Genomic DNA, 68,984 nt, shown 5'->3' with positions numbered 1-68,984 from the left:
GGTTGGAGAAAACAAAATGGAGCCAGAGGCTGAGCAAAAATATCCCCCCGCCTGTTTTAGTGGAGACTGGGGAGTGGCTAGTGACGTGGGCTCTATCTTAAACGACGGCGTTTGTTTGCTTTGTTAAAAGTGACGGTCATAGCACTCTCACGTGTCAACCCATTGTGAGATCAGGGACTATTTGGTAATGGCCCTACAAGCATTTCTGATTTCAAAACTAAAATTACACTTTTTTGTTTTTTTAAAATCATTACTAAAAAATTTATAACACAAACTAAATACACACTTTTATTTTTTCAAAAATTAATAACAAAAAATTCAAAACACAACACTTTTCAAAACTTCAAATATTTTTTAGGAAAGATTTCACACTTCTTTATAAGAATATATTGACAAAAATGTGCTAAACCTTTTGCACGTGTAACAACTAACTTATTATTTAGAATTAAAAATAAAAAAATAAAAAAATTACGGTGATCATTCGGCCATCCTTATCGACCAAGAACGGAACCGAAATTTTTCATCAATGAGGAGTTAAAGCATGAATGAACGATTAAGCCTAATTTTAAGGGTCAAGCCTAAAAAAAATTTTAAAAAAAATACTAGGAAACTATTTGTTCTATCGTTGCGTGCAACAACTTTCATCCAAGTCAAAGGTGCCCACACAACCACCACATCATGTCAAGTGTGGCCACATAAGATGGCAACGGTACCATCCCAATCTTAATTGGAGGCAGTCATGCAACCACCATAATAGGCCACTAGTGGCAGCAAAGCCACCCATCTTTCATTGAGAATGGTCACACACCTACTACTTTCTTTTGGTTAAATTAAACTTACACCCTCAATTTACAATGTCTCTATTATACTCTCAAAAAGGCTAAACATCCATGATTTTTGTTTTTTAATTCAGCCTTTTTTTTTTTTTTTCTTTTTTTTTAAAAAAAACCCCATAACCCACAATTGGTTACTCAAAGCCCACGTTCTCTCTCTCTCTCTCTCTCTCTCTCTCTCTCTCTCTTTAATTATTTATTTTAGGAAAAAATTAAAACATTGCCACTCCTTTGGTAGATCGAATATTCGATATGGAGAATAATTTCTATAGGGTCTTGGCACAAACCAGCATTTGTGCCCTCCAATAAGAAGGCGACACATCAGCGTTGAACATTATAACAAAAATATGGTGTTCCACCTAATCTTTTTTTAGAACACTTAAAACAAAACACCTTCTAGAATAATATTTTCATATTTTTCTCCAAAACCACTCCAGCCACCAACCTGCCGCCGGAGATGCCGCTGGAGACAATGCCGGCCAGTTAAGAACCAAGCTCCTCCTCTCTCTCTCCGGCGCCCCACTCTCTCACTGGCGGCAGTAGAGAAAAAAATTTTCTCTGCAAATTTTTCTCTACTGTCGAGCAACAGAGAACAGAGAAAATTTTCTCTGTTGCCCGGCAGCAAAGAAAAAAAATTTTCTCCAATGCCACTAGTGAGAGAGAGAGGCGCCAAAGAGAGGGAGGAAGAGCTTGGTTCTTATGCGGCCGGTATCGTCTTCGGCGGCAGGTTGGTGGCTGGGGTGGTTTTAGAGAAAAATATGAAAATGTTATTTTAAAAGGTATTTTGTTTTAGGTATTTTAAAAAAAAAAGATTAGATAGAACACCATATTTTTGTTAGAGTGTTCCACGTTAATGTATCGCATTCTTATTGAAGGGCACAAAAGCCTTAATTTATGCCAAAACCCTATAGAAGTTATTCCCTTCGATATGATATACTAACCAAATTAGAAAATTGAGAAGTTCATTGCAAATTGGGCGATAAATTAAGGGGGCTAAGAATAATTCTTCGTTCTTTAAAATTTTTTTTATAAGAAGTTAACTTTATGCTTGTATTCTCAAAATAAACATATTTAACGTTTGTATTTTTAAGAAAAACATGACCAAACTATTCTCTTAAGTGAATTCAACTTAACATTAAACAGCACCAAAAATCACTTTTCACTTTTATATTACATCAAAACACATTTCCTACCAGAAACCAAAAACACTTTTCAAAACCTTTATCGAACATAACCCAAATTTATCCATCTTCTATTTTTTTGGTAATACCATAATGAGGGCCGGAATTTAATCTTAGTTTTTAAGTCAAATTTTAAAATTTTAATTACATCAATCTAAACTATATAGTTTTGTAATCATTATAATATAGGCTTTCAGTGAATCTCTTTTCGCATGTACTGTTTTCGTAGATTATTATTATTAATTTTGCTCTTTGCAAATGGGCATCCATTTGAGAAAAATACACAATATCACTTTACAATTTCAATTTAATACTACTGAAGAAAATGGGGCACGAATTTTCAATTGGAATGTTTTCCAAAAGCCTATGTTGGGCTAACTATATGCAACTACTAACCCTTACAAGGAAGGGCAGGGATACACATAAACCTACTCTTTCAGTACTAAAAGCAGTAACTCACTATCCTTTTCCTCTCAAAATGTTTTTTTGTTCAAAGAATTACACCCAAATATCTTCCACACCAACTGCAGAATGTTCCTAACCTATTTTCTTTTTATGTAGCAATCTCATCAACTTCAGAATTAAACACAAAACTTGGAAATGTAGTCGTTATATCCCTGCATGTAATTCAAAGTTAGTAAATAATAGAATTGAACATCTAGACACAATTAATGACTGCAATATAGCTTCCATACAAATGAGATAATGTGGCAATGAAAATCGGTCCTTAGTTTTAGTTTTTTGTTGTTTACAAGTGCTGATCCAAAACTGAGTTTCACTGCCATATCATCAAATTGCATATCAGTCATATAGCAATCTAATAAATAGCATTATTCTTAGTTACCTAAGATAGGGGAGGGTCATAATTTTCAATAATGACGGATTTTTGTTAACGAAGTTCTGCCACTCAGCCTTGCCTATCTTCCCATCTTGGTCCACATCAGCTTCCAAGAAAGTCTGCCCACAAACATCAAGAGGTCAATTTTACACCATCAAGGTGCCCGATATCCTAAAGTAGAACTTTTCACAATTCCCTATTTACAGACAAGGAGCAGATAAGGAGAATTGTGTGTGTGTGTGTGTGTGGGGGGGGGGGGGGTAGAACTATCTCATGCCCCAATATGCAATGGATCGGCCATCTTTACCCCAAAGTTTCTCCAGAATCCAGCTAAATTGTCAAACCACGAGCTTTTAGAGTGGTGCAGGAGTCCAAGATGAAAAACAACCCAAATCTAGGCTCTAATTGTGGATGTCACCTATCTTAAGTAGTAAATCTCTTGCCTTTGTACTAAAGACCTAAAGCAAATCCCTCCTACATCGGGGCACGAGGGATTTAAGGGGCAGGAGAGGGCTATCTCCCATTTCCTAGCCCCATAAGACCAATAGGCCTCCAGTGGGCTGAGAGGGGAAAAAAATCGAGAATGGTCTCGTCAGCCAACTTCATAATCGGCTTATATTCTTTTCTCATGTAACTGTTTCTACTTCATAACCTGGAATGTCAGTAACAGCACCTCACCTTATCCAGTATTATTTCAATGGTCTCGTCAGCCAACTTCATTTCAGATTCACAAAGAAGTGCAATTAACATTTGCTTGACCTGCCAACATCACAGATATAAAATCCTGATTTGCACTGTAAATTATCATAGCAAAAAAGCAAAAAGGGTCCTGAATTTGCATTCACAAATAAAAACAACCAATATGATCATAAACCACCAACATACCTCTTGGCGCTCAATATAGCCTGTACTATCCAAATCATAGAGCTTAAATGAAACTGCAATACAAGAACAAAAATTAGTTTTCAGCAAAGTTAACAAAAATTAGTTTTCAGCAAAGTTATACAAAGAAGCCAAATCTATTATACACTACGAGTAGCACTGTAAAACACAAGATATCCTTACAACTTACAATCAATCTTGTCTTCTTGAGGAGCATTGGGATGGAAGACATTAAGTGCTCTAACAAAGTCGCCGAAATCAATGACTCCCCTTCGCTTAACATCAAACAGATCAAAGATCTGCATGTAGAATTACTCCAGTCTCAAAACAGACATAATTGATCGAAAGGAGCCGTTTATAGAATAACAAATTTAAAGGAAAGAAAAAAGCCATGCAATAAGATTGAAATAGACAATAAATATTCTTTTCCACTTGCATTATATTCTATACCCTTTTTCTTCTTTTCCTATCTTTGTGGGAGAGAGAGGCCATAATCTCCAACTCATCCAACTAAACATATAAAATGTCTGCCTAAACCAAAGCCTCCTTTTTTTGGAAGGGGGGGGGGGGGGGGGGGGGAGGAGGATTAATGTAGGCACAAGATGATAATTAACATAAGATTAATATTTCATATAATTAACATTCCAGCAAAAGGTCCCTCACAATTTTGTAATCACCATAAAAAAGAAAATCATTGGTATGAAAATGAAGAATATATCCAATCATATGTTATTTTGATTTTGAGAATTACTCAATTTAAATTCCAATATAACTATCATTGGTTCAGCGCTTAAATATTGTAAGCTCCATAATCTCCAACTTGATGGTTATCTACAAATGCAAAACAGAAAGATATAGTACCCGATTCGCAAAGAGATTCTCTTTCTTTCTGTTCTTAAAAAGTGCCAACTGAAATTCTTCCTGCATATACAACAACAACAAAATGCAATGTAACATTTTGAAATGAAATCTTTTTGATAAATACATTTTGAAATGAAATCTGCACAACACATTCCCAAATATTACTAAATTATACAGATGTGTACTAAAGATTGCAACGAACAAGTATAACATTTGTCATCCCTAAAAATAGCATGCATATTTGTAACTCAGAAACTAAATATGTTAAATATGTGGGCCACAAACCAAAAATGTGGGGGAGAAAGGAAGGGGGGGAGGAGTAAAAGTACTGTCACTATATATATATTTCAAGCAATATGATGAAGGCTAACACCTTCATCATCATCAACATCAACATTATGGAATATGACATCTATGCATGAAAACATGTTAAAAAGGTCCATGGCTTAACTTTGAATGAAGGAAACATCAATCCCAGAAACTGAGTTACACACTTAAGTACATTGCTGTCCAAACAACTTGGGTGCAGAAGAACACTACCGACCTTAGTTTATTTACAAAGCGCAGAAAAGAAAAAAAAAATGAAGAAGAAAGAAATGAAGGACTTTAACAATTTTTTATTTCTATGAATAAAAATGTTCTTTTTGATAAGTATTTTTATGAATAATAAGGGGTAATGTCAAAGCAGGACTTTACGATATTACTCACAACAAGATGCAAAAAGAAACAAAGGAAAATCAGGTAAAAGTATAACACGAAAGATAAATTGTGGAAGAAAAGAGGCATTGATTACAAGCACAAAAATACCTTGTTTATCAACCCATCATCAATCACAGAACCGCTGATGCTCTTGTAAAGCTCAAAAAGTGCTTCAACTTCACTAACACTAACTGGGTAATCATAAAAGGCGCACAGGATGAAAACATTAAAACTAGCAAGAGAGAGAGTATCGAGCAAATAATCCACACACACATACACATACACACACAAATATATGTGTTTGCTTGGAAAACATGGGTGAAAAAATTCTTACTCTTTGAGAATAATGTCACAAGTATGGCTCTTAAGTCAATTTCTGCTTTGGACATTCTAACAGGATAAGTTTTAATTACACAGCATGCTTTCATATAAGATCGTGTAAAGAGAGATGAAAAATTACCATACAATGTTGACTAATTTTAAATTTTATAAATATAAATTCAAAAGAAAAAACTGCACATGAATCGGACAATTGTGTCTTTGTATTATACTTGTATATTTATTTGCATTTTATGAGATAATTTTTGCTTCCTTCAAACACCCAACCTCTTGAATATTTGAATTGTAAGAGATTTACAATATTTGCAAATCATGGTCCACAATTGCAAAGAAAATACAAGGAGGCCTGTGGTTGCTCTCAATGAAACAGTAAAGAACAACTTACAAGCTGTTTGGGAAGCAAGAGCAACTGGGTCCTCATGTCCTGGAACCTGTCTTCTTCTTGTAGACTGAAGGCAGCCCATTTACTGAAGAGAATGGTGGCGGAAGCAGCGCCGGTACTAGACGAGCGCCTAGGGTATGGCCTCACTACAATATATCAGCAAAACCATCTTAACCTTGCAATTACAAATCCAAATTCAAACACCACCAAGCAAAAAAAAAAAAATCATTAGTAAATAACATAATCCCAATATCACATAGATTTTTGATAATTAAAACCCTCGATTTGTAAATCATGAAAATTTCAATATAACCATTCAAATCAGATTTCCTTGAAATGATGAAGTTTCTGAAAAAGACCAACTTGATACACAAAAACATTTGATCAATTTCGCAAAAACTCGATGAAAATTAAAAGGGAATGAATTTCAGTTTTGTTTCTTAGGAAAAATAAAAAATAAAAATAAAAACTTAGCTAAGCCAAAGAATCGTACAAGTCTCATTTAGGTACATGTTCTCTTCTAGGATCTCAAAGAATGCAACAAAGATAGATCCAAGATTTAAGCATCGAAGTTTAATTTTCCATTACATTCCTTTCCTTTCCCGGCAACCTAACGGAGAATCGATTTTTAAAAAAAAATAAAAAATACCGAAACCTCGATATCTAAATGCAAAACACATCACATTCCTCACTCAGCAACCAAACATAGAATTGAAAAACACCAAAACCCCAATACCTAAACTTCAAAACTCCCACAGACCCACGAATCATAAAAAAATTAAAAAATAAAATAAAAATTTTGATGTATCCCACAAAATTCATCATAATATTTATAATAAAAAAGAAAAAGAAAAAGAAAAAGAAGAACAGCAACGAAGGAAGAGATACTTACCGACCAAAAATTTGGCCGGAATTCAAATTCTCCACACAATTCTACAGAGAGAGAGAGGCTCTTTAGAGACAGAGAATTGGGGCGAGAGCCAAGGGGGACAGAGAGAGAGAGAGAGAATGCTTGTGGGGGTGCGATCGAACGGCTGCGATGGAGTTTTAAGCTGCGAGGATCCCGAAAAGTTGCGGTTGATTTGATTGAAAGACTGTCCAGGAGAGTCTCTGTAGCGAACTTAGAAACGCCACTGTGGCCGCCTCGCAAAAAATATAGGAATTAGGAAGTGTTGGAGTTGTTAGCCACGCGCTCTTTGAGCAACTGAAGGAAACGGGGAGTATGGCCTTTTGCCTTTTGGCATTGCGGAATATTCTCTTTTTATTTCTATATAAATATATTAATATAATCTTAATCGTTGAATTTTTTATTTATTTTTAATTGTAATTGGAGTCGAACGCAGCCCACCAACCTGAGAAAATTTGATTCCATGGTCACACTTGGATTTGTAAACGACCTTTTTGCATAAGAATTCAATTAGCAACTACAATATTGACTCCTACAATGATCATGCAATTATTAATAATTAATATTAAAAATTATATTTTTATTTCATAATCTTAACGCCACAATCCCAATTATTATTTCTTTTTATTCTCTATTTGTTCACACCCTTTTTTAATTAATCACCAATTACCATTGCAAATACAAAAGTGATTACTTTGATTTTGAACTATTTTGAGAAAAATGACTAACTTACGCCTTTTAAGTACATGTAACAACCACTAGAGGTGATCGTTTGATGGTCTCAGGAATATTTTCACTGAGTTTGGATAATGCAAGGGCATAAGTTCAACTCTCGAATATGAAAATCATCATGCCTATTTGTATTATCTTCCTTAAATTTCATCGATGTACTGGTGGAGTAGGTAGTTAAGTTATGGTTTGGCTGGTCTTGAAGATGGGCATGCGGTTTTCCTTATTTAGGTCTCTCCTGAGCCGTCCCCTTCTGAGTTGGTGCTACTATAGTCACGCTTAAATAAAATAACCACAATTAATCTTCTCCTACAACCTCTTTTATTAGAAAAATAAATAAATTACATGTAACATGAGCTAATGATTTTTTATTTGGTCCTCATCTTTAATCTCGTTTAACTTTATTCTTCACTTGTAAAATACAATGTGCGGATCCTAGGGCTAGGGCCCTAGCCCTAGAGATTTACTTTAGTCATTATTATATCAAGAGCACCAACTTTCAAGTCATCATTTTTTTTTAGACCATGGGAATAGACGGTAGTTAACAAAAGCAGAGGCTTTTTTAAATTTATGGTCCACGATTTAACCTTGGAATATAAATTAAATTGTTTAATAATGTAAGGATTAACTTTATAATTTATTCTTAACTTTAGTTAAATATTTTACTTGTGTTTTACTTGTTTAAGAAAATATTGAACCTATATGTGAATGGGAGTATTAGAATATAAATTAAATAATCAAATCTATAATTTTCTATCAATTTAAAATTTTGAAATAAATCATTAAATCATTATGGTTCTTAAGAGTTAGCTCAATCGGCTAGTAACCACGTTTCATGAAGCAGATGTCATTAGTTCAAATCATCATTCCTTTTTTCATTTCCTTATGCGAACATTATATATATATATATATATATATATATATATATATATATATTCTAGGCTTTTTCATGCCCAAAAATAGAGAGTAAAAAAGTAATCTCATACAATACGTTGAAGAGTCCGCTCATAATGAATTGTCCTTGCACACATGCCTTACAAATCCAAATTCTTACTAAAAAAAAAAAACTAAAAAAGAAAAATACTATACCACTAATATATATTTTTTATTTTGTTATACTAGCGTGATCGGGTGTAGTAGCTTTTGAATCAATCCTTGTTAATATTTGCTTAGATCCGGTCACATACCACAATAAAAAGACCAAACATAAGCCTTTACAAGTTTTGTACTTTTGTTAGCTTTGGTGCAAACTGCAAAGAATGACTAATGGACATTGCTTGCCCAAGGATGATACTCGTCAACTCCAAGGACTAAGACAAGGCATAAAATCTCTTTTCCAAAAACTGTGATGTTAGTTGTAAGATCCCATTAAAATTTCTCTAATGTGATTTATCGGGTGATAATAATGTGGTTTTAAGGTTGAACATGATACAAGGAAAATGAGATGAACATGTCACTTAAGGTTGAACATGACATTTGGTAAAATCATATCTCTTATTTCTTGGGTGATTACATCTCTTTGATCTCATCCTCATTCTCTTGGGAGGATAAGAAAATTCATAGAAGTGCTAACTTTTGCGCTCATCATTTGATATATTGGGCCACAACCAGAGTTCTCTCATGCATTCTTATATTTTTCTCTTCCCCCTACACCCCTCGGATACTATTTTCTTCAAAATTGAATCGCACCAATTTTTTTTTTAATTAAATCTATTAAGTTTATATTTCCTTAAATCATGTATGAGATAATCACATATTCTAAAGACATTCTTCAGTTTAATAGAATAAATTTATTTCCTACAATCTAAATTAAATTAAATTATAAAGGACGTTAAAAATGAGGTTATATTCTATGATAGGAAAGTAAAATTTACATAAACGATAAAGTAAAATGTTGCAAGATCCAAAAGGTTAACGACAAGATCCAACAAAAAATGTCTCATTATCATGTTTTCTCTCGAACTCTCATTATCATGTTTTCTCTTGAACTCTTTTTTTTTTTTTTTTTTAATGGTACGAACTTCTATGTGTTTGATACATTTGGTTTTACTTACCAAAAAAAAAAAAAATTGGTTTTATAAGGAAGTTCACAGTCCATCACATGCCCTTGTTTGGTTTTTTTGAGTTGCGCCATGTTACCTCTATACATATGTAGGCTACAAGGAAAAAATTTAAGAGCTCATAGACACTAAGACATGTAGACTCGGGTGGCCTTAGCTTTTGCTTATATAAAGAATCTTAGGTTTATAAATAAATTTTATAAAAAATAAAACAAAAAATTATAACATCATGTGGCACAATATAATTGGAAATTAAATAAATTAAACATTTGAGAAACCCAATCATATTGTGCCACATCATGTTATAAAAGTTATTTTCTAAAATTTATTTGTAAACCTAGCATTTTCTTTTTCTTTTCTAAGTTTAAAGAAAAAATACTGTCACACCAAATTATATCAAATTTTAGGGGGGGTGGGGGGAAAATTAAAAAACCAATTAACTTTTTAAAAAAATAAAAATTGAAGGGGTGGCTGGCGTGCCACCCCAGATGGGCGGAGGTGGCCGCGCAGTCACCCCCAGCCCATCTTGGGTGGCTGGTGAGCCACCCCCATGGGCTGAGGTGGCCCACACAGCTACCCCTAGGCCATGCGGCCACCCCAAATGGGCTGGTCAGCCCTCATGCACATTCTTCAAAAAAAAAATTGAAGAAACTTATATAATCTGGCCGGTGTTTTCGTTCTTATTTGAGTTGGTACAATAATCCTAGGTAGCCAGTTTTGATTGGCATGCACAAAGGAGCTGGTTTACACCAGCTCCGTATAGAAGTTATTCTCTTTATACACCATATCAAATACTGATTTATTTTCCTGTATAGGTTGATATTGTTATGTATTTAGTATTAATTTTTAGATTTCATTTTTATTGTGTTTTCCATTTTGACACATCTCATTCTAGAATAAATAGATTTTTTTTTTTTTTTTTTTTTTTTTACAGTACTAAATACACTTGACTTGTGTATAGTTTTATTATCACAATTCACTTTTATATAATTTTCTTTGGTTATTTCTACAATAGTAGTTGCTAAAAATGACAAATAAACAAAAAAAATACCCTTTTTTCTTTTTTCTTTTTTCTTTTTTTTTTTTATAAGGATAAGGTATGATTTCCACAAATTATTTTTCTTGAGGATAGGAGGAAAACATTGACTTTTTTTCTTAGTGACTAGAGTGGCCTTTGACCATTAATTATTTAAACTTTTAAAGTAGCAAAATATAAGTTATCCTAAGCAATTCAAATATTTTTTTTCTTATTGACTTCTTCAAAATACGTTATCTCTTATACTTTCAAAATGGATAATAGATATTATAGGTAGCGAATCTGGCCCCTCATCAATTCTCATCACTATTAGATTGTTTGATTTTTGTGGTGTTGAGTGTTCGTTGCAAGTTGCAACATTATTTATTCTTTGGCCATCTTTGTCCATGCAATGACCTTGTTAATCATACCATATTCTTGTGCTAATTGAGTTCATGAATCCTTAATATTATTAATTATCATTCTTTATTTTTCTTCGGAGAGGGTTAGACATTGAACCGACCAACATAATATTTAAATATCTAAATCATGCACTTTCACTGTTAATTAACGATGATTATGTTCCCCGCTTTTAGTTTTCATCACTTTAGATTACATCATCATTATCAGTTGTCTGACAAAAACCGCATAATAAACACATAAATTCACGTCATAACTAATCATCAATTGATATGTAACATACCATTGCAAAACCCGTGATAATTTGATGAGGTAAATAAAGTTTTCTCTTAATTAAATGATTACATCCATAATCTACTGCTAATTCAGTTTATGAATTATTACTATTATTATTATTATTATTATTCGGAGATGGTTAGACTTTGGACCGACCAACAAAATATTTAAATATCTTAAATTATGCACTTTCACTGCTAATCAGCCATGATTATGTCCCCCACTTCTAGTTTTCGTCGCTTAATTTGGACCTTTTTGTATTATTTAATGCTTTGAGAGCGTGATGTTCTATTGTTATGGATTAAACGTGTCGGCATAAGAGTGAATCAGCTATGATTATGTCCCCCACTTCTAGTTTTCGTCGCTTAATTTGGACCTTTTTGTATTATTTAATGCTTTGAGAGCGTGATGTTCTATTGTTATGGATTAAACGTGTCGGCATAAGAGTGATACACATACCAAATTGGTAAAATTACTTATTTAGTGTCTAGGATTTGCAGTTGATCCCATATTGATCCCTGAAAGTATGAAAAGTATCCCATATTGTCAGCTATTTGACAAAAACTATTGGATTTACGCATTAATTCATATAACCATCAATCACCGATTGACATGTGATATAGTTGATGAATATTTGGTCGGTTATAAAATTATAATCTTACTTGTAAAGTAAAAAGAAAAATGGGCCTCGGCCAAAGCTTTTGCCAACATCAATCAGTAGCTCCATCTCTTTTCCAATTGGACTGGCTTGAGTCATCTTGATGCGCAGATTTCTATGTGTATCATATCGTCAAATGGGTCGCTTCGAACCAAATGTTTGGAAGCATTCCTAATTATTATCTCATTTTATGTTTTTTGGGTTTTAGGAGCGAAAAAAAACTCTTTTGTAACCCCTCTTCCTTATGTAGCTTGAAAAAAAAAAAAACACAAAACGTAAAAGAAAAATGGGGTCCACCGTGAGGGGCATCCTCCTTTCACATGGGAAAAGTGGCCAATCACCCCTTATTAGTGGGTAACGGTCGGATAATATATTTACCATTATGAAGTGTTTAGAATTAGATTATACCAATAGAGTTAAACTCTTTTATGGAATTACCAAACTAGTTACCTTTGTTTGATGAGACGTGGTTCTTAACTGATTAAGTTATTTCTTGGAAGAACATGATCCTCTCAAATTTAAATAAATTAGAAAATATCTAATTAATTATATTAAAGGGATATTTTTGTCTTTTCATTTTTTGAGTAGACAAAAATACATTTCCAATATAATTAACTGGATATTCTCCAGTTTAAATGTACTGGAGATGATCCTAATTCCCTCTTGAAGACCAAAAAAAAAGGTATTAATGACGCTTTTATAACAACTTTTTTATATTTTTATTACTTAAATATTTAGGAATTTAATTTTGAAGGGGACGTAGGTCAAATGTTACAGCTGAAATACTTGGAATAATTCTACCACTTTTGCTAGGAGTAGCCTTTTTAGTGCTAGCTGAACGTATGAAGAGTACTGATTGGCAGCACGCGTCGTGCGTGGCACGCCCACACACGACAGTGCAAAAATTTTTTTTTTTTTTTTTTTTTGTTAAAAAATTTTTTTTTGCACGCGGCGTGCCTTGCTATATTACATTACCCACGTATGAAAATGAAGAGTATTTATTTAGTGCATTTAGAAAGATAATATTGTCTTTTTTTTTTTTAGGGACAAATTTATCCTTTTAAATGTACTAAATAAAAATGAAATTGGGAGAACCCGCTTTGGGTCAAATGTTATAACAATTACATTCTTCATAAATGGAAGGAAAATGATATCTCACGTTTCTAAAGGTTTCTGTTTTTATTTGTGTTAACATGTAAAGCATGGATCAAAGATAATATCTCAATAAAGAAGAAGTACAAATAGTCAAAATGAGAGGATGTAAAAGGGCAATCATGGATACCTTGCGTCTCCAAATTTTTTATCTTTTCTTTTTAATTTTCTTCTGACAAGCAAAGTATGACTCAAGAATTTAATTATTAAAAAAAAAAAAAGGAAAAAGAAAAAAACTACAAATGTAAAATTTACAATTAAAAAGTCTATAATAGCATTAAATATACCAAATCGAGTAAGGAAATCATTCTACTTAACACCTCAATAGCTTCGTTTGGCAAGGGAAGGTCCAGCACTGTAGCTGGAACGGTACTGTTCCAGCTACAGTGCTGGCTGACACAGAACTGACTTTTTTAGATTAAATTTTTTTTTTTTTTTTTTTTAAGCAAAATAAAAAAAAAAAGAAAAAAAAAAAGAAAAAAAAGAGGAAAACGCTGGGGTGGCTCCAGCCACCCCTTGGCCAAAATGGGGTGGCCGGACCACCCCATTTTTGGCCAAGGGGGTGGCTGGAGCCACCCCCTGGCCGATCTGGGGGTGGTCGAACCCCATTTTGGCCAAGGGGTGGCTGGAACCACCCCATCTCTTCCCCTCTGTTTTCTTTTTTTTTTTTTTTTTTTTTTTTTTAATATTTTGCTTAAAAAAAAAAAAAAAGAAAAAAAAAAAAAAAGGAAAAAGCTGCCAAATGTCAGCCCCGCACTGTAGCTGGAACAGTACCGTTCCAGCTACAGGGCGGGGCTTTCCTTTGCCAAACGAAGCTAATAGGACCATAACAATAATGAACAGTAAGAAAAACAACTGGTTTCCCTATCTTAAACCATTGAAATTACTAAAATAACCCGTTGGAATGCCGTTCAGACGTTCACCAACACAAAAAAAATAAAAAATAAAAAATCTTCAAAGAAATACACATTAATGCTCTACTCAAATACACTATTTATCCCAGAACTACATCTGGTCAGCATATACAACAACAATTCTCAATTTACATATAATCATATGCCTTTTCAGTATCTAGTGTGCAAAGAACACATGGTTTACTTGTCTATCAAGGCACTCATTAACAATGAGAACATAATCTAGAATTTACTTACCTCTGATGAAAGCCTTTTGCTTTATGAAGCAGATAATAGACCAGTGATTATTCGCTATAGCTTAGGAGAAGCAAATGTTTGGCTTCAAGATAGCTTAATCCCATCTGCTGTCGATCGGAAATTGATTTGCTTTCACCTAACACATGAGACAAAAAGAAAGAAAGAAAGAAAGAAAGTTGTTGTCAGACTAAGTTTAATTCTTAAACTTCAGTGTCCTCCATTGAATTCTAGAACATTTACAAGTGCCAAGCTGCAATTCAAGCATCAAATAATGCAAACTTGCTAACACTTTTTCAAAAGTGTACAGAAAATATATGTGAAAACTCAAAAAGACCACCCGCACAAACATATAATGCAATCTTACTTTTTAAATCTATTATTGTAACCAGAGTTGGTAGTCCCCTCCAATCAAACATGTCGAGTTAGGTTAGATCAAATGGATGAAACACGTTGGTGTCGCACTTAAATCTAAATGGGTTAATTGGGTTGAGTGGGTCGTATCGGGTCACTTGCACGCGTGTTTGGTTTTAATGGTCTGACTCATTTAACTAAATGGGTCAAGTTCGAATTTACTCTTGTCGAGTTGACGGGTCAAACGGGTTGACATGAAACCTAGGGCCGGCTCAAGCCCTAGGCGAGTTAGGCCCTCGCCTAGGGCCACCAATTTAATAATGCCCAAAAAAAAAAAAAATTGGGCAAAAAAAAATTTTATTTTGGACCAAAAAAAACTTTATGGCCCAAATTTTGTTAATAAGGCCCAACAAAAAAAAATTTCATCGAAATTTAAGGCCTCAATTTAATAAGGCCCCAATTAATAAGCCTACTATAAATTCTAAAAATAATTCAAGAAAAAAAAAAAAAAAAGCTTTACATGCCTAAGAACATTCCCAATGGAATAACCAAATGTTACTTTTATCTAAAATGGTTCTTCAAATGTTTAAAAAACCTCATACATTGGATTAACAAAAAAAAAAAAAAAAAGTAAAATAGATATTTGATTGGAAAAGCTAAAAAAAAAAAAAAAAACTAAATGTAGCAGCACTTTTCAAATGAGCTATTTTATTTTTTGTTGTTCCTCACTTGTTTTCTCTTTTTCCCAAATCTTTTCCTATTTTTTCTCTCGCATGTTTTCTTTTTCCCAAAACTTTTCCCTTTTTTCCTCTTACATGTTATATTTTTTCCCAAAACTTTTCTTACTTTTAATAATATTTAAATAATATAGATAAAAATATAGCTAATCGGATGTAGGAAACTTTTAAAAATTCATTAGCTAAATTAGATAAAGTACGTTTTGATAAGCCATTTTGCGTAAAAATTTGGCTCCTCCATTGAGAATGCTCTAAAGTCTTTAACGCCATCAACACGCCTACACGTGATCAACATGCTCTTTCTGGCATTTCTTTGTTTTTGGTGAGAAATTCTCATCATTACAAATAAAATATTATTGATTTATTTCCTATTTTATTATCTAGGGATAGGCAACGGCCAAAATCATAGACTCCATAGAGTATAATGCTGGCTACCATGGGCATTTTAAATACCACATTGTCTCTCTATCTACCACTCTACCTCTCCTCTTTGCTCGCCTTTTTATGAGTTTCTCTTCTCTGCCTATCTCATCTGCTAAGTGCTAATTTTCTCTTCCTCTTCGAGTCTCTTGTCCTGTTTCCAAGAACTGCTTCATAATTCCTTTGCCAAATCAGGTTTTATTGTTCTATTTTTGTGATTTTTTTTATTATAGTCATAATTTTTTTTTGATAAATTGTGTTTGTTTAATTTGTTAGTATTTTTAATTAAACATGTCTACTAGAAAATATGCATCTGGATATGAAAAACTTAAAGAGAGAGAGAAAGAGAGAGAGAGAAGTAGACAAATTGACTGAATCTCAAAGATGAGCTCTAAATAAATTTGTTATTAGCAATAAACAAAATATTGAGGATAATTTAGGTGAAAAACTCATAAATGAACAAGAAACTCATCTTAGGTAGGATTTTATCAATTTTAATTTTGAAAAACTTCTTTCTGCAGAAGCAACTGTAACATGTATTGTCCATAAAATTCTATAAGCGATGCATGCATTTGAAAAAAGAATCAAATCTTTTTATATAATTTAATATGTCAATTGGAGCACTTTCTTCTATTTGTAAAATTTATTTTAAAACTTTTAGTTATGAAAATAAATCTAAACCATCAAGATCATGTTTTAGGAAACCTTTTAGATTAAGACATTTATTTTGCAAACCATCATCATCTAGTAATTTTAATTTCTTAAAATTAAATAAAAAACCAAACATATTTTCGTATATTTGAAATTGTTCAAACCTACTTTGAATTGAAGAAATAGCTTGATCTACTATATATAAGAAGTAATCAATTCTAAAAGATTCTTCAAGAGATTGTGTTGTCTTGTCATTAGCATTCTCATCAAACTGTTTCTTTCTATGAATTACACGTTTTTGACCAAAAACATGTTCCATTTTTATTATGGTTGCAATCTCTTTGGATGAAATCATAGCCGATGCAAATTGTAGCAGAGCCTCTCTTATTTGCGGAGTTTGAAATTTTATTGCTTTTATACTTTCAATTTGACTTTCACAACATGTTTGTGATAATGGCTTAAAAGTTAAACTTGACACATTATCTAATAATATTTTCCATCGTTTTGTAGATAATGAAAACAAAGTATATATACGTTGTACAATTCCAAAAAAAGATATAGCTTTAGGACATGAATTAGCAATATCACATAGTACAAGATTGAGACTATGACAACCACAATGTGTGTAAAATACTTTAGGATTTATATCTAGTAGTCTTTTTTGCACCCCTCGTTCGTTTCCCTTCATATTAGATCCATTATCTTAACCTTGTCCTCGTATATCACTAATGTGAAGTTCAAGTTTTTTGATTAACCCAATCATTTCAATAAAAAGACATTCTCTAATAGTATCATCTACTGTTATAAATTCTACAAAATGTTCTTATACTTTTATTGGATTTTCTGAAATATTAACACATCTTAGAATGAGAGACATTTGTTCTTGATGACTTGCATCTGCTGTACAATCAAGTATAATTGAAAAATATTTTGCTTCTCTAACTTTTTCAATAATACTCAATTTTACTTCTGTTGCTAACAAATGTATCAATTCATTTTGTATATTATGTCCAAGATAATGATTATGAATTTCCTCATCTTTAATATGACGAATGTGCTCTTGCATTACTGGGTCAAATTCTTCAATCATTTCAATTAGGCTTCAAAAATTTCCATTATTTTTTTGGTAAATCATTTTATTTTGTCCTCTAAATGCCAAATTATTCTTACCTAGATTCTTTCCTACAACAATAATTCTCAACAATACTCTTTTCCAATGATATTTCTCTTTGTTAATTTATTCTTGGACATTTTTATCAATTGTTTTATTTTTTAACAATCTCATTTCTAAATCAATCCAATCATTCATGTTAGTAATATGTTCATTGGTTGTCTCATGACTTTTTAGTTTAGCACTAAGATTTTTCCAGTCATTAGTTCCTTCATTAGCTAGTTGCATTCTATTAGGTTTTGAATTAAATTACTTATAACAAAAATAAAATACTCTATCTACATCATTTGAATAGACTAACCATTTTCTATTATATTGCTCCCTATTTGATAATCTTCGTATATAATATGTACTAGAAAAATGCCTAGAGTTCTCATCTTTAAGAAAATCTAAAGAATTATATATCTTATTGGATCATTTTCTACTAACAAATCCCTTAATTTTGCATCAATATTTTTCCATAATTGGCCTGGGTTATAAATATTTATAACAATAGAGTTAGATACATCAATAAAATTTTCATTATCTTCTAATTCTTTTTGATGAATTTCTTGTTCATTTATGAGTTTTTCACCTAAATTAACCTCAATATTTTGTTTATTGCTAATAACAAATTTATTTAGAGCTCCTTTTTGAGATTCAATCAATTTGTCTACTGTTTTTTTAAAAAAAGTTTTTCATATCCAGATGCATATTTTCTAGTAGACATGTTTAATTAAAAATACTAACAAATTAAACAAACACGATTTATCAAAAAAAAAAAAAAATTATGACTATAATAAAATAAAGGGAAATCATATAGAAAATCCTTAGGTCGACGCACTTTTTTTAAAAACTCCCTGGGTATTTTTTTTTGAAAATTTAGTCCCTTGGTAACTCGAAACTACTAAAAACTTCCTACCGTCAATTTTTGTTAACTACCGTTACTTGAGTTAAACGAACCATTTCACTTAAGTCCACCTCAGTAGAATTTTTGTATCCTACGTGTTCACATTGGACACGTAGGATATAAAACTCACCGTTTTGGACCATCCAAAACGGTGAGTTTAGCTTAAACTTGAGGGCTTCTGTGTTGATACCCTCAAGTTAGATTTGAGGAAAAAAAAAAAAAGGCACACACCCGATACACCTCAAGCCGGCAAGCGCCAACCACCGACGCAGACGCCACTGACGCAAAACCCGCCGGCGACAGAACCACCGGCGACAGAGGCCACCGGCGACACTACCCACCGGTTATTTCAGTCATTCCGGCGTCTTTTCCGACTAGGTTTCCGTCAAATCCCAATATTTTGAATCGGAAAAATCTGGTTTCGACGAAGGTATTTTCCGGAATTTCTTTGTGGGTTTTGTTGATTGACTGAAATGGAAGCCTTTTATAGTAGTTTTTTGAATTGTTTTGTTGTGTTGGAAGCTTTTGGTTGAAACCCCATCCTCACGCTTTTTTGTCGAACATATGTCGAATTACTATATACACCTTTCAGAGGTTGTATTGGAATATTGTGTATAATTTATTGCACTTTTGAGCCAAGATTATTGCTGATTGGCAGGGGGAGTCCACCTTGGTTGTGGTCCTGGAATGAGATAGTGGGTTTTTCATGTGCACTGGCACGTTGGTCAAGGGCGATTTTTTCATCTGTATAACTATTGATTTTATTTTTTTGCTTCTCTACTCAAATGGTGGATTGCCAAGGACATGAAAGTAGGAATTGCATGTTTGATTACACTGCATATTTGCATGTTTGTAGGGAGCCGCCTATGCTCATATACCATATCTAGCTGCTACACTAACAACTTAGTATTGTTTAGATTACAAATTGAGCATTACTATATCTGCAGGGGAATCACATTTTAAACAATGTGATTATCTTTTGTTTAGGGTTTTAGGGTACATTTTTTTTTCCCAGTATTGTTTAGATTACAAATTGAAGTGAGCATAATTTTTTGGCAAGCTTGCTTTTATTTTTCTTTTATGAGCTTGATTATTCTATCACATGTTAGTTATATATTGTTAGGTTCATATTATAAGATGAACAGGAGGAAGAAAGATTTCGGGGAAGAAGACAATAAAAGCGAATTCTACGATGGGAAGATGAAAAAGGTTTGTGAATTTTATTTAGAGAACCCCATCAGGGAACTGTGATTACTTATAATAATTGTGGGTTTCACTATAGAATGAACAGTCGACAGAATCGACATCTATAATATCATCGGGCAAAGAGGATATGGAACCTGTGCAGTGTAGGTGCGGACGTACAAGCCCAATTATAACATCCACAACTATAAAAAATCCTGGGAGGCGATTCTATGGGTGTGCTATGTATGACCGTAAAAAGGTATTTGAATTTGGATAATCAAATTATCAAATTATCTAATTATCAAATTACTTCGTGCTTGTTCGTAATTATCAATTTTTTTTTTGTGTAATTACAGAAAGTTGGCCAATGTCGTTTTTTCCAATGGTATGACGAAGAAACCTGTGCTCGCGAAAGGGAGGTCCTACTTGGGCTGTATAAACAAGTTCATTCCCTGAAAGGTGAAGTGTCATTACTTAGGGGCAAACTAAAGATCCAAACATATATGTTGGTTTTTCTGTTGGTGATTTGTGTATTGTTGATTTGTCTAAGGTTGATGGGACATTGAGGCATGGGAAGGAGGCAATTAGATTATTATGAGTGGAATAGACTATCTATTTTGTGGTTGTCACGGATATTGTTTACTAAGCTATGTTGTCCACAACAATATATGGTTATGGCTTCTATGTAACAACTATTTTCATGCATTGGAGGTTGGCTGATTACTTCTATGGAATGACTATTTCCATACATTAGTTTCATTCGTATGCGGCAATTTATGAGTATTGAACCCTACAGTAGAATTTGCAGGCAGAATTAATTTTGGGAAATCCACTAATACGATCTGGAATTGGTAATTGCCATGACCAAATTGGAAAATGTAATTCAATAACTAACAGTGCATGTTTAATGCTCATAAACAACATTCAAGTTAGGAAGCACATAAAGTCTCAAAACAAAAGATCCCCCAATTGTAGCAACGATAATACAAACAAAAGTCTCAAAATTAATCCCCCAATTGTTTTTGTAATCCCCCAATTAGTCCCAAGAGATATGGTAAGTGAGAAATGTGATCATTGCGTGGCACCACTTCCTCGGCTTCTTAGTACACGTGTGGCTATACGTGTACTACCATGATGTGATGATCCCGCTCCTGCTTCCGCTTGTGGTTCATGTTGGGATCCAAAGAATGCGTTAACAAAAATAATAATTAAATGTGTTAAAAAAAAAAAAAAAACTTGGAAATCATTGTGAATATTACTTTCTTAAGCACAAGTATATGAGTTTTTCTAAGCACAAAAAAAAAAAAAAAAGGATGTTACCTGTGACTGAGTAGCCTTCCGTGTACGTACACTTGGCTGTGATGACCCGTGGGCTTCTGCTTCTGCATGTGGTTCATGTTGGGATCCAAAAAATGCGTTAAAAAAATTAAAAATAAATAAAAAACCAAAAAGGAAATCAGTGTGAAATATGAGTTTTCTTAAGCAGTAAAATAAATTGGATGTTATCTGTGACTGAGTAGCCCTCCGTGTACATACTGCTCTGCTTTACAGACTGCACTGACCCTACTCAAGTCATTGTGCTTGTAGTTGTAATCAAACCCATTCTGCACAGCATGTGTCTTCAGTGCCCTCTTGAAGGTATTGGAATCTGCAAATTGATCCCCAAGTTCAAACATCACTGGAATCGTCAAGTCATGTTTCAAATTGAACTGTTTATACCGCTTCCTTTTTTTTTTCCAACCTCGCCAGCATCACTGTCTTGCAAACTTGCAAGACCATCACTTTCATCACCAGATTCTTCATCCCCAAAATCGGGTCCTTTATCACCTGTGTTAATGTCAACTTTTTCCCACCATTTGGATGTCCCATCCTTCTCTTTCTTCACCTCATCAGCATCATAGAAAAGGTCCTCATCCTCGCCATCAGTTGCTTCGAAGTCAGTCAGTAGCTCCTTGATGACTTCATCAATATCCTCTTCCACTTTCTTCTTCCATGGCCTACCACCACGTCCTTTTTTTGTTGTACCAGTTTTAGGCACGGTGTCCGCACCAACATTAAGATTGTCTTCCTCGTCATGCAAAACAGGTTGAGCAATCTGTGTGCTTCTTCTTCTGCGTACTGAAACAAATATATAAAAAAAAAAAATTAAAATAAAAAACCAATAACAAAAGGATCAACAACCACAACACAATATAATAAATGTGACAACATAAATCCTCTTGCTGGTGAATATTATTTTCGAACAAAAAAAAAAAAAAAACTAATAACAGTCCAACTCAATTTCAATTTGTATGTACTTCCTCGGCTGGTGGTGGGTTGCTTGCTTGCTTTCTTGGATGGCGTAACAGAACGGGCAGCCTTAGTTTTAACTCGTGGCCTTTTGAAATGTCTTGATTGAGAATTTTCACATTTTCCATCTTGTCGTTGTACATCTCCATCTTCACGTGCAACATTAGGTATGTCATCCATCCCTAAAAGAAACAATCAAATTTGTTGATAGTCATTCCGGGAGGGAAGGCTAGGTGCTCTCATGGTATATTATTTAAAAAAAATAAACAAATGAGAAATAAGTATACTACCTTCAGCCATAGGTATTCCATTCACCCCGCCACCACCTTCTTCATCTCCATCATAACGGGCAGCCCTAGGTATTTCACCTACCCCGCCACCACCTTCTCCATCTCCATCATGACGGGCAGCCGTAGGTATCTCACCCACCCCGCCACCACCTTCTCCATCTCCATCATGACAGGTAGCCGTAGGTATCTCACCCACCCCGCCCCCACCTTCTCCATGTTGTCCTTCAACTGCTTCAAGAAATAAATGCTCCTCTACCATTATAGCATTGTCCACCATATGTTCAACATATAAATGAACATCTTCTGATTTGTAATCAGACACAATGTTTACAAAATCTACAACTTCTGCATCACTATTTAAAGATATCACTGTATTATGTGGAATGTCACCGACGTTATACCAACATCTAACGTCGCTCATGTATCTTAAGTCACGAACCAACTCTTTGACTCCCCACATACTTAAATAGTCAACATCATAGCCTTTCACTTCATGGACATCGCCACCAACGTATTTAAATGGGGTATGTGTCATTGTCCCACCGTGGTGCATGATTATACTGATAGCCATATCTGTAAATATATAAAAGAGTGTAAGAAAAAAAAATTTGTCCATACAAAAAAACACGAAAAACATATAATATCTATCTATTGCATGAAATGAAATGATCCAATATATATATATATATATATATATATAGAGTATGTTTAATTATACGTGCATGTTTTGGACTTAAGATGTCCAAGTTAAGCTGATTTTGGATGTTAGGTTGACATAGTTCACAACCATTCATTTGGGAAAAAAGGACAAAACATAATAGTAATAATAAACATATACTTTTACATATTATTACATATTAGTAATAATAAACATACTATTACATATTACATATTACATATTATGCAGTTTATTATACACCGGTATTATACAGGGAAAGCCCCACTCAAATTAAAATAACAGATAAATTAAACACCAAATTTGACTTCTCAAAATTCAGAGCATCCATACCCTTCTAGAATGAGCACAGTGAGTTGTGTATTGAGCATGGTGAGTTGTACATTAAATGGAAATTAAGCCCCACAGGAAAAATTGATAGAATGTCTTCTGCCTAACACGACAAAACAATAATTGACCAACTTGGCAGTGCACATGAAAAACCCACTGTCCCATTCCAGGACCACAACCAAGGTGGACCACACTCACTGCCAATCAACAATAATGTTGGCTCAAAAGTGCAATAAGTTATACACAATATTCCAATACCACCTCTGAAAGGTGTACAAAGTAATCCGACAGATATTCGACAAAAAAGCGTGGGGATGGAGTTTCGACCAAAAGCTTCCAACACAACAAAACAATTCAAAAAACTACTATAAAAGGCTTCCATTTCAGTCAATCAACAAAACCCACAAAGAAATTCCGGAAAATACCTTGGTCGAAACCATATTTTTCCGAATCAAAATATTGGGATTTGACGGAAACCTAGCCGGAAAAGACGCCGGAATGACTGAAATAACCAGTGGGTAGTGTCGCCGATGGCCTCTATCGCCGGTGGGTTTTGTCGCCAGTGGTTCTGTCGCCGGCAAGTTCTGCGTCGGTGGCGTCTGCGTCAGTGGTTGACGCTTGCCGGCTTGAGGTGTATCGGGTGTGTGTCTTTTTTTTTGACCAATTGAAACTTGAGGGTTTCAAAATAGAAGCTCTCAAGTTTAAGCTAAACTCACCGTTTTGGATGGTCCAAAACGGTGAGTTTTATATCTTACGTGTCCAATGTGAACATGTAGGATACAAAAATTCTACTGAGGTGGACTTAAGTGAAACGGTTCGTTTAACTCACATAACGGCAGTTAACAAAAATTGACGGTAGGGAGTTTTCTAGTAGTTTTGAGTTACCTAGGGACTAAGTTTTCAAAAAAAAAAAAACCCTGGGAATTTTTAAAAAAAGCGCGTCGACCTAAGGATTTTTTATATGATTTCCCTAAAATAAATCACAAAAATAGAACAATAAAACCTGATTTGACAAGCAATTCTTGGAGACAGGACAGAAGACTCAGAGAGAAAGAGAAAATTAGCACTAGTAGATGAGATGTGTAGAGAAGAGAAACTCAAAAAAGGGCGAGCAAAGAGGAGAGGTAGAGTTGCAAATAGAGAGACAATGTGGTATTTAAAATGCTCATGGTAGCTAGCATTATACTCTAAGGAGCCTATTTTGGCCGTTGCCTATTTCTAGATAATAAAATAGGAAATAAATCAATAATATTTTATTTGTAATGATGATAATTTCTCACCAAAAACAAAGAAATGCTAGAAAGCATGTTGATGGCGTGTAGGTGTGTAAGGCTTTAGACATTTCCAATGGAAGAGTCAAATTTTTATGCAAAATGGCTTTTCAAAACGTACTTTATCTAGTTTGCCTAATGAATTTTTAAAGGTCTCCTACATCTGATTAACTATATTTTTATCTATATCATTTAAATATTATTAAAACTGAGAAAGTTTCTGGAAAAAAATAACATGTGAGAGGAAAAATTGGAAAAATTTTGGGATAAAGAAAACATGTGAGAGAAAAAGTAAGAAAAGATTTGGGAAAAAGAGAAAACATGTGAGAGAAACAATAAAAAATAAAATGATCCCTTGAAAAGTTCTGCTACATTTAGCTTTTTTTTTTTTAGCTATTCCAATCAAGTATCTATTTTACATTTTTTTTTGCTAATCCAATAATGTAGGAGGTTTTTTAAAATATTTGAAGAGCCATTTTAAATAAAAGTAATATTTGACTCTTCCATTAGGAATGCTCTTAGGCGTGTAAGGCTTTAAGGCTTTGTCGGTTTTTTTTTTTTCTTGAATTATTTTTAGAATTTATAATGGGCTTATTAAATGGGGCCCTTATTAAATTGAGGCCTTAAATTTTGATGAATTTTTTTTTGGGGCCTTATTAAAAAAAAATTTGGGCATAAATTTTTTTTTTTGGTCCAAAATAATTTTTTTTGGGCCTTAATAAATTGGGGGCCCTAGGCAAGGGACTAACTCGCCTAGAGTTTGAGCCAGCCCTAGGTTTCATGTCAACCCGTTTGACCCGTCAACCCGACAAGAGTAAATTCGAACTTGACCCATTTAGTTAAATGAGCCAGACCATTAAAACCGAACACACATGTGAGTGACTAGATATGGCCCACTCGACCCGATTAACCCATTTTGATTTAAGTGCGACACCAACGTGTTTAATCGGTTTGATCTAACCTGACACAACATGTTTGATTGGAGAGGACTACCAACTCTGGTTACAATAATAGATTTAAAAAGTAAGATTGCATTATATGTTTGTGTGGGTGGTCTTTTTGAGTTTTCACATATATTTTCTGTACACTTTTGAAAAAGTGTTAGTAAGTTTGCATTATTTGATGCTTGAATTGGAGCTTGGCACTTGTAAATGTTCTAGAATTTAATGGAGGACACTGAAGTTTATGAATTAAACTAAGTCTGACGTTGAAACCGACCCGACAACCTGTTTTGTCTCAATCAATAAGTCAAACACCCACAAAAGAATATCCAATTTTTAAACACGCAACACAAAGAGGGAGCTTTATATTTAAGCAAATTAACAGAAAAAGAAAGGAAACAAATTTTACAGGAACATGGCAAATAGGTTGAAGCAGTGAGCTATGAAGAAGAAGAAAAAGAATCCGCAGTGCAAATCCAAATGAAATTAGACTCTTAACCCTTGTTCAAAAGGGCCTAAAACAAGAAAAGGAGGTGGCCCAATCAACCTGCCCGCTGGACTCAACTCATCGGCTAGCCTTAACATAAAAAATGACCATTTTATTTATTTATTAAAGGCAAATATGGTAAACAGTTTACAAGGAAACAAAATTCATGATGGTTGGGCTCTTTAATATCATGTCCAAATAAAAATTATAAAATAAGTTTTTAAAAAATGACTCGGTCCTTTGTATCTTGAACAAAAAGTAATAATAAAAAAAAAGGGGCATGATATGGTTTTTGCAGCGGGCCAAGAAAGTGACCTACTTGATGTCTTTAAAAATAACAACCCTAGGCCGCCATTGAAGGAGGAGTAGCAGCTTTGGAGGAGAACGAGACGAAGCGGAGGCGCTACGCGGGCCGCGCGGGAGGACAGATTTGACATGATCTAGGCTACTTTTTTTTTAAAAAAAAAAAAAAAATTTAATATTCACTTCTCATTTATTTATTATTTTCATCAAATTATTTAATCAGTTACTTTGCTTCGTTTTCCCCCTAAAATCATTAATAAAATTAATCAGATGCCACATGAGGTTTGATTAGTGAAAGATATAGTGAGTGTTTGTCGGATTACATATGTTATTTTAATTAATGATGCTATCAGGTGGGTTGAAGCAATTAATTAAAATAAGGAGTAATAGTGTAGAGGGCGTAATTGCATAAATAAATTTTTAGATGGATTATGTTACAAGGTCATTCTAAACCCACAAATAATTTATTTGTTACTAGGTCAAACCACAAGGATTAATTTAACAATTATAGCTCTAAAGTATATTATAACAAACCCAATCTTTTAGTGGTACGGCTAAAATTTGTCATAAAATAATAATAATAATAATAATTCCAAAAACAGGGTGGTTAGGTTCGAGTCTTGTCGATAGCGTGGTCCGACGCAATCTAATAGGTATATATTGAGGGGTGAGAAGGCCAAAAAAGAAAAAAAGTCTCTATCTTCTAGCTCCTTCCATACAATTGGCTCTGATTTGCCGATGACAAAAAATTAAAACTTTATACTACTCCTCTCAAAATCAACTCTTAAAATTCTTACTTTTTACATCACATCAATAACTTTTTATTATTATTTAAATAAAAAAAATCACTACAAAACATTTTTTTTTTTTCACTTTTTTATAAAAAATTATTCTGACTTTTTTTTTTTTTTTAACATCAATCAAATCTGCTATAGTTTTATTTAGATCACTTTATTTTTTAAGGCCAATGGCAAATGGAGCCAATAAGACTAGATTAAATGGCTTACAATAATGCTAAGAAAGAAGAAGATTGAGATCATTCTTTTTTAGATAAAGGGCTTGATTTCTAAGAAGCTAGTGTTGAGGGGGAGTACACCACCTAGTTGGCTATGAAATACAAAGAGTAGGCTAAAAGGGCATTTTATAATTGAGAAGGTTCTCTTTCAAACCCTAATTCTATATTAAGCCTATCTATACGAACATTTAAAATAATGGGCCAATAATTAATAAAAAAAAATTGCTTCTGACTTTGCCATTTTCTCTTTCTGTGATATTTGGAAAACAAAAGAGAACTAATCAAAGGGTTTTGTTTTATCCAATCACTTGTGACACTGCTTAATTAATTAGAATTTAATTAGGGTTGAGATTGTAATTAGGGCATTGCAATTGGTCAAACCGACCCTTCCATTTGGCGGTCCATAAATGTATGCTCTAAAATAATCAACGTTATTAGATATTATATATAACGTTTATCCAAAGTTAAAATAAATGGAAATCTTTTGTGACTGTTGGATGAAAACGCTTTCAAAACCATCGAACGGTGAAGCCATTTAAGGTGTAGTTACACGTGAGTGAAAGGCAAGTAAGACCCTTCGCCTGTCACGACAGCTGAGTGCCTACCAACCTATTCCTGGGGCCCAATTAAACTTCAAGGCGGCCCAGCGGGGATATCTAACATGCGCCTCAACGCGTGATTTTCACAAAGCAAGGCCCAATCGCGCCCATGAAGGGAATGATGATTATCCCATAATATTTCCGTAGCCGACATATGTAATAAGAGACTCACGTGGCCCACATGGCGCATATTAGCGGGATTTTCTATATTTGGACAACGACAGCGACTAACACGGCGCCATTTGGGACCGTAGACGTACGTAAAAAAAAGGGAACTCACCGCGTGTCAGATACGTAGGACACACAGTCTTTGATATGTCAGAGTCAGAGTCTTTCTGAGCGACACTTCAAAGCGACACTTTACAGCGTACGTGTCGTTGAGATCAATTCTTTTGAATCCCAGAAACTTTACAAACAGATCCACCTTTGGAGTAATGTTTGTGATTTCTTTTTTTTCTTTTTTCGTATAAACAATGACTCTGGAGTAGATCTTTTGTTGGAATTTGAATTTTTTTTTTTTTTTTGAAGGTTGAGGGTTCTCTCTCTCTCTCTCTCTGTGTCTCTCTCTCTGTCTCTCGTCATTTGGCTTTTGTTTGGGCTTAAAGTCTTTTAGGTGGTCTTCCTGCGAAGAAACATCTCATCATTTCTCTACTGTTCATTTGATTGGTATCTTTTGGGAATTGGGAATTTGTTCTTACTTGGTGTTCTTGCTTTGGATTTCTCTGTGTCTGGAGAACTTTCATTTGGGTCTTTTTCTCTTTTAAATTTGTTGGGTTTTTTTGTTTTTTTTTTTCTTCTTTTGCTTTTTGGGGTTCGTGAATTTTGGCGTATTATATTGGTCTTGTAATTTTTGTGGGCGATTGTTAATTTGGGTGGGTTGAGATGGAGGAGCGATACGAGCCATTGAAGGAGCTTGGTTCAGGGAATTTTGGAGTGGCAAGGTTGGTGAGAGATAGGAAGACAAAGGAGCTCGTTGCAGTCAAATACATAGAAAGGGGGAAGAAGGTACATTAATTAATCGAATTTTGCTTGGAACGTTGGTGCTTGTGGTGCGTTTAACTTCCTGGATGAATTTACCTTGTTAAATTAGGCATCCTCATCTCATCTGCTGGTAAATAGAAATGGATTGATGGGGTTTGTTAATCTTCACTTACGAACATAATCTCATTGCAGGTGAATCACATTTATTTTTGTTCTGGTGCTTGTGTTTTTGCCTCTGGATATATGGAAAATTTCATGGTTTTGCCAGACCAAGAGATAATTTCTGGCGTTTTACGAGTTACCATTCATTGCTGATATGTTGCCAGGCCATAGTTATATTTTCTTTCCCAACTGTTCTTCTCTCTCTTCTTATAGATGTTGATAATCATACTATGGATGTAATTGTTGATATAGTATAAAATTATGATTTCTGTTTTGGGTTTCAGATTGATGAGAATGTTCAGAGAGAAATCATCAACCACAGATCTCTGAGGCATCCAAACATTGTCAGGTTCAAAGAGGTACGAATTGAATGTTCTTAATATTTATGTTTTACTTTCATTTGGCTGGGGCTCTAAGGTATGTTTTTTAAATACCTGGGCTTGTTGAATTTTCAATAGCTACTAGCATGATTTAAGTATGTAGGATTGAAGATTATGGATACTTATCTGCCGAGTTGTATATTTATTGGGGCATTTTTGCCTGCAGGTCTTGTTGACACCTACACATTTAGCTATTGTCATGGAATATGCAGCTGGGGGTGAACTCTTCGAGAGGATATGCAGTGCTGGTCGATTTAGTGAAGACGAGGTTGTAAACTTGTAGCTTGTAAATTACCATCTGACAAACTGGGTCATTTTTTCCTCCTATTTGATGCATATGGAAGTTACAATTTGAAGTTCACCTACTAACTGTTTGGCGGCGACTGTTATGACAGGCAAGATTTTTCTTCCAGCAGCTAATCTCTGGAGTCAGCTACTGTCATTCCATGGTATTGCATTTGAGTTTTCTTTCAAGTTTTGGATGAAAAAACTCTACTTTTTGACATCATCCTCTGCTTTTACTGCAGCAAATTTGTCACAGGGATCTGAAACTGGAAAACACACTACTGGATGGAAGTCCAACTCCAAGACTTAAGATTTGTGACTTTGGTTATTCCAAGGTTAATGATTTATTGAGCTCAGGAAATAATTTTTTATGCTTTTTTTTTTTTTATTGAAATTTGATACATCAGGTATTGGATTTTTCATGCCTTGCAGTCTGCTTTGTTGCACTCTCAACCCAAGTCAACAGTAGGAACACCTGCATACATTGCCCCAGAGGTTCTCCAAAGAAAGGAATACGATGGAAAGGTAATTACTTCTCTCATTTTGATATAGAATGTCGAGAATCTTCAGTGGTTTTGACCATCTCTTTATTACTTATGGTCATATTGCAGCTAATTTTGATACTCATAATATCACATCAATTGGATATTCCTACCATATCTTCCATAATTTTTCTATCTGCTTGATAATTTGGTAGTTCTCGCCCCAGAGAAAGTATCTGACTTGCTTTCCTCAGTTTGTCTCTTTATTACTTATGGTCATATTGCAGCTATTGGATACTCATAATATCACATCAATTGGATATTCCTACCATATATCTTCCATAATTTTTCTATCTGCTTGATAATTTGGTAGTTCTTGCCCGAGAGAGAGTATCTGACTTGTTTTCCTCAGTTTATCTCTTTCTTACTTGTGGTCATATTGCAGCTATTTTTGATACTCATAATATCACATCAATTGGATATTCCTACCATATATCTTCCATAATTTTTCTATCCGCTTGATAATTTGGTAGTACTTGTAGATTGCTGATGTTTGGTCCTGTGGTGTGACACTATATGTGATGCTGGTTGGAGCATACCCATTTGAGGATCCTGAAGATCCTAGAAACTTTCGAAAGACCATTGGGGTGAGTTAGTAAATTTCTGATCAAGCAAAAAATCACCTCTGACTATATCAATCTATATTATTGGTTGTTCTTGACAGAAAACTTGGTTCCATCTCATTTTTGACAGAGAATAATGAGTGTGCAGTACTCCATACCCGACTATGTACGCGTGTCTGCAGACTGTAGGCAGCTCCTTTCTCGTATTTTTGGTGCCAATCCGACCATGGTAACTTGTCATCAATTTTTCTTTTCCTTTAAGTTACCATGTATGTACTATACACTGCCCATTTTGTTTCTTATAAATGCCTAGAAGATCATATAGGAGAATGTGAAGTCAAACTTATGCTTATTTCAAGGATTTTATGGAAGTGAAATCAATTGAACTCCATCTTCTGACCTTGTAATATCTACTAACTAATCTTGTCAATTCCCCTCCACAGAGGATCACTATCCCAGAGATAAAACAGCATCCTTGGTTTCAGAAAAATTTGCCGAAAGAGCTAATAGAAATTGAGAAGACAAACTATGCAGAAGCAGGAAGTGAACAACCAAGTCAGAGTGTCGAAGAAATTACGCGGATCATACAAGAGGCAAAGATGCCAGGGAAAGGATCCAAAGCTGGCTTGCGAGCTGTCGCCGGGGCATCGGACAGTGATGACTTGGAGGCTGATATTGAATCTGAAGTTGATGTCAGTGGTGACTATGTCAGTGCTGTGTGAGCATGGCTTCGGAATTATGTTGAGAGGAGTTGTTTTAAGTTTTATTACACGAACTTTCCTTGGGGCCAATTACTTATTAAAAAAAAGGGTTTAATTTAATTACACAAATTTTCAGTTTGCTGCTAATCACATTGTACAGTAGAACATATGCTGGAAACTTGTGAGCTGAACTGAGTTTTGAGTTGGGTTTTGTGTGTATGAAGGATATTGCATTTACTTTTTTTTTTATATACCAAAGATTTTTTTTACTGTTTAACTAAGAATTACCCCACTGTCTTTACGGTTTTCATTACTTGGAAGTTATTTTGATATGTGGTAATGATTTTTAGAGCTTAGAACTTTGTGCATTTCTTATTGAGAACTGAAGAACTTGGAAGTCTTCTTACAACAAAGTTGGATTCAGCAAGAACCTTTCAACAAAATTCATTGAAAGTGTACAAGTAAATTTGGATTCAGTAGACTATATGCTAGAAACATGTGTGCAACAATACAAGTAAATTTGAACCGAAAATTGAGATGCATTTGGTGTATGAAATGTATTGCATGCATATACATCTTTGTTATACAAAATTTTTTTACACCGTTTGATCAATTTCTGCCACACTTACTGTTTTTATATGGTTTTGAAACTTCACTTACCCTTTATAATTACATTGTTATTTGTAATCTTCCCCCTAGACTTTAAAAAATTTGTAATTCTAATCTATTGACTATTGGCCCCTTTAGTTGCCATTTTACCATTAAGTTTTTTTGTTAACTTAGACGACTAATATGCAGTGGTGGAGTCACTTGAGACTTTGGGGGTGCCGTGCAAAGCTTTTTTTTTTTATTTTCTTAAAAATATTTTTGCTGTTTTCTTACCTTAGTTCCACATGGCACTTCAAAAAAAAGAAATTTTTTTTTCTCCTACTTTTGCGAGTTACCACTCGGCATCCTCAAAAAAATTTTAGCAACACCTCCAATATAAATTGTTTGGCTTCGCCAATGCTAATATGTAAAATGTTCCTATACCCCTATAAAATTTATAAAACTACAACTATGCCCTTCGAATTAAAGAAAAAAAAAAAGAAAGTGATCCATTTGCACACTGTGGGTCAGCAGACTCATCGTGGCCATTGGGTCATTTTAATTTTTAACCGCCTTCTTACACTTTTTTTTTTTTTTTTTGGTTTTAAATTAATAAAATGAGTATTTTGATTATTTGGCAAAAAGGGTTTGAACCCGACGTGAATCGAACACGCAACCTTCTGATCTGGAGTCAGACGCGCTACCATTGCGCCACGGATCCCTGATGTAAGAACACGACGGATATTTAATCTATCTTATTGGCTTGGGATGTGTGACATGCCCATTTATCATAAAAAAATCTAGCCCATCATAAAATCAAAAGCTTTGGGCAAACCCAAACGAATAACAATGAACTCAAATTAAAATTGAAAAGTAACTATTTCAAAAGGTTTATTTAATTTGGTGCAACCAATTTTGCTCGTAGGACTCTCACTCGCTTGTTCCATCACAAGAATCTCCTCGAGGTTGTAGATAGACCCTATATTAGAATGTTGTTAACGACCGTATTCACGTTTGTTGGTTTGTTTCTGTTTTCTTGTTTTCGTGTAATTTTTTTTTTTAAAAAAATATATATTACTTTTTAAACTCTTTAACACTGTTAAATAAGCTGGATCAAAAGCACTTGTTCTCTTAGGTACCAAAGTTGTGGTTGGCATTTGATATTACCAACCACCAAGATTTCATTATCTTTGGTTTATGGAAGTAGAGATCCGCAGCTTCTCCGGTGGTCATACATCAAATATAAAGTGCCCTACTCCGGCGTAGTGGATGCCCACCTAACACCAACTATATATGTGCATTAATTCAAAGTCAAGGTATTCTTTACCACGCTTTAGTGCTTTCTTCAGTCTCCATTAATCTTTTTGTTAAATTGAAATGAGCGTGCTCCCCAAGGTGAAGACAAATTGACCGTAGAAATCGTTTACTAAAGGGGATGATCACAAGATTGATGACCGAGTCATTTTATGCCCTATTTTCTACGGTTTGTTTGTATTTTTTGCACTGTAATGTTTTTGTTAGATATGTTGTTAGAGAGTCCACTTTTTTTTTTTTCCAGTGTTTTAATCCCTGTAACCTTTTCCCTTATTTACTTTGAAAAAAAACCAGCTATATGTGTGGATTGATTCAAAGTCAAGGTCTTCTTGTAATCATAAAATGCATGAAAATGGAATCCACAAATAGAAAGATAAGAGATGGAAATTAGTAAGGTCACACAAGAGATGAGCTGCTTACAACTAAAGTTGCCGCTCTAAAGTCAAAAATATACAAAAAGTGTTAATCCACAAAGGTCACCCTCATCCCACATCGATCAAACCCTCGATCTCTTCGATCTCAATCCCCTATATATTTGTATTGGTGTTAATTAAGCCGGCCTTGGTTGGGAGGAAAAAGAAATGGCCGGAAGTTCAAGGATTTTTATGCTTTTGCTAGCGATGGTTGTTTTAACCATGTGGCCGGAGGTGAGAATGGGCAGTGCAGCACTAAGCGCTGCGCAGTGCATAGAGGAGAGGAGGCTTGGGGTTAATGCATGCAAGCCAGTGATCTTTGGGAAGCTTCCGACGCCGGCGTGCTGTGAGCGTGTAAGGGTTAGCCATATCGAGTGCGTGTGCCCTGATGTTACACCAAAGGTGATTGCCCTTATTGACCTCAACCGCGCCATACGCCTCATTGAAGGTTGTGGTAGGAGGGTCCCTCGCCACTTCAAATGTGGGAGTAAGTCCTATTTTTTAGCCATTTAAATTGTAATATTATTTTTCATACGGACTTATTAGATGTGTTTTAAGTGATTTTTCCCTTGCTTTTCTGAAAGAAAAAAACTACTTAAAGCATATACGTTAAGTCAACTGGTGTGAAATGAGTGTAATAAATAAGCGTAAAGAGTAGCAAATATTGTCAAGTTAGAATGACGTACCCTTTATTTTTTTGATTTTTAATTTTTTGTTCCCTTTGCACTTTGCAGGCATCACTACTCCATAAATTAAAGTTGGCCAACGTGGTTGGAGGGAGGCTGGGCAATTACCCTTGGATTAACAAATAAGCATGGTTATGAATAATGAGTTGTTGAGTAATTGGTTCGCAGCCTCATGATGATTATCCATTAATGTACTCTTTCTGTTCTACTTGGAAATTAACATGTTTGAGCTACTCGATCTCTTTGATCGGAGACATGTATGAGCAATTACTTACCATTTGGAGAAAGAATAAAGCTTTCTTTTAATCCAACCTATTAATATAAGGCATTTTTTGAAGAGAAATGTTAATGTTGGAGGTAGAGATCTTAAACCACCACTTATTCATGACATCTGCCTCTAATATCATGTTAAATCACTGCTTATCCTAGAAACTTAAATTGATATGAAAAAGGAAATTTAATAATTTAATTAACACTCCAATAAAAAAAATCCTCGGTACATTAAAATAATAATAAGTGAATCTACTACTCAATTTGCAATATCTTATTAATCTTCGAACTTTTGTTATATTCCCAAGTTCAGCGTTAGGGTTGCAGTATCTTGTTCGTCAACGTACAACAAGCAAAAGTAGGTGACCCACACGTGAGGCAAAATGTCCATTAATATACCTACATGAAATTTAGAGCTCTTATAGAAATCACACTTTTGTATTGATGTATGTTTTTGAAAATATGGAACAAATCTTTAATCACAACTTTATTCTTTTGACATGCGTATAGAATCAAACTCTGAAAGAGCCGAAATCCATTGATTGCCAATGGAAGATACCTCCGATGATTAAGTTAGTCGGTATCTTAGGATGAAAGGGCTCTCTTCTTGTGAGGGACTTTGTGTATAGTAGATAAATGTAAAAATGTCTTAGTTTATGCATAGACTTACCTTCCTTTTTATACCTTGGCTTATGTGAGGAGATGGGATAGCCCATGATGACTTCTGGTCAAGAGTGGCTAGCTGATTTGGGCAAAGGAATGTTCTTGCCCCGTTCCCCTTGAATTATGATCATTTTCATTCAATTTGAATTGGAGAATATCCAGTTAATTACAGTTGAGAGATATTTTTGTCCCATCAAAAAGTGAAAAGACAAAATTACCCTTCCACTATAACTAACGAGATATTATTCAGTTCATTTGAATTGGGGATGATCATGTTCCCTTCTCCTTACAGTGGGTCAGGCGGCATTAAATGCACAACAAGCTCTTCCCACAAGAGAGGTAAATGGTACATTTAATACTTCATCTGTTCCGTCAAGAATAAAAAAAATTTGTTACTCAACTGCAGTTATTTAAGATAAAGATTTATGACCATCATGATACTATTTAGACATTTAGTCCCACATTAAACAAACATCATAAGAATAAAGAAAATTGAAAAAGGGTTATAAGAATCAAAACATGAAATAACACAACTGAGTTTAAGCCTTTGAATCGGGTGGTATCCTATGAAAGGACTACTCCTGATCATCGAATAAAGTGTCATTGTCTATTGGGTTAAGAAACGAAAAAGAAAAAAGAAAAAAAGAAATCTTAGAAGTGCTCAAATTTAAGATACCTTAAATCAATAATTGAATTTCCCCTTCGGAATGATGGATGAATGATGAGTGACCCACTGACCACTATTACGTCGGACAGGGATGGGACGTCTTGAAATCCAAAGGACACATGAGCTGCTTACAGCCAAAGTCGCCGCCCTACAATAGTAATGAAAGAGACGAGGGTGCATGTGGGCCTAAACTCAAAAATATCAACAAAGATTACCCTTATATCCCATATCGATCAAACCCCTATATATTTGTATTAGTGTTAAGGCCTTGGTTGGGAGGAGAAGAAATGGCCGGAAGTTTGAGGATTTTCATGCTCTTGCTAGCGACGGTTGTTTTAACCATGTGGCCGGAGGTGAGAATGGGCAGTGCAGCAATAAGCGCTGCCCAATGCAAGGAGGAGAGGAGGATTGGGATTAATGCGTGCAAGGCGGTGATATATGGTAAGCTTCCGACACCGGCATGCTGCGAGCGCATAAGGGTTACTCATATCGAGTGCGTCTGCCCCGATGTTACACCAAAGTTGGCTGCCCTTATTGACATCAACCGCGCCATACGCCTGGTTGAAGGTTGTGGTAGGAGGGTCCTTCACCACTTCAAATGTGGGAGTAAGTTCTCTTTCTTTTAGCCTTTTAAATAGTAATGCTACTTTTCGCATTTATTTTATGTAGATCCCGACATGATGTACTTTGAGAGTTTTTTTTTTTTTTTTTTTAAATGATTACTTAAAATATTTTACGTCAACTAGTATGAAATAAGTTTGATAAATGAGTATATATAAAGAGTAGCAAATATTGCCAAGTTGGAATGACTCTCCTTTGTTAGGTTGCCTACACCGCTTTATGCGGCCCATTCTTTGGCTTTTGCCCAGGGTATAGCGGATCGGAACATTTTTGACTCATTTGGAATTGGGGTCATTAACATACCCATTTCCTGTTTGGTGTGCATGATTGGTTTTTCATTTCCATTTTCAATCCTGCTTTTCTCGTTTTTGGTTTGTTGTGGCCCTTGTGGGGGAGCCCCCTATGGGATATTTTGTTTCTTGTAACCTGACTTTGCTCAATGGATTGACGTATTTTATTTTATTTTATTTTTTTAAAAAAAAAGAAAGAAAAAGAAAAAGAATGACCTTTATTATTATTATTATTATTTTTTTTTTGAATATATATATATAAATTGTTCCCTTTGTAGGTATCACTACTCCATAAATTAAAGTTGGCCAACGTGGTTGGAGGAAGGCTGGGCAACCTTGGATTAACAAATAAGAATGGTTATGAGTAATTGGTTCACAGCCTCATGATGATTATGTAATGTACCCTTTTCAAACAAATAATACTTCCCCTAGCCCAAAGCACAAAGTGAGCAATATTGATAAGAGCACATCTAAACGCTTCAATAAAATGATAAGAGCTCATTTAAACGTAGTTGGTAATAATTGTAAACTTTTGTTTCAATAATTTCATGATCTCAATATTTTTGGGTTTTTGTTGTTGTTGTTTTTATGTTTTTTACTTGGGTTTTTGTACTGAAATTTGGAGTGTTCCTTTATCTTCAAATCCTATTAATCTTACCGTGCTTTTTCTTCAACTTCTGTTCGGAGGTTGTTGCTGTTACCTTGCAGAAGTTTGGGTAGGATTAAAGTTATCCGTTTTTTCTATCTTGGTATTTAAACCACTTTTTGCAGTCCTTATTGGGAGGATTGAGACATTTTATGACCATTTTTCTATTGTTTACTTGTATTTCTTGCGCTGTAATTTTCTTGTTGAGTTTGTTGTTGGGAATCCACCTATTTTTTAGTGTTTTAATCCATGTAACCTTTTCCCTTATTTGCTTAAGAAGAAAAAAAAAAGAAAAAGAAAAGAAGAAGCTATATATGTGGATTGATTCAAAGTCAAGGTATTCTTGTAATCATAAAATGCATGCTTAGATAAAGTTGGCCAACGTGGGAGGAGAGAGGCTGGGTAACCTTGGATCAACAAAAAAGAATGGTTAAATAAAGTTATTGAGTATTGGTCCACATAAATAAAGATTATGTAATGTACTCTTTCTAGTCTCCTTGATTGGAAATTAACATGAGCTTTTCTCTTTGATTGGAGACATCTATGAGCATTACCATTTGTAATAATGAGAAAGAAAGGCACGTTGAGTTACTATTGCTAAGTACTAACAAATCACAATAAATTATGCATAAATTATTATTGGATAATCTTTTTTTATTTTTTATTATTTATTATTATTATTATTATTATTTATTTATTTATAATTTGGGTGTGACTAGTAGTATCTACCTAGGGGTGGGCATGGGGCAGGGCGGGGCGGATATCAGCATTTTTCCCAACCTGCCCCTCACATCTGCGGGTTTGGAAATTCCAACCCTCTACTCGGGCAAACTGAAGCTTATCCACGCGGGGTGGATCGGGGTGGGTATTGCGGGTTGTGGCGGGTTGGGTTCTTTTCCATCATTCGCTTCATCAGAAAAGGAAAACGAAAGAGAGAACCTGAGGAGCATTCTCGACGAGCTCTTGAACTTAGTTTTCGCCGAAACAACGATGACCGGCTTCGTAGACTTGGCGGACAAGAGAAACCGGTTTGGTCTTGCTCATGGTCACCACTTGGACTTGGTGGGACTCGCCGGCGGCTCATTGGACTCACTGCAAGATAGACCAAAATGTTGTTGCTGCGATGCCATCGATGGGGGCTGCTGAGGTGGCCATGTTAGAGAACAGAACAGAGAGACGAGAGAGAGCAAGAGAGGGAGAGAGCAGACGAGAGAGATGAGAGAGAGAGAGAGAGGGGCTGAAATGATTAGGGTTAAAGTTTTTTTTTTTTTTTTTTTTTCCTTATGCAAGGCGGGGGCGGGTACCCACAAAGAAAAAATTGTGATACTCGCAGCCTGCCCTGCCCCGCATGGGTTGGAAGAAATCCAACCCGTACCCGCAAAAAAACACTTAAAATTCACGCAGGGCGATGCAGATCGGGTTGGGTTGGTGGGTTGGTTGGGTTTTTGCCCACCCTTAATCTACCCATTGAGAGATGCATAAGAGGGACTTAGTCAGTAGGAACCGCAGACTCTCCTTCAAATCCAATTGAACCTCAATTGCAATTGAACTAAGGTGGTTTACACAAATCAGTCATTGAGATTAGAATAACATCTCGAGGAAAGCTTTATCTTTTGGAGAATGATTTGTGGAATTAAAAATATCCGATTACTATTTCTCGTACATATGAGTTCTTTCAAATTTCTCGTATCATTTTTCATGGACTACAACTTGAGGTCCTTTGGTAGGCATAAAGAAATCATCTTGGTAGCAATCATCAAACCAATTGATATATAACATAGTGACCAAACGGATCCTTGAGGAAGCATATGATGCTCCAAAAATCATTAACAAAGACTTTGACAAGATCTTCAATTTTTCTATGTAAATAGATTCGCTCAAAAAGGACTCTAGAGGGCGTTAATCGTAAATGAGAAAATTGGTTACCGGAAAAAAAAAAACTATATAGGAATAACAATAATCTTGAATTACTTTTTGAAAACATAGAAATAAATTTATTTAGAATAATAAGAATATTACCACTAGCAGGGGTGGCAAAATATGAGATTATTGCCTATCGACCGTCACCAAACTGCCACCGACCGCCTACTGACTTTTGACTATTGGTAGTTGAAATAAAAATTTATTCTGACGTCAGTAACTGAATTGAACAGAACTGAAAATGACTTAACCGATTTAACCAAAAACGTAACTGCCAAAGTATGGTTGGGCAGTGTCCTAGCAATACTAATTGGTTCTCATTTAATTTTATCTATAGTAGTGACAATTTGGAATAATCTAAGATAATGAATATGTTAAGGCCAGGGTGCTTCGACAAGATCTTCAATTTTATTAAACACTTGTTTAGTCCTAAAAAAACCATTTGGGGCCCAAAAACAACTTATTTGGGAATTGGCCCATGGCTAAAAAATAACCCATTTAGTCAAAAAGGAGATTTGGCCCATAAAAGCTAACCGACTTAACCAACCTTACCAAGTTAACCGAAATTGGCGAAATTAATATATATCGGTATAAATTTCATTAATTAACTGATTTAACCGACTTAATTGGTTTAGTATGTGAAAATGAATCTACAGACATCGATTTAACCGATACCCCAATCCTAACCATTAGAATAGTCATAGCTAAGGGTTTAAATGTGGTAATAAATCCTATAGTCCCCTCCCTGTCTAGGTGTCTATGCCTCTATAGGTCTAAAATAATATACATTTATGCTACTACTAAGCCCACTGTTGCCCAGCAAGGGATGGCAATAATAAAACTTTGACACCTAAATTAATTTACCCAAAGACCCTTTATTTTATTATCATTATTATTATTATTATTTTTTAACATATCCACACAAAAGGGAGGAGAGAGATTCGAACTACTAATCTCCGTTTTATGAAGCGTAATTCCAACCGACTGAGTTACCTCTTGAGGAGTACTCAAAGACTTTTAAGACCCAACTAATCTCATTGTTGTTTTCTTCATTACTTCAATGGGACCCTTTTTCAATTTCTTTTGGAAAATATCTTCTTATTTTTCTTTAGCTTATTAGGGTCTTATTTTGTTTTGATTTTCTTAGAATGGTTCTTATATCTTTATTTTATTTATTTATTTTTTATTGATGTATATTTTTGGGGACAAATATGTTCTCTGGAATCTGTTACTTTGTTAATGGTCTTCTCTTGCTTATAAAGTTGCTGTATTCATTTTATTTTTTGTTTTTAAATTTCTCTCATTTTGGTTTTTTATTATACTTTTAGGCTTTAGGCACTTAAAGTAAAAATGACATTTTTATTTTAATTATTAAAAATCACTTGATATTTTATATATTTTGTAAATTAGAAAACTATTATTATACTTATTTATGACTCAAATGTGAGAAAAGAATATTTGTGGAGTCATAAATAGGGGTCCTATCCACGCAATTAAGTTGTTTATATTAAGTAAGTTATTGATTATGTATAAAATTATAATTATACCTAATTTTTATTGGCAAAGATTAAGAACGTTGTCGTTTAGCAAAGACAGCTAAAGAAGAAAAAGGAAAACGAGTGTACTCAGTGAAATCGTTGACTCACTCTGCTGCACCACTCTACATAATCGTTCTTCCTCTTCGACATGTCGCTTCGATAATTACGAAAAAGGACTACAGAAGAAACTTCCATTCACAAACTCAACCCAATCTGTTTACCCAATTCAACGTCGTCCAGATCTCCACGCACAATTCTCTCCCCATAATCCAAAGACCCGAAATCCCTTTCTGGGTTTTACTCTTCTCCCGCGAATCCCAAATGGGTCGCAAGCAAAATGACTCAGAGCCTACCCATTACACCTCTCTGATCCTCCTCTCGGTGGTCCTGATTTCCTGTGCTATGGTCTATACATTCCTCTCCGTGGTGCTCAGACCTGTGCGTACCTCCTCTGTTTCTGAATTCGAGTCTTTGGGGTTGGGTCAAGAGGGTGGTGGGGTGGAGGGAGACAGTGGAGGGTGTTGTAGGGGAATTGAGAATTTGGAGCTTTGGGGGAATGCTGTGAAGTGGGGTTCGGAGTTCAAGTTCAATTCCTCTGAGCAGTGTTGCAAGGCTTGTAAGGCCATGTGTAGTGGCAGCGATGGACCGTGCTTGTGTGATTCCTGGGTCTTTTGTGGGAATCGGGAGGCTTGCGGGCAGAAATTCGGCGAGGTGAGTGTAATTTGGTGGATGGTGTCTATATAATCATTGATTTGGAATTGGTGTACTATGCTTGGATGCCTTCGGGTTGTGATTTGATTTTTTTAATGAATTGGGTTTCTTCGTTGTTAGTAGATCCTTGGAATGGTGAGCCATTTTGATTGAAAATGGTGAATTTGGTGTGAACTGTGGTAGATTTTGATTCTAAATGCATGTCAAACGACTAAAGTTGCGATTCAAGCTTTGTTCAATATTTTCAGAGCTTTTACAGAATCACACTTCTAATTCTATTTTAAAATGTGTGATCTTTGGAGATAGTTATTCATAATTATGAAATGTGCTAAATGGGTTTCAGTATATGGTTCATCACCAAAGAGATCGATTGAAATTATAAGAATTCATCTATAAGTAGCTTACTCTATGGCATTCCTAAACTGGTTAGAATTTTCGCCTTTTATAGCACTTCGCCTTTTATATCACGAAGTGCTATAAAAGGCGAAAATTCTAACCAGTTTAGGAATGCCATAGAGTAAGCTTATAGGTAGTGGACAGTTAGGGTATAATTTCAGAAAATGTTTATCATATGCGTGTATTCAATAAAGTATTTTATTCTCTCATCTTGGGCTCATTACATTATTCTTGAAAAGTAAGCAATGTTTCTTGACTACATGAGTTATGACTTTAGTTCATCCACTTCATTTGCTTCAGTGCTGGTTGAAGAAACAAAAGGACACCTTGGCCCCAGAGCGGCAAGATATGGGGCAAAAAGTTATTTGGACTTCTGGGCTCATATTTGGAAAAGGAGAGGTATACAACTTGAACATTTTTGGTTGATGTGAATCATTTTTCGATTTTGAAATCAGAAGCTTCTTATCATTTTCGGTCCTTTATATATATTTGCAATTGATGATATATTCTGTTGTATCTCTTCTTTTTTTTTGTTCTATTCTTGTAGGGCATTGTTGGTTTGGAAACGGAATATGGCACTCTTCATATAAAAGTAAGTGGTCTTTTGATGCTGAGGCCATAAGATGTTGTAGTGACTAAGATTTTCTATTCCAGAATTTAACCTTTACACACCAGTATATCATATGCTCTTAAATCTAACATTATTGGGTTATAGGGTTGAAATGAAGTACTCACGTTTTGTGTTTGGATTTGTTGGGACATATTTTGTTGATCTGTAGAGGCACTTTCTCATCTGTTTCTGAATAGCATGCTGAAGACTAACATACTAATAATATTCTCATGGAAAATGTTTGGTTCTGACATTAATATATGATCCCTGTTATTTGGCATATTACTTCGTATACCACAACAATTTGCATTATGTTGCTTTCTTCCTTTCCTGAAGTAAATATCAAACTTTTGTTCATTGTTTACTTATGTTTTGATCTGTATCTCTGGTTTTATACGGCATGCTAAAAAATTCCAGTACTTAATGACAATACTTCCTTTGGTGCAGCTTTTTCCCGACTGTGCCCCTCATTCTGTGTTGTACATTCTTGAGTTGTTGACATTGCGCCATTGTGCGGGTTGCAAGTTTTATCGAGCAGAGACCCGAGGTCACTCTTGGGATTCGGATGGAAACCACATAAAAAATGTAAGGCTTAACTGATTTCCTTTTTGAATTGGCCATCTGCTGTGTCATGTGTGATATCAAAATTGGATAAGCGTCTGGGCCACTCGGGGGTTTGCACTGTGCAGTTCTGCTCTGTAGTTTCATCTATGTTTATTAACTTTGTTGCATTTTATATTTTTTTTAGGATTTTATATGGGGTGTGTAGTTGCTTCTCTATGGCTTTAAGACTTTGATTTTCACCAGTTGGCCTTGAAAGTTCTTCATTTCCGTGTAATGAGATCCTTTTTTGTGCTACATATAACTTGATGACTCACTTGGCAGTGCGTAGGACCGAGGTCATTTTGATCTTTAAAAGTTCAACTGCTCACAAACACTAGCATGGGGGGCAGATTTTGCTTTAAACTTGAGAGCAAATAGACGAAGTGAATAGCCATTAGAGATTAGTGTGTCAATTAAATTGTTACCATCAATTTTCTTGTTCTAACTTTCAATCTTTATGCTCTTTGGTACCAATGATGCACTTTATTCTTTTCTTGTGTCTTGGCCAATCTGGATGTTGCTCACTTTTTGGATCTTTTAGCTTCTAGACATACCAAAGGGATGAAGTTTAATGCTAGCCTATATGTACATGCATGCATGTATGTTTGTTTCTGTGTGTTTGCATGTTCTGTTTTTGTCTCTCTTTCCCCATGTGTTTGTTTCTCTGTCTCTGATTTAATGTTTGAACACTGGTTTTATAATATCTGAAATGTTCTAATAGTTATAACTTAACCTTTGTGAATTTCTCAGACTCCTTTTGGCCCTCCTTTTGCACTGATTCAAGGAACACTGGAACCCCTAGGAACCACATTCAAGAGGATTCCAACAGAGGCTTGCCCAATCATAAGAAGGGGTTCGGTTGCATGGATTGGTTCCGGCCCAGAGTTTTTCATAAGCCTTGCAAACCACCAGGAGTGGAAAAACGCATACACTGTGTTTGGTTCTGTTCTTCCGGAAGACATGGAGATTGCTGAAAGAATTGCTCAGCTCCCTTCCAAACCAGATGTTTGGAACAACATCAACGTGTCGGTCATGGAAAAGCCCGTTTCATTGTCGCTTCGAAGAATCAAGACAAGTAATGGAGATCTGAACAGAAATGTAGGATCAAATTGAAATTATACCAATGTTAAATTGTATCATACATTGTTTGCAATTTTCTTTTTATTTTTCCCCTGCATATTTCTTATATAGGATGTGGGAACTGTATCAGCATTTGTTTCTACAAGTAATAACAAAATCTCTTGCCTTATTAACATTTATCCCGCTTGTTGTGGGTGCTTAGGCACATGAGATAAAAGTTCTGTTTTGAAATCTTTGTTCCAAACTTTGTACATGCATTCTAGAGGAATACAAATTGGAAGGATTGTTATATGTTGAATATATGTTTGCTATTATATACAACAAAACAAAATATTAATTATAAAATGACTTTGAAATGAAGAGAATCCTATTCCAAGACGAAGGGCTAGAGCCAGAGGGAACAATTAGGGTTTTTAAACAAGAACGGGTGCTTCAATTCCTTTGAAGTGGAAGTTACTAAATACACACAATTTCCCTTTCAAAATAAATATATAAATAAGAAAATATGTATATATAAGCTTTACGAGCTCAAAATGAGTTGAATTAGATCAAGATTTACTATAAGTAGGCTGCTAAAACTTCTATCTTTTTTATTTATTTATTATTATTATTTTGGCTATTCCACTTTTTCAAATTATCTACATTTTACTTCACCGTTAAATTATTATTTTTGCAAGCATTTTCTCTAAGTTATTGAACCGGATACTGGTTTTGCTTCCATTTTAGGATCCGGTCCGGGGGGTGAGAATGCTCTAAATAGAGTAAAGAACTAGAGCTGGAGAGGGCGGCTGTACGTTATTCAAATTCTAGAAAAACGCCATCGTTTTTAAAGCTTTTCACTGGCAGCTGGCTGCAATAGCATACTCCGCGCCCAAACCCAGGAACCCTTTAACTCCCGCCCCCTCCAAGAAACCGAATCAAGCCAAAGACGACGCCGTTTTCGCCGTCAGCACCACCATGGTCCAATTCCACGAGCTCATAATCGGAGACCTCCTGGATGACCCGAACGGCGGACTGGTGGTCCTCTCCTCCGGCCTCTCTCTCCCCAAGCTGATCTCCTCCCTCGTCCTCCTTCATTCTTCCTCCCCAGAAGGCACCCTCCTCATTCTCTCCCCCTCCAATCCCCGCCTCAAATCCCTAATCCTCCACCATCTCCCCTCCCGCACCGTCTCCGAACTCTCCGCCGACCTCCCCGCCCACAACCGCCTCTCCCTCTACGCCTCCAACTCTGCCTTCTTCGTCACCCCCCGCATCCTCACCGTTGACCTCCTCTCCCGCCGCCTCTCCCCCTCCCTCGTGTCCGCTCTCGTCGTCCCCTCCGCCCACTCCCTCTCCGAGTCCTCCCCCGACGCCTTCGCCGTTCGCCTCCTCCTCCACCGTGCCCTCTCCATCTTCGCCTTCTCCGACCGCCCCCACTCCATGGTCTCCGCCTTCGCCAAGGCCGAGCGCACCATGAAGTGCCTCTATGTCAAAAAGCTTCACCTCTGGCCCAGGTTCCACGTCAACGTTGCCGACGAGCTCGAGCGGGACCCGCCGGTGGTTGTCGACGTTCGGGTTCCGATGACGCGGGCCATGGTGGGGATCCAGAAGGCCGTTCTGGAGGTCATGGACGCGTGTCTCAAGGAGATGCGGAAGACCAACAAGGTCGACGTGGAGGATCTCACGGTGGAGAATGGGCTGTTCAAGTCATTCGATGAGATCGTGAGGCACCAGCTCGACCCCATCTGGCATACATTGGGGAAGAAGACCAAGCAGCTCGTTTCAGACTTGAAGACTCTGAGGAAGCTCTTGGATTATCTCGTTAGGTTCTTCTGCTTCCATTTTGATTCACTGTGAATTCGTTACGAGTTACAAATAGATTTTTTGATGTGAAAATTGTGTTAATATGATGGTTTTGGGTGATTGATTACTACTTGGGTAGGTACGATGCAGTGACTTATTTGAAGTATTTGGATACACTGAGGGTGTCGGAGAGTTTTCGGTCGGTTTGGATATTTGCAGAGTCGAGCTATAAGATCTTTGAGTATGCAAAGAAACGGGTTTGTCGTTTCGTGAGGTCTGATGGTGTGAAACTAGTACATGGGCAGGGTAAGAGTGTGACGGGCAAAAAGAGGAAATCCAAGGGGGGTGACAAGAATGAGGAAGAAGGTAAGTGAGTGTTTTTTGTTTTCGGTTTAAAAAGTGTTATGACTTGACATAAATGTGAAAACTATTTTTGTGTTTTTGTGTTTTAAATTGTTTGTTAATACATTTGTTACGAGAACGGAAAACAAAAGACGTAAAATAAAATCACAGAAAAATATGGTCTAAAGTTTCATTTTTCTAACTCTTCTCTAAATGAATTTGTAGCAGCTGGTGGTGCTTCGTCGTCCATAGCAGGTAGTGGGTTAGTTTTGGAGGAAGTCTTGGAGGAGGCACCAAAGTGGAAGTTGTTACGTGTGAGTGAGTGAGTTCCATTTTCTTTGCTGTCCGTTGGTTACTTTTTTCTTATAGTTGTGAAACATTGTTGATTTTCTGACTTATTACGAAGGAAAGATGAGCGTGATTCAGCCCTAAATTTCATATCTATTTTGTGGTATTAGTTTCTCCTTTTGTTTCGGTTTGATGATTATAGGTTCAAAAACTTTGAAGTTCTTCGATATTGGAAGTTCACTCTAAATCTGGGTGTGATGATTTTATTACAGGAGATTCTTGAAGAGATAGAAGAGGAAAGACAAAAGCAGGCTTTGTCAAGAGAAGAGCTTCTGGTTGAAGGTGAAGCGGATGATAGTGGTATTGTTCTAGTGGCCTGCAAAGATGAACACTCATGCATGCAACTTGAAGAATGCATCTTGAACAGTCCACAGAAGGTTCTTCCCACATTCTTTTCTCATTTGTTAGATTCCCTTCTATTCTTTATGGGTATTATATTCACTTTGTCCCACACTTGGTTGTAATTTTATTTAGTGTGTTATTTATTTATTTGAAATATCTTGTTCTTTAGTCGAGCCAATTGACTAGCAATCATTAAACCAAGTCCACAAGCCATTTGCATCTTGTAATCCTCCTAGGAGTGCCGCCTTCTGCAAGATTGAGATGAGAATGTGGCAAGGGTTAGAAAACAGGGAATGGAAACAACCTTAATTGACTTAATTAGTTATTAATTGAAAGTCATGACTATTTTTTTTTTAATCAAATAGTGTACTGGTTTTGATAGACGCATTTTGTGTGTTAGACCTTGCTGTTAAAAGTCAATACTCCATAAGTGATGAAACAATTTTTTCAAGCAGCATTATGTAAGTAGAATTTTAAATAATATTGATGAATACATTTTGGCTTATCTTAGAAGTGATTTGTGCTTGTGCCAAATAATTGCTAGTTATGCGCTTTTGGTGGACACTCTTTCTTTTTCCCACATTTTCCTTAGCAATTGGTAATGAATGGATGCACAACAACATGCCCATTTAATTATATATTTCCTGTTGAAGGTCATGCGGGAAGAATGGGAGAAGTACTTGCTGAGCAAAGTAGAGTTGCGTGACATACAAACACGTTATAAAAAGAAACCAAAGGATCCTAAAGGTTTTGGGATTCTCGATGGAGTGGTCCCGATAACACCTGCACAGAACACAGAAGCTAGCAACTGCATAAACAAGCTGGAACGCGATGCACTTATGGCAGCTGCATCAGAAATAAGAAATCAAGCCAAAAAGGACCATATTGTTGGAGAAGATCCCCAGCCTCATGATGGCATTGTAGGACATAGAAAAGGAAAAGGAAAAGGAAAAGGAAAAGTAAGGAATAAGAAAGGCGTGGCTAATTTTCAGAGACATCCAGGGAGTGAAAACAATAATCATATTAAGGAAGCAGCAAGAGATGCTAAAGTTGAAATTTCAAATTCAGAAAATGATGGTGAAAAAGATGAAAGCAATCCAGTGGCTGCAGGTGGTTTTTGTGAAGCCGCAAGCCACACTGCCTCTGTAGACGAACCGATTCTTCGGAAGCATACCACTGAAGAGTCGAATAGTACAGGATCCAGAACTGCTAAGCCGCTGCCACCGGTGCATTTTTATGCCCTAGAAAGTGATCAGCCTATACTTGACATTTTGAAGCCCTCTGTTATTATTGTTTATCATCCAGACATGACTTTTGTCAGGGAAATTGAAGTCTACAAAGCTGAGAATCCGTCAAAGAAGTTGAAAGTTTACTTTCTCTTCTATGAAGATTCTACTGAAGTACAAAAGTTTGAGGCTAGTATACGCAGGGAGAATGGTGCTTTTGAGTCTCTGATCAGGCAGAAATCAATGATGATAATTCCAGTTGATCAGGTATGTGGCTTCTGTAGTTCTGTTTCATTTTCAATGAAGAGGATGCTCTTGGAAACTCAATTATCAAAGTTATTATGCTACGTGTTTAGGTTAGTTTACAAGGTATTGGTACTGGACATGGTTTTGATATTGCAGGAAATCAGATCGAATTCATGTAGTTGCTATTGCTAATGTGAATTTGTTCTATCTTTGTAGCAATTTTTTTTTTTTTTGTATATTCTCACTTCTTGGCGTGTTAATTTTGATGATTCTTTAAATGACCTTAAAATCTTTTGTAGAAAATTCTGCAGAGATCTCCTCTCTCACTTTTAAACCTGCAAAAACCTAATTTTATCTGCCTTTCTTTTCAAGTTCAATCATATCTTTACTCATTATTTGTGAAATATATTACACTCTGTTGCTTCAGTACTGAAAGTGATTTCGTTCTGTCCATGAAACACAATTCAGTTTATTTTCTTGATCATTTTATAATTTTTTTTCATGGTCAAATTAAGTGCTTATGTTTTCCATATGTTGTGCGTGTCACCTGGGTTTGAATCAGGATGGGCGCTGCCTGGGACTAAATTCTTCTGTAGAGCCACAAGCCTCAAGTTCCCAAAACTCAATAACGAGAAAGGCAGGTGGAAGAAAAGAAATTGAGAAAGAGATGCAGGTGTGCGATTTTCTGCTTCTTCTATGACCTCACTCCAGAAAATGTGTACTTAGGTTTTGTTTTGTTTTTTTTTTTTTTTTTTGGGTTTTTCATTTTTCAGGTCATAGTAGACATGAGGGAATTTATGAGCAGCCTTCCAAATGTTCTCCATCAGAAGGGCATGCGCATAATACCAGTAACCTTGGAAGTTGGGGATTATATTCTCTCACCATTAATATGTGTGGAGAGAAAGAGTATCCAAGATCTTTTTATGAGCTTCACATCAGGCCGTCTTTACCACCAAGTAGAGACAATGGTCCGCTATTATAGAATACCTGTTCTCCTGATTGAGTTTTCACAAGACAAAAGTTTTTCTTTTCAGGTAATTAAATTACATTTGTTTCACAGAAAGCCATATGTTAGGTTTAATACTCTGCTGGTTTTATTTTTTGGATTTTTTGTTTGCAGTCCGCAAGTGATATTGGTGATGATGTTACGCCAAATAGTATTATATCTAAGCTGTCATTACTTGCTCTACATTTTCCCCGCTTGCGAATCATCTGGTCTCGCAGTCTGCATGCCACTGCTGAAATATTTGCTACACTTAAGGCAAATCAAGATGAACCTGATGACACAAAAGCAATTCGAGTCGGTGTTCCTTCTGAAGATGGTATTGTGGAAGATGATGTGAGGTGAGTTGCATAAATTTGACTTGGTTTTCACTTCAAACATTTACTTCAATCTGATGCTCCTAGAGAGTATGGGAAGAAACATTTAGTAGTAACTGCTATTAGCTGGGATTGAGCGGTGAATCTAGAACATTTTTCATGTCTGGCCCAAGTTAAATGACCCATAAAACCCCCAGGGGTTGGCCCAAGTGGTGAAGGCCTTGGTCTTCAGGGTTTGCTCCTTTCAAGGTCCAAGGTTCGACATCTTATGGGTGTAAACAATCCCTTGGGGCTACACTTCTTGGTAAAAAGTCAGCGATTTAATCAATTCCGTGTAGAAAAACTTCTGAGGGTGCAGTGCACGGGACTGAGGTTTACTCTACAGGGATGGGTTCGAAGGGTTCTGTCTTGAAGAGGTTTCCCGACATAAAAAATAAAAATAAAAAGACCCATAAGTTTTGGTCCTTGAGCAAGTAAGCTGAAAGATGAGCTAAATTGTTGGATATATTTAACAGAGCACTTTGAGGCCTAATGGTGCATGCTGCATGCAGTAGATAGAGGACAAAAGCTTCATTAAGAAAGATAAACTAAAATCTACTGTTATCCCAGACCATCACCCCCTCCAAAACCACCTGACCTACTGATCAGGGTTTGATGATATATTGCGTTCGGCTTTGCATTTGCCTTGATTAATGAGGTTGAATGTTTCATTTCACTTTTCATTTAGGATATGAGTTTGATGGTATATTACGTTCTTCTTCGCAGAGCTGAAAACTACAATACATCTGCCATCGAGTTTCTGAGACGTCTCCCGGGCGTGACAGATTCAAATTACAGGGCTATAATGGAGGGGTGTAATAGCTTGGCAGAACTTGCCCTTCTTTCTGTAGAAAGGCTAGCCGAACTAATGGGTGGTCAGAAAGGTGCTAGGACTCTCAGGGAGTTCCTTGATGCAAAGTATCCAACCTTGTTATGAGGCTAAGAAGTAACACCTGATTAATTCATTTGTTATTCATTGGGGCACATTGCAATTTTGTATTTAGGGTTTTATGAGATGAAGAAATAGGTGATTAAGGCCTCATCTACCTTTCCCGTGTTGTAATTCTTCAATTAAATAGATTAATTTGCCGTTCCATTGGCAACATATTGTATGTATAAAATGTAACACTAAAATAATTTTAAATTGTAATGTAATGGGTTTAACATTTTTATCTAAATTTAGATAAGAGTTTTTCGTGGCTACTGTTCATTGGCTAATCTATCTGTAGGCTTAAAATAAAAAGCTTCTCCAAACTTTTTTTATTCACAAAACACACTCTTGGCGAGCTTGTCGAGACTCGAGCTATGAGCAAAGAGCTTGGTGGAGAGAGATCGGACCTAATGGGAGAGAATGAAAAAAGATTTTATATAAAAAACAATATTATTATTTTAATAAGTAAAGAAAATTTTAGATAAATGTTTTTGAAAAGTAGGTAATTAAAATAAAAACAAATTGGTCTTAGCTAAAATATAGTCAATGCAAATGCTCGGGAAAAAAAAAAGTGCTTAGTAACTAATTAAAGATATTCGTGCAAATTTGTTCAGGAAAATTCTATTCTGTTCTGGAAACGACGTCGTCCACCTCCTAATACCCTGTTCAGCAGCAACATTATCCGGTTATCTCCCAACGAAAACTTTCTGATTTAATATATAAATATATTAAATATATTATCCTAGAAAAATATCTATTGGATCCGGCTTACGTGCGGTTGATAAAATAACCGCATAGCTGCTCTGTTAAAATTTGAAAGGTCCAGATTTAATACTAGTAGTTGAACGGTCTAGATTTAATAATAGCAGTTTAATCAGACGTTGTGACTGACTGAAAGGAAAACAAACGCCGTTTATTTTCTGGCGGAAGGGTGCTTATGGAGAGACACAAGGCTTTGAGGAATGAGAAGCTAGAGAGAGATTTGGGAGAAAGACGATTATTACAGAATGCTCTTCTTCATCCAGTCACCATTTTATATTTCAGTCTCAAGCTCTCTCAGTCTGTGTTCTGCTGAAAGGGGTTTCTGGAAAGGAAATTTGAGGACAAGACGCTGGGCATGGAAGGGATAAAAAAGACGAAACAAAATGGATTGGATAGGGACACTCCTTTCATATTCCTCTTTTCCATGTTTTTATTTCCTTGCTGCTTTACAATTACCAGTGTTTTTTTCACCCTATTTTCCTCTTCAAAAGCCCCAAAAAGAGGAGTAATTGACGAAACAAATATTTTAAGCAAACTCACCGATCCAAGAAAATATTAACCATATTTGTGAACATCCACGCCCAGACTCATAAACTATTGATACCAAATGGGGAGATGTCCGTGGAATTACTGGAGTAATTGGGAACAAAGCTTTTAAGCAAACTCACAAATCCATGAAAATATTAAGCAGACCCAAATTTTTAAGCAAAGCTAACATCAATCTTCGAAGAGAGAGAGAAGGAAAGATGGGAAAGGAAGGCACAGCGGTGGGAGCGAGAGCAAGAGGTGGTGGAGGAACGAGTGTGGTTCAGTCTCTTTAATCCAACGCCGTTTGCTTTGCCTTTTTGTTAAATCAACATCGTCGGTGTAAAACTACTAGTATTAAATCTAAACCGTTCAAATTTTAACAGCATATTTGTCAACCGCGTGTAAGTTGGATCCATATCTATTATATTCTTAAGAGTATCCCTCAACGAAAACATCCACCTCCGCTACCATCTCTGACACAGAGAGAGAGAGAGAGAGAGAGAAAGAGATGGCTCTTACTCTTAAGGGCTCTGTTAATCTCACCCCCCCAACGATCACCAAAGCCTTCGCTCTCAAACCCCACTTCCTCACCCCTCTCCACTTCACCACCACAAAACACACCCCATCCGTCTCTTCCTCATCATCATCATCAGTCACAGACAACGCTAACACTTCATCTGGGCCTTCAAACTGGGCCCCGCACTCGTGGAAGTCCAAGAAGGCCCGCCAGCTCCCGGACTACCCGGACCCGGATGAGTTCAGGTCGGTCATCCAGACCCTGGAGTCCTTCCCGCCCATTGTGTTCGCCGGCGAGGCCCGCAAGCTCGAGGAGCGGCTGGCCCAGGCCGCCATGGGCGAGGCCTTTTTGCTTCAGGGCGGGGACTGCGCCGAGAGCTTCAAGGAGTTCAATGGGAATAACATTCGGGACACTTTCCGGGTCTTGTTGCAAATGGGCATCGCCCTCACCTTTGGCGCCCAAATCCCCGTCATCAAGGTACTCTCTTTTTTCTTTTTCTTTCCTTTTTTCACTCTCTATCATCATTTTTTGTGGAAAAAGCTTTGTCGGTGTTGGTGAGCTGGGTTTTCTTTTTGATGATTTGGTTGTCTGTCTGTTGCTTTAAGATTTTGGAAATCGATGTCTTGCTTTGGACTTGTGTTGTGTCATGCGGACTGTTTTTGTGGGTTTTGGGGAATCGGGTTTTCTTTTTGATCACTTGGGTGTTTGTAAATCGATGTCTTTCGTTTGGATTTGTTGTAAATATATTAGTTTGACCTTTTGACTCGTATAGTATCGGCTGTTAGCAGGTTTTGGCCACGGATTAAAATACATTATCCTTTCTTTTGCTTACTTATGGGTCACTCGTCGTTTTTCTATTAGTCTCCCGCCATATATATATATATATATGCATGGGCGCTTTCTTATACTTTAATTCTGGTTTGATTTCAAACTTTTATAGCTGCAAAATGATGAATGACTAAAACTACTACCATCGAAATGCTCATCTTGATTTTTAAAGAATATGTAGGAATCATAGAATGGAATGGCTGTTACATGCATGATGCATCACAATATTCTGATGAAAAATAATGTTTAGAATTGCCCGGCTAAATACTATTTAGTTTTTGTGTCTTCAACATGGCATGCACGACTACTTCAGGGTTAGGGAAGTATTTTTTGGTACTAATAACAAGGTTAAGGTGGGTTTTGGTTTCCTGTTCTCCACATTGAAGTAGTTCGACCCTGGAGAACGAATGTCAAAGGTGAAGCTATGGAATTACCAGTGAAGGACCCACTACTAGAAATAATTCATAGTGGAAGAAATGTTTGTACTTGATTTTAAATATTGGCCTTACTATGTTCCTTGTACTTCTGGTCTATCTTTGTGTTGACTATAATTTTAGTATTTTTTCCAGTAATGTTTCTTGCATCATGTTTTTCAGAAGCATTTCCTGCCCACTATCTCCCATAGCATCTGCCTTAATTGCTTCCCAAACTGGTAAAATGGGTTCTCACTAATACGTCATGATTTGAGGTTTAGTAACTATAAAGCTCAACTCTAAGTTCTATTAATTTTTTTTTTGCATTATCTTATGTATATGTGCGCTCTGCTTACATATGGTAAACTAACTCTAGATGTGGGGTGGTTCAACTAAATCTACCTGAAAATTGTTGCCTTTTTTTTCTTTTTCTTTTTCTTTTAATATTTGGAGATCCTATAATCACATATGCATAGACTTGTTTGCTAAAATCACATCTATGATGCCTTGTGTAATAATACAAGTATATCTGTTTCACTTTGTTTAATATGAAACAGGTAGGAAGGATGGCAGGGCAATTTGCAAAACCTAGGTCAGAACCTTATGAGATTCAAGACGGTGTGAAGCTTCCTAGTTATCGGGGAGACAATATCAACGGTGATGCCTTTGATGAGAAATCTAGAATACCTGATCCGCAAAGGTTGATCAGAGCATACCTCCAATCTGTTGGCACACTGAATCTCCTTAGAGCATTTGCCACTGGTGGGTACGCTGCCATGCAGAGAGTTTCAGAGTGGAATCTTGATTTTGTGGTACACAGTGAGCAGGGGGACAGGTACTTTTGAAAAGATATTCCTTCACTTCATGCAATTTTTTCTTGAAGCAAATAACTGGGCAATTTCAATTTTTCCAGTGGGTTAGTTCCACCCCCATGTATTGGTCCCACACAACACTCTTTGTGCCTCTATTTGCTATGAAGTGATTATTCTGATGATCTCGTCAATAACCTTCTGCCTCGTCTAATGGAAGTGGAGAATTGTTATTTGGGTAGTCCCGGATTCTCTAAAAGCAAGCAGTTGCATGGAAACTTTTTCTGTTTAAATTTTTTTTAATAGGTTTTTTACCCCTCAAATAGAGATGGAATGAGAGATCGAACTAGTGACTTTCGCTTCATAAAGCATGACCTCTAGCCGATTGAAGTACCCTTTGGAGTCAAAAAAATTAATGTCCTATATATATATTTTAATTTTTTAGGTTTTTCCATGCTGCTTTCTTGTATTTACTTACTAAAACTTACTGTTTGATGAAAGGTACATTGAACTTGCACAAAGAGTAGATGAAGCCCTGGGGTTCATGGCTGCTGCTGGGGTTACTGTAAATCATCCCATAATGAACACAATTGAGTTTTGGACATCTCATGAATGCCTCCATTTACCTTATGAGCAAGCCTTGACTAGGGTAGATTCAACATCAGGGTGTTACTATGACTGTTCTGCTCACATGCTTTGGGTGGGTGAGAGGACTCGGCAGTTGGATGGTGCACATGTTGAATTCCTCCGGGGTGTTTCCAATCCTCTTGGCATAAAGGTAAGTGGCAGCTGCACTTAACTTGGTGGAAAAAAAAAATTGTAGTTGCGCTCTTGGGAATCTATACAGTCAACCTCAAATTTATAAATTTAATTTTGATGAAATGCTGCAGTGCTGATGTTATTGTCTATAATTTCAATAATGCTCACTTTCATTGTCAGCAAGATAGAGGATTTTATTTGTGCGCAGTTTTGTTTTCCTTTGTCTTGTTGGCCTTTAAATGGAGACCAAGGGAGATGGCAGATTAAATCATACATTATGTAGAATCCATAACATTCATGTATTACTTGTTTTGTTTCATAATCTAACATGCAGCCATGTGTCCATAATTCAGGGAGACATAACAGCCTCCTTCTCTTTGTTTGATACTTTGAGCTATTCTTTCGATTCTCATTATAGGCATCCCTGTTGTAATTGACCTTCTTATGAAGAATTTCAGTATGTTTCTATGTAGAGAGTAGAAATTCTTACCACGTTGAGGCTTTCATGTCTTGAGTGCCTTGGAAGTGATTGAGTGGGCACAGTTGCTGTCACTCTAGTGGGGTGATATTTTTCTACATTTTCTTCTCTGGTTGTTGATGTCTGGACTTGGTCATGCAGGTGAGTGACAAGATGGATCCAAAGGAGCTTGTGAAATTGTGTGAAATTCTCAACCCTCATAACAAGCCTGGAAGATTAACAATAATAACGCGAATGGGGGCAGATAACATGAGGGTAAAGCTCCCCCATCTGATTAGAGCTGTGCGCCAGGCTGGGCTTCTTGTCACATGGGTTAGTGATCCCATGCATGGGAACACCATAAAGGCTCCTTCCGGTCTCAAGACGCGGCCGTTCGATGCAATCCGAGTAAGAACTGATCAACCAATATTGACTGATAAATACTTCAACCCTTTTCTTCATAACGGTAGTAACAGGGGGTGTTTTTGTTTTGTCTCAGGATGAGTTGAGGGCTTTCTTTGATGTTCATGAACAAGAGGGGAGCTACCCTGGGGGAGTTCATCTGGAGATGACTGGGCAGAATGTAACAGAGTGCATTGGAGGGTCAAAGACAGTGACTTTTGATGACTTGAGCTCCAGATATCATACACACTGTGACCCCAGGCTGAATGCATCACAGTCACTTGAGCTTGCATTTGCCATAGCTGAGAGGCTGAGGAAGAAAAGGTTAAAATCGGTTAAAAACTTTCAAAGAGGGCAAAGATAATCATTCTATGATATGGGATACTTGAGTTTTTTTATCTTGTGCTCATTCAAGTTCTCAATAATTGTATTTGGTTTTTTCTTATATTTGTGAATGCAGAGTTTTTGCTGTAATAAAATCTTATGCCTAAAAATGAAGGCTCTTCTCTTGTTAGTGTAATTTTTTGGACGAAGTTTCTTCCAACTAAGTTGGACTAAATTTTTTTTAACCCATTGTAATAAATTGACATACGACGTTAAAGAATGTGATTGTTATATGCATTTTTAATAGAGCATATGATTATTGCATGCATTAAAATGTATGTGAAAATCATATATTTTAACAAGACATTGGTTTGATAGATTGAGTTAAAGAAATTTACTTCCATTAATGTTAGTTTCAAAATGGAAAGAAGTGATATTTTAGTTAAAATTTTCGGAGCGAGATGTGAATGCTCTTATTAGCTCATGTGGCATGAATTGTTATAGTTTATATTTTAGTAGTTAATATGGTATGTGTCACATGTCGCTATTTATTTTAGTGACTAACATGATAAATATTACTTGGTTTGTTACTGCAATTTATAACAGATTCATAGTAAAAACTGCAATACTTCTAATCGCTCTTAAATTCACCGTAAAACATATGGGGGGATCGCAAATACATGGATCCGTAGGGACTAATTAATAGAGTCCATTATACAAAGAACTTGCTAGTGGCATATGATAAACTAAAGTCTTAACACAATCAAAAATTCAAAATACTGAAACTTTAGAACTTTGCTTGGAAAAGCAAATAAAAAGAAATACTTTTAGAACTTGCAACATGTCATCGCCCAAGATCATGAGACAAAAAGCAAAAAGCGTCTGACAAAAAGAGTTTGGGAAGTGATGGCCATTGGCTGGCTGCTCAATTGGAGGGTTCGACCATTTTTGAATGGTTAGCATCTATATAAAGTATAAGTAAGGCTTTAACAACAAGGGATCCGTGGCGCAATGGTAGCGCGTCTGACTCCAGATCAGAAGGTTGCGTGTTCGATTCACGTCGGGTTCAATCCCCATTCGGATTTTTTTTTATAAATTATTGTTATTATTATTTTTTAAGAAATTGTCATAAATGAGAAAGGCCGAATGTGGCCTTTAGAGTGAGAAATACCAAATATTAATATTCCTGACAAAGTCCAGTACCCTAGCTTTTCCGCGGCAGAAAAAGGGAAAATGATTTCTTTTCTTTCTAATATACAAATAAATAAATAAAAGAAGATCTAGGCCCGGACCATGTTCTTCTGCTTTTTCATTTTTCTGACCCAAATGCCATTGTCTTACTCTTCTTCCATTACTACTATAGCAGACCCTTTTGTGCCCAAATGGTGTTTTTTTTTTTTTAAAGAAAAGAAAAATAAAAAGGCGTTTTAAATTTATTCCACCGTACGTACGTAGATTTTATAATATGGATAATACAAGTTTGCAGATGTTATTTTGTAGTTAGCTTAAGAATCAAATGACATTATTATTATTATTATTATTATTATTATTCAGCTGTTTTTAACATTCCCTTGTGATGATTTTTTGTTCATTATTAGGGCTTTGGTCCTCGTCGAGTTTAGATTTTTTTTTTTTTTAAAATATATATTTCTAGCATTCCAGGGCTAATTTACCATTAAGTCCAATGAAGTGGCTCCTTAAAGCTAATTTCCAATCACCCAAGCAACTCCTTTTGGGTTTTGCCCCCTCCCCTATATATATATATAATCTAATTAATTAGTTCTGCCCCAATGCATCAATGAGTTCTTTTCATCATTATTTTTGTTCCTTAAATAGGAAAAATATCTCTTTGATATTGCAGTTTTACTGATGGATTTGATAGCAGTTGGGTCAAATCAATATCTAAAAGATTTGTAAATGTTTAGCCATATATATATATATATATATGATTTTTGCAAAATATGGTGGAAAGAAAAGGAATATACCAAAAGTTTGCTTTATTATGCAGCATTATGAACTTGTACAAGTTATCATCATTTTTTTCTTTTTCTTTTTCTTTTTAACCATACATTTAGCATCATTTGCATTAACAATTATTGGTAATTTAGTAAGTAAACAAAATCATATTCAAAGTGAAAAAGAAAAAGAAAAAGGGAAATGTTAAGCATGGGCAATCTAGATACAATAATGGGCTAACTACATAGGCCAGGTCATGACCTAGCTAATTAATGATAAGTTACAAACCAATTTTGGGAAGGGAAAAAAGAAAAGAAAAAGAAAAAGAAAAAGAAAGCAGTTTACAAAAACGACATGACAGAAAGCTCAAAAGGGATAAAGAAGGTGATCATAATTAAAATACACTAAACATAAGGACTCCAATATTGGATCACACTTCAAAACTTGGAAGCAAAGGAAAACTAGATGATTTGACTTCTTTTTGTTAATTGCAGTGGCACCAACAAACCACAATATATATATTTGATCTCTCTAGCTAGGGTACAATCAATAATATCTTGAATAAATAGGGGGACCATATGACCCACCATCAAAATTCTCCATGATTGTGATCAAGAGATCATCTTATCAGCGCATTGCAGACTTTGCAGTATCCTAAAAATTGGTAGTTATATTTGTATATAATTTTTGTAATAGGACATTTCAACTTTTACCAAAAGCTTATTTGTGATTATTATCAGTCTACTAAAGAACTAAAGTTTAATACCCCTAGCCCTAGAGGTTTGATCATCAAGAAGCAAGGGCAAGATGTAGCTCTTCGATCCCTAGTGGTGGACCATTTTTATTGTGCTATTTATTTATTTACTATTTCATTATGAATTTTTTTAGGATTGGCTATTTTTGATATGATTCGCTCGCTAACTAGACATGAATTCAACATAAAATTAGTAGATTAAAGTTAAGGAGTCTGACCCGTTTAATTAAATGAGTCTAATTAAAGTTAATTTATACATTCTTATACTTATGTCTCAATATAAATCAAACTCGACACACGATATAAGAGTTAACAATTTTTGACACCTATGCAAACCCGTCATAAATCAACACAAATTTAGCCTGATTTAACAAAACAAGAAAGAAAAAAAATGCTAGCTTGAACGTAAAATCTCTCTCTCTCTCTCTCTCTCTCTCTTGACATTCCTATTTCTGGATGAGCTAGAAAATGACAAAACTGAAGAACTAGGGTCATCATACTTTCCAAGAGGTTCATTAATATTGTGTCCATCATTGCTTGATATGGCCCAAAATGACCTCAATCATCTTCTCCACTACCAAAAGGCCATTGTCTTGACATCCTACCCATTGTATGATCATGGTGGCATCACCATTGCAGATGGAGGAAAAAGAAAGAAAATGCAACCAACCAATATTTACTAAAACAAAGAGACCGATTCAAACGACATTCAAGAGAAACAAGAAAAGATGTTGAAAAATTAACAGAACTTCCAATTCTTTTTTATTTTTTTTGCAGCCTAGGACAAATGCTTTAATCAAAGCACTTGAATATCTACCTTAGCCATCTGTTGTGTTGATGAGTTTGAGTTCACTTCAGCATCAACACCCTTCTCAAACTCCTCTGCTCGGTAGGTTGAATGAACACCATATAGTACATAGAACAAAGTTATCAAACATGCCCATATAGCAACCCTTTGGAATGCCAGTTTGTTTAATGTTGTCATGAGGAAGACATTAAGGAAGACTGATGTGGCGGCTGGCCATGGCATAAATGGCACCGACCACTCCATGCCTTGTCCTCGACATGGTACCATGTAGTGGAAGATGGCAGTGATGATGATCATGGATCCCGTGAATAACACAAGGTTCCACCATTCTGGCTTGAGCCTCCATGATATGGAGACGCCAAAAGCACAGGATGAGAGGAGGAAGAGGAACAAGGAGGTGTGGATAGGGGGGTTGTGGCTTATGATCACATATTTTCTGTAGATGAGAGCGTTGGCCACAAGGTAGAACACCAAGAGTGTTCCAAAGTTTATCATTTCAATCACTATTTCGAGGCTGGTGAAGAGTGCAATTGTAGCTGTGCAGAGTCCTGCATCACGATGAACAAATATGGTGTGTAAGAATATAAATTAAATGATTAAATTTTGATCTAAATAGTGATTTAATATAGCATAAGAGTAGAAATCCTGAATTCGAATCTGTCTTTATCATTTATCTCTTATTATAATTAAATAGTTCATGTGTTGAACATCACCTATTAAGGAAAAGTGTTAGAATATTAATTAGATAATTAAATTCATCTATTGATATTAGTTTAAGTTTTTGAGGTTTCAGCACTTGGAACAGGAAGATAAATTTATTGGATGCATTAATTGTGGAAAGAAAGTAATTAAATAAATAAAGAAGCTCTTCCATTAGTTTTTATATAATTGGGCATTGTCTTTATTTTCTTCCCCTTAATTAGATGCAGCTATTTAGGTGATTGAAACAGAATTACAAGATTTAGATACGAGTTTGTGGGGTGGACTTTTTTTTTTCTTTTTTCTTTCTTTCGAAATTCTCAATATTAATAAAGATGGCCTCTGTACTAGTACTGATGTGAATTTTACAAGCAAAACATGGTTTGAGAATATTGAATATTTTATTTTCTTTAGTGTTACTACTATTTCTATTGTTATTTCCTTTTTCTTTTGTGGTCTTGTTCCCCCACTTTCGAAAATGGATAGACCATGAACCAGATAGTGGTAAAAAGATATAAAAAAGGTTATCATAAAACTTAATCCCACTCCCAAATCCCAAAATCCAAAATATTTTTTGCTTAATAAGAAAATATATGGGGTGGGAATTAAGTATCATAAAAGATTTTCCTTGTGATCCATATTACTAAACAATCTAGATTAATTAGTACTTTTTGTGTCTTCTTGTTTGGGATGTATTGGGAGTGTAATTAAAGTTCATGGAGAAGCATGTAATTAGGCATGAAATTAAGATTTAACTAATTACCCAAGAAGAGAGTGGCATTCAATGGGGTGCCTGTTGAAGGATGAACCTTGGCTAACCATGCTGGCACTAGCCGGGCCCTTCCAATAACACAAAGGTACCTAGCTTGACTTAACATGGCAACCAGAAGAGAAGCAACAATTCCCAAGCTTGCGCCTACCCCAACAACATTGCTTGCCCACTTCCATCCAATACCTTGGAAAGCGAATGCAAATGATCCTTGTGTTGGTATCTATAAAACATTAATTGAAGAATTTTGCCTATAAATTAGGATGTGCACCAAGAGGGCTTGAAGTTTGTCTAATATGCTTTGGCCTATATATTCTTTAAGTAAACAAAGTATGTGTTTGAGATATCAAATTTAGATTACTAACCTTAGTGTAGGGAACCATCATACACAAAGACAAGGCCATGAGGCAATATAGTACAGAAACAATGAGAACTGAACCTATAATTCCCACAGGAAGGCTCTTTGAAGGGTTTTGGATCTCTTCTGCCATTGTTGAAACCGAGTCATAGCCAATATAGCTGAAGTAAACCACGGCTGCTCCATCAAGAACACCTCTAACACCACAAGGAGTTAGTCCTCTTGGCTTCACCAAGTTCTTGGCAGTCCCATGGTAGAAGCCAGCAAATATGATAAATCCAAAGAAAACTAGATGAAAGACTGTCATAATAAGGTTCAAGATAGAGCTTTCCTTTGTACTGCAATAACCCCCCAAAAAAAAAAAAAAAAAACCCTCAATCACTATCAAAATCAAAATCCACTGCAACAATAAAAACCATTCCTTGATAGTCCAATAAATAGTTTAGAGGAAATTTCTGTCCATTCAATAATGATTATAATGATGATGATAATAAGTAGCCAGCGACATCAATGATTGTCATACTAACAACAAGAATAATATACTAAATCTGCCATCAATATATATAAATAGAGCTGACATTAAAAAAAAAAAAAAAAAAAAAAAAAAAAAAAAGCCGAATGGCCACTAACCCATGTCAATGAAAGAAACTTGTGCACCAATTAAGATCAATATAACTTCTCAGGAAAGAAAAGTGAATAATAAACTTATATATGGTAAGAAATCAAATTACCTATGGCATAGACAGAGAGTAAGAAGGATAATAAGAGCGACAGCCGGGAAATCCAACATATCATAACCTTTTGCTAGGCCATCCACTTTGACTCTCCATGTGTCTGAAGAATTTACTCCAAAAGCCCAGGCTAAATAATCAGTAAAAGTTCTTCCCACCGCAGCGTTGGATAATACATATCCCATAAGTATGTTTGCCCCAGCAAAGTAACCCACAAACTCTCCTACATACATGATCATTTCAAGATAAATCGCGAAAAAGGAAGAAAAATTGAAGAATAGGGCAATGAAAGTAGAGAAAGAGTTGTGAGACAGAAATAAACAAATATATATATATATATATATATGCATACCAAAGGTCACTCTAAGGTAGCTGAAGGCACCTCCGGCTACTGGAATTTGAACGGAGAATTCGGTGTAACACAAAGAGGAAAGAAGTGCTGCTATTCCAGCAATGATATATGATAAGAAGACAGAAGGGCCAGAGTTCTGGTTGGCTACACGACCAGTTGTGACAAACACTCCAACACCAAGCATGCCCCCAACACCAAGGGCAATCAAATCATGCCACTTGAGCTTCCTCTTCATGTCTGCTCCAGACCTTTGCCTCACTTGGTTGAGCTCCTGGTCTGGAGTCCAAGTGGCCAACATTCTCTTTCTGAGCCTGTGAGGTGTTTGGTAGAGGGAATAGAGGTAATTGGAGAAGCAAATGGTGTTGGGTGCAGTTCGCATGGTGGTGGTCATGTTTGTGAAAGAATGGAGTGTTTTTGGCTTCCATGAGATATGGGTGGATTGAAGGTTTAAATATGCATTTGATGAGAGGGTATATTGGCTTTAGGGTGAAGGTTTTAAATATACATTTCCGCTGCTTTATGCACTCACAACTTCCACCAGCATCACTAGCAGCTTTTTTATTTTTTTTCCTTTCATCTTGAGAATCCTCTCCAAAGCTATAGCTAGAATGAATTACTGCAATAGATAGTGTTATTTTTTTCCCTTCGTATTGGGTTGTTATTGTATTGTTATTTTACTCATTTAAAAAAAAAAAAAAAAAAAAGACTCGAATGTATTACTGCAATGAATAGTGTTATTTTTGGTTTTTATTTTGATTATTTAAAAAAAAAAAAAAAAAAAAAAAAAGAGAGAGAGAGAGAGAAAGAGAAAAGGTGTAATGCTTGATTCTTTTACTAAAGGTTGATGAGAGAACCCAAGTGGGTGTCCATGGCTTTATCGAGAGTACCTAGTTGTCCTTGTGTGTGTGAGTGTATAGAATGACACTAACACCCTCCTTTTCTCTTTCTTTTATCTCTCCAAAGAACAGCCTTTGAGAACCCCAAGACTCCCAAAGAGGTTCTTCTGTTATAGAAGCATGCACAAAAAAGATAGAAAAAGGCCGAACCATTTTGAAGTGATGAGCTTTGTAAGAGGAATCACTATGTGAAGAAGGGGAGTACTTTGACCTAATCTTTTGGAATTTCACATCTAAAACTTTGAAAAGTTGTGACAAGCATCCAACACTTTGTTAAAGCAACTAATTACATTTCTTCAAATGAGTCTCAAGAATAATTGAACGTGATTCCTCAACAGGAGCACAATTGATCATCACAGTTCCAGCCAATTTTGATATGTGGATGATGCTCTGATTCTATAAAATCTCAAAAAATTTAGAGCAAACACGTGTTAATGCACCGAAGATATAGATTGAGATATATATATATATATATATATATATATATATATATATATATATATATATATCATTTGTTTCATATATATAGTTTTACTATAAATCTGATTCCATCTGACATTGACCAATACAAGAATGATACTCAAGTTAATGGAACCATATCTTTAAAGTTGAATTTAAAAGTGGCTTAAGAAGCCAAACGAGTGGTTTTTGAGTACTCTAAGTTAAATTAATGTACGGGAAAAAGGGAAAAATAATAAGAAATTATAAGGTTGGAGCTTTGAACCTCTATTTATGATCATTTTATTGAAAGCTTGTCTGACATCTCATTGTAATATATGCATTCTCTAGAACATATATTATTAAGCTCCTAAAGTATAGTACATATTATTCCAAGTTTCATTAATATATTCCAAGTAAATTAAACTTAATTTTCTGCTGCCATTTCAACGTAATGCAGCACATATATAATATATTGCAGCTAGCTTCTTCAACTTACACAATACTTCTCAACCTTGATCAGCAATCCAACTGACACAATTAAATGGGAGTGAAGAAATTAAATAGGCTTCCCTTTTAATTATAATATACTTTCAAGAAGTCCGATATGTATATATTTATATATATTTATGTACATTCAAAATTATAAACACACATGCATATGCTGACATGCATGCATAGAGACAGATTTATATTTGTGTATAGATATAAGTGCATGTAATGGAGTGTGTCAGTGGTCAAACATATATCGTTCGTTTTTAACATTGAGACAGACCACATACATATGACTTGCTCGCATGGAGAACGTAAGTGGTGGATCCCAACATCATACATGGAGTACTGTAATATTGCGAGCGTGCCATATGTCGACAGAAAAAAAATTAGTAAAAAAATATGCTGTGTTGTCTTTAGCATAGAAGGTTCATAAATTTGCTACATTTTTTTTTTCTAGTTTATATGTATGATTGGTAAAGAGGATGATTAACTATAGGGAAATCTATCCAGAATCCAAGTTGGTATTTTTGTATATTTTTAAGCATCTCGAATACATATCTTTCACCCTAATAAGTCACCATCTTTTCTTGTAGAGATTTGGGTTACCATATACTTGAATGTTCTCCTTTTTTTAGGTCTATTGGTGGGTATCTATATCCTTTTCAGATAGGCACGACTCTGGTTTCAACCTATCCCCATTAATTCCACAGAGCTTTTCAACAAAAGCATAATGCTTCTCATCTTTAATTAAGTAGTGGAATTTATGTCTCCACCTCCAATAGGGTTTCAAAATACTTTACAAGCTGCCCTTAGAAGCTTTATGTAACTTTCGGTAAAAGGAAGAAAATGGCTGGGAATCAGTTGTAGCAGTTAAACGGTTTGATAAAAATAGAGTTTTCTATTAAAATACAAGTGGAAGAAGGTGGTGCACGCACCCTAATTACCACCATGCAAGTTGGAGATAAAGTTCGAACTTAGAATTTGTGTCGCGATACTATGAATTACTATTTATCCTATAGGTTTGAACTTATGAGAAAGAATTAATTTAATTATTTAATTTATTTTATATCACAAACCCAATAATTGTTAGAGAATATTAGGGGATGGATTTAATTTCATTGTAATTGATTGTAATCTCCTACAATCAGATTTGATGATTGATTTTATTGTAATTAGATTTGATGGTAATCAAATTAATTTGATTTGATTATCAAACTTATCTACCTCAATTCTCCTATAAATGTGAGTACCATGTATTGTAAAAAATATCATTTGAATAAGAGCATAATTTAACCTTTTGGGCTTTATCTGTGTACGTAGGTTATAGACCAAACCATGCACGTAAAATTCCTTTAAGAATTTGTCTATTTTACTTTATTTCCCTTTTTATCTTATTTCCGCATTTATTTATGAATTTCTTCAATAATTTGTTAGCTGCCATAAGAGGAAATTAAAGACAGAAAGAAAAAGGTGAAGAGAGAAGTTGATGAAGTAACATATATATACTTAACCCTTCTCATGCACAAACCACCCCCATGCAAGTTGTCTTTCCTTGTGTGATTTAGAAGCACCATTGCCTCGAGTATTGGGTTGAGATTATGTGGTCCAAAACGTCTCGTTCCTCCCATCTCCACGCGTTGCTAAACTTGCAGTGGAAAACTCCGGAAATCATGATTCCATTGGGACATTTTCTGTCAATATATCTACTTGGATGCTCATCCTGTGTGGACAAAAAGTTTGCCTCGTACACCACTTGAGAAGTGTCTGGATTAGTGGTTATCTGAATGCTAATCACGCTTTAATCATGAGTTTCATGAAGCGGATGATCCTAATTTGCTTAGGATCAAAATATTGGATAGTGGAATATATATATATGATTCCAATTGGATTGCCATGGATCACGTTGTTTCCTTTTTTCATTAATGTGAAGTTTTCGCTTTAATATACCACCCATATATATATACCTAGTAAAGTGTATGTACACTACGTACCTTGTGATGGCGGAAAGAAAAATAAGAGATTTGAGATGATTCGGTCTTAGAGTGTCATGCTCCAAACCCACAATGGGCATGAATATAATGCCTATTTTTACAATAATTACTAACCAAGGTCGTGAGACTCAAACAAGTTTGTCAAGAAATTCGATTGATTTGATTTGGCAAGAGCGGTGACCTATTGGTGTGATTCAAAGTTAAGGTAATAACGCATCTCTATTACCATCTCTACTTTCTATAAACATTTCTTTCTTGCTATCTTATTGATAATGTAGCTGAAGGCCAACAAAAATAAGGATAATTGTGGCAAACATAAACTATCTTCGCCGAACCACTTTCAAAAGCATTTGGGAGTGTTTCGCTACCTCTTTTGGCTAATTTAGGGGTGGTTTGACCATCCACTATATATATGTTTTTTTATTGTATATGTGTTGTATATTTTATATTTATTATAGAGGACAAGTGTCGTGCTATTACTGGTGCTGATGTAGCATTTTGTCAGTTTCCGTCAAAATTTCAAACAAAAGTTCGAAGCATGGGAAGTTACTTGTTATTTATGCTTAATTACCATAAGAAGTTTTAAGTTACTTTTTAAACCCTAATGAGCTTATTGTAAATTAGTGCAACTACATGGATTAATTTTGCAATTTTCGTAATTAAATATAATAAGAAAAGCATTTGGAGATTAGAGTGGAATATTTTGTTGTGCTTTTCAATCTGATTGGTAGATAAATTGCACTAAGAGGATGGGAGAAGCAGTAGAAGACTTTTGCTTATGATATTGTGAAGTGGGTCATTCAAATTTCCTTTGACCTCAGTCCTCACCTCTCATTGAGTATCGCCAGTCTATGTTTTCTGATGCCAAAGGAACCTTCATGAGTATGTCATACGTGAAAAGTTGTTTGATTTTATATCTCAAAAGAGTTTAATATAGTAATAGAAAGGTGAAAAAAAAGAAGAAGAGAGAATTAATTGTGCAAGTGAGTCATCTACAAAGAACAAGATGCCCTCTTGGGGAGAGGAGGGATCATGGAGGGATAATCCTAATATAAAGTGCCTGTTAGACTTTTCCTAGGGTGAATAGTTTTCTAGAATTTGGTACTTTACTTCCTATATATATATATATATATATATAGATATCCGCTAATATTCTTAATACTCTACATTTGCTCATATTACTTACTAAACTTAAATACATACATATTGTACGCGTTAATTACCTCGTTCGGTTTATATTGTAAAGATGCTGTATGGATGTATATCAAGTTCTATATTGGGTGCATACATAGAAGGTCAAATTGCTTTATATAAATTATCAATTACAAGAGACCCAATTGTGAGTAGTTTTCTTAATTAGGGTATAATGCAAATGTGGCTATCGATTTCTTATGTTGTGACAATGATATCAATGTACTATAGTACAACCCATCAATGAGTTTTACATTGAGTATATGTACTAAGTAAAAGTAGTCTATATAATTACAAGGAATCATAATTATAACTGTGAGACTATACTAATTACCTTATTCAAACTACCACTCAATTTGTAATATACTCTTCCTCTAAAATTTTACAAAATTTAATGGCAATATAATTATATTTTTACACATCTGATATGGAGTCTGATAAACATTTTACACGACATCTGTTGTGCATGATGCATTTTTCCTTGGATTTAACATAAAATGTTAACAAAGTGAGCTAATTAAGTGAAAATGGTAAATAGTTAAAGATGTCAATC

The 68,984-nt window shown here is 35.5% G+C and overlaps 9 protein-coding genes and 2 non-coding genes across 16 annotated transcripts in view; 7 read left to right on the top strand and 4 right to left on the bottom strand.

The window, feature by feature from the left end:
• The window catches only part of LOC132173736 (Pentatricopeptide repeat (PPR) superfamily protein), a 3,304-nt gene extending 3,265 nt beyond the window's left edge, over positions 1–39 (bottom strand). For all 3 annotated transcript variants that reach the window (XR_009439344.2, XR_015911653.1, XM_059585324.2), the window contains exon 1: positions 1–39. This exon is cut by the window's left edge and continues 122 nt beyond it. The gene's annotated coding sequence lies outside the window, so the exon portion shown is untranslated.
• Positions 40–2,457: 2,418 nt separating this feature from the next.
• Positions 2,458–7,121, bottom strand: CBL1 (calcineurin B-like protein 1). 2 transcript variants are annotated; one of them, XM_059585326.2, is made up of 9 exons: positions 6,908–7,121; positions 6,019–6,190; positions 5,403–5,485; positions 4,596–4,655; positions 3,925–4,033; positions 3,738–3,790; positions 3,531–3,611; positions 2,859–2,971; positions 2,458–2,631 (listed from the first exon to the last, which is right to left on the bottom strand). In XM_059585326.2, exons 2-9 carry the CDS (start codon positions 6,095–6,097, stop codon positions 2,568–2,570), a joined length of 642 nt encoding a protein of 213 aa, XP_059441309.1. In that variant the 5' UTR covers positions 6,098–6,190; positions 6,908–7,121; the 3' UTR covers positions 2,458–2,567. The 2 variants fall into 2 exon arrangements, with proteins under 2 accessions (XP_059441309.1, XP_059441308.1); XM_059585325.2 differs by having other exon boundaries at positions 6,019–6,161.
• A 21,232-nt stretch (positions 7,122–28,353) lies between these two features.
• On the top strand, positions 28,354–31,853 carry LOC132175176 (serine/threonine-protein kinase SAPK3). The gene is made up of 9 exons (XM_059587028.2): positions 28,354–28,993; positions 29,416–29,490; positions 29,678–29,779; positions 29,907–29,960; positions 30,039–30,131; positions 30,229–30,321; positions 30,821–30,925; positions 31,032–31,130; positions 31,345–31,853. The coding sequence occupies exons 1-9, from the start codon at positions 28,871–28,873 to the stop codon at positions 31,621–31,623; spliced, it is 1,023 nt and encodes a 340-aa protein (XP_059443011.2). The 5' UTR covers positions 28,354–28,870; the 3' UTR covers positions 31,624–31,853.
• A 986-nt stretch (positions 31,854–32,839) lies between these two features.
• TRNAW-CCA (transfer RNA tryptophan (anticodon CCA)) lies at positions 32,840–32,911 on the bottom strand. The gene has a single exon. It is a non-coding gene; the product is annotated as a tRNA-Trp (tRNA).
• Positions 32,912–33,416: 505 nt separating this feature from the next.
• On the top strand, positions 33,417–34,852 carry LOC132176616 (uncharacterized). Of its 2 annotated transcripts, XM_059588874.2 has the most exons (3): positions 33,417–33,506; positions 34,123–34,404; positions 34,652–34,852. In XM_059588874.2, the coding sequence occupies exons 2-3, from the start codon at positions 34,125–34,127 to the stop codon at positions 34,666–34,668; spliced, it is 297 nt and encodes a 98-aa protein (XP_059444857.1). In that variant the 5' UTR covers positions 33,417–33,506; positions 34,123–34,124; the 3' UTR covers positions 34,669–34,852. The 2 variants fall into 2 exon arrangements, with proteins under 2 accessions (XP_059444857.1, XP_059444856.1); XM_059588873.2 differs by lacking the exon at positions 33,417–33,506 and having other exon boundaries at positions 33,919–34,404.
• Positions 34,853–36,483: 1,631 nt separating this feature from the next.
• Positions 36,484–37,684, top strand: LOC132176214 (uncharacterized). Its single transcript, XM_059588353.2, has 2 exons — positions 36,484–36,809; positions 37,393–37,684. Exons 1-2 carry the CDS (start codon positions 36,491–36,493, stop codon positions 37,407–37,409), a joined length of 336 nt encoding a protein of 111 aa, XP_059444336.2. The 5' UTR covers positions 36,484–36,490; the 3' UTR covers positions 37,410–37,684.
• Positions 37,685–41,353: 3,669 nt separating this feature from the next.
• On the top strand, positions 41,354–44,909 carry LOC132174859 (peptidyl-prolyl cis-trans isomerase). The gene is made up of 5 exons (XM_059586579.2): positions 41,354–41,929; positions 42,626–42,724; positions 42,873–42,917; positions 43,383–43,520; positions 44,289–44,909. Exons 1-5 carry the CDS (start codon positions 41,540–41,542, stop codon positions 44,649–44,651), a joined length of 1,035 nt encoding a protein of 344 aa, XP_059442562.2. The 5' UTR covers positions 41,354–41,539; the 3' UTR covers positions 44,652–44,909.
• Positions 44,910–45,417: 508 nt separating this feature from the next.
• On the top strand, positions 45,418–51,309 carry UVH1 (Restriction endonuclease, type II-like superfamily protein). 2 transcript variants are annotated; one of them, XM_059588265.2, is made up of 9 exons: positions 45,418–46,423; positions 46,540–46,766; positions 46,971–47,056; positions 47,303–47,467; positions 48,086–48,925; positions 49,467–49,577; positions 49,678–49,938; positions 50,025–50,248; positions 50,990–51,309. In XM_059588265.2, the coding sequence occupies exons 1-9, from the start codon at positions 45,576–45,578 to the stop codon at positions 51,198–51,200; spliced, it is 2,973 nt and encodes a 990-aa protein (XP_059444248.2). In that variant the 5' UTR covers positions 45,418–45,575; the 3' UTR covers positions 51,201–51,309. The 2 variants fall into 2 exon arrangements, with proteins under 2 accessions (XP_059444248.2, XP_059444247.2); XM_059588264.2 differs by having other exon boundaries at positions 46,968–47,056.
• Positions 51,310–52,947: 1,638 nt separating this feature from the next.
• LOC132176185 (phospho-2-dehydro-3-deoxyheptonate aldolase 2, chloroplastic) lies at positions 52,948–57,183 on the top strand. Its single transcript, XM_059588322.2, has 5 exons — positions 52,948–53,478; positions 54,800–55,077; positions 55,553–55,829; positions 56,430–56,675; positions 56,767–57,183. Exons 1-5 carry the CDS (start codon positions 52,993–52,995, stop codon positions 57,031–57,033), a joined length of 1,554 nt encoding a protein of 517 aa, XP_059444305.1. The 5' UTR covers positions 52,948–52,992; the 3' UTR covers positions 57,034–57,183.
• Positions 57,184–57,990: 807 nt separating this feature from the next.
• Positions 57,991–58,062, top strand: TRNAW-CCA (transfer RNA tryptophan (anticodon CCA)). The gene has a single exon. It is a non-coding gene; the product is annotated as a tRNA-Trp (tRNA).
• Positions 58,063–60,499: 2,437 nt separating this feature from the next.
• On the bottom strand, positions 60,500–63,824 carry LOC132174160 (cationic amino acid transporter 6, chloroplastic-like). Its single transcript, XM_059585854.2, has 5 exons — positions 63,421–63,824; positions 63,069–63,291; positions 62,345–62,675; positions 61,974–62,202; positions 60,500–61,059 (listed from the first exon to the last, which is right to left on the bottom strand). Exons 1-5 carry the CDS (start codon positions 63,809–63,811, stop codon positions 60,500–60,502), a joined length of 1,734 nt encoding a protein of 577 aa, XP_059441837.2. The 5' UTR covers positions 63,812–63,824.
• Positions 63,825–68,984: the final 5,160 nt, after the last annotated feature.

Source organism: Corylus avellana, chromosome 3, assembly GCF_965113065.1.
Source record: "Corylus avellana chromosome 3, dhCorAvel1.hap1.2, whole genome shotgun sequence".
Lineage (NCBI taxonomy): Eukaryota > Viridiplantae > Streptophyta > Magnoliopsida > Fagales > Betulaceae > Corylus > Corylus avellana.
The sequence above is the reverse complement of the archived record's forward strand: the minus strand, read 5'-3'. Positions and strand labels throughout refer to the sequence as shown.

What these genes read in the sequence shown, in the direction of transcription:
- CBL1 (XM_059585326.2), bottom strand. Translation starts at nt 6,097, where the DNA reads ATGGGCTGCCTTCAGTCTACAAGAAGAAGACAGGTTCCAGGACATGAG. An exon ending in TCTTGCTTCCCAAACAGCTT is followed by an intron (nt 5,486 to 6,018) that starts GTAAGTTGTTCT and finishes ATGATTACCCAG; the next exon opens with TTAGTGTTAGTGAAGTTGAA. An exon ending in TCAAGAAGACAAGATTGATT is followed by an intron (nt 3,791 to 3,924) that starts GTAAGTTGTAAG and finishes CTTGTATTGCAG; the next exon opens with TTTCATTTAAGCTCTATGAT.
- LOC132176616 (XM_059588873.2), top strand. Translation starts at nt 34,086, where the DNA reads ATGGCCGGAAGTTCAAGGATTTTTATGCTTTTGCTAGCGATGGTTGTT.
- LOC132176214 (XM_059588353.2), top strand. Translation starts at nt 36,491, where the DNA reads ATGGCCGGAAGTTTGAGGATTTTCATGCTCTTGCTAGCGACGGTTGTT.
- LOC132175176 (XM_059587028.2), top strand. Translation starts at nt 28,871, where the DNA reads ATGGAGGAGCGATACGAGCCATTGAAGGAGCTTGGTTCAGGGAATTTT. An exon ending in GTGACTTTGGTTATTCCAAG is followed by an intron (nt 30,132 to 30,228) that starts GTTAATGATTTA and finishes CATGCCTTGCAG; the next exon opens with TCTGCTTTGTTGCACTCTCA. An exon ending in GAAAGGAATACGATGGAAAG is followed by an intron (nt 30,322 to 30,820) that starts GTAATTACTTCT and finishes TAGTACTTGTAG; the next exon opens with ATTGCTGATGTTTGGTCCTG.
- UVH1 (XM_059588264.2), top strand. Translation starts at nt 45,576, where the DNA reads ATGGTCCAATTCCACGAGCTCATAATCGGAGACCTCCTGGATGACCCG. An exon ending in TGACAAGAATGAGGAAGAAG is followed by an intron (nt 46,767 to 46,967) that starts GTAAGTGAGTGT and finishes ATGAATTTGTAG; the next exon opens with CAGCTGGTGGTGCTTCGTCG. An exon ending in AAATTGAGAAAGAGATGCAG is followed by an intron (nt 49,578 to 49,677) that starts GTGTGCGATTTT and finishes TTCATTTTTCAG; the next exon opens with GTCATAGTAGACATGAGGGA.
- LOC132176185 (XM_059588322.2), top strand. Translation starts at nt 52,993, where the DNA reads ATGGCTCTTACTCTTAAGGGCTCTGTTAATCTCACCCCCCCAACGATC. An exon ending in CACAGTGAGCAGGGGGACAG is followed by an intron (nt 55,078 to 55,552) that starts GTACTTTTGAAA and finishes GTTTGATGAAAG; the next exon opens with GTACATTGAACTTGCACAAA. An exon ending in GGCCGTTCGATGCAATCCGA is followed by an intron (nt 56,676 to 56,766) that starts GTAAGAACTGAT and finishes GTTTTGTCTCAG; the next exon opens with GATGAGTTGAGGGCTTTCTT.
- LOC132174859 (XM_059586579.2), top strand. Translation starts at nt 41,540, where the DNA reads ATGGGTCGCAAGCAAAATGACTCAGAGCCTACCCATTACACCTCTCTG. An exon ending in GCGGGCAGAAATTCGGCGAG is followed by an intron (nt 41,930 to 42,625) that starts GTGAGTGTAATT and finishes CATTTGCTTCAG; the next exon opens with TGCTGGTTGAAGAAACAAAA. An exon ending in ATGGAAACCACATAAAAAAT is followed by an intron (nt 43,521 to 44,288) that starts GTAAGGCTTAAC and finishes TGAATTTCTCAG; the next exon opens with ACTCCTTTTGGCCCTCCTTT.
- LOC132174160 (XM_059585854.2), bottom strand. Translation starts at nt 63,811, where the DNA reads ATGACCACCACCATGCGAACTGCACCCAACACCATTTGCTTCTCCAAT. An exon ending in TGATGGTTCCCTACACTAAG is followed by an intron (nt 62,203 to 62,344) that starts GTTAGTAATCTA and finishes AATGTTTTATAG; the next exon opens with ATACCAACACAAGGATCATT. An exon ending in GAATGCCACTCTCTTCTTGG is followed by an intron (nt 61,060 to 61,973) that starts GTAATTAGTTAA and finishes ATCGTGATGCAG; the next exon opens with GACTCTGCACAGCTACAATT.